A 66378-nucleotide genomic window follows, 5' to 3' on the forward strand; every position below is an offset into this window, starting at 1 on the left:
GGTAGAAAAAAATAGTACTTAATTATATGATGCACGAGTAGATTCTCTAAAAAAAAAATTCGCACATGCATGGCATTGCCATCTACTTCAACTGATGTTATAATTAAAGTTGACATATTTTTTTTTAAAAAATTTAAATAAATACTATCAATTTAATTTGAAACGGAGAGCATCGTTGTCGAGCCAACCACACCTAGGCAGCTATATATTTGGGAGCATGCATATCTAGATCACCACTCTAGAAACGGAAAACTTTTAGAAGTTAATTAACAGATAAAGGCAACTTAGACAGGAAATTACCAAGTAACTAAAATTACCACAAACTCAGTTCCTATTAAAACATTACTTAATTAGTCTTAACTCTGATTGAGTAGTTCATTAAGAAACAAATAATTAACGTCAGGTAAAAGGAAAAGACGACAAAACAAGTTTGAGACATATATATATATGGAGCTAAATATATCAAATTAAAGATCTAATTTGCATGCTAAAATGCTTTCCAATTGTCCTGTCTGTCTCTGCATGCATTGTCGATTGGAAATATTTTACTTCATCCCTGCAAAACATAAGCCCTTGTGCATATCAATCTTTGCCGATCATCATGAGTAACTAATTTGAAATTCTAAAAGCTTAAAGAAAAAAGAACTGCATGCCCTTCAGTGAAAGTAGAGAGGGACGTACTCTTACATTATTTTTTATCCCAGAAACTGCACCGACGTTTGAATTTGGAATGTACCTAGCCCACTATTGCCCAAATATCAGTTTAGATAATAAGGCTAAAGTAAGCTTAAATTGTTAAGAATATTAGAGCACTAGCCGCACCTTCCTTAAATCATATTTTCTTTTCTAAATGTATCAAAAACTTCTAAAAAAGTCACTCTTTTGGTGTTTCGATCCCTTAACAGTTAACACCAAGAGAACCAAAAATGCTACCCTAATTAAATTTAGGGTAACATTTTACATATCTCTTAACATTATTTAAAAGAATATGTAAATAACTTTTTTTTTTCTTTTCTTTTTTTCTCCTAGCATTTATTTAAAATAATAATTAAATGGTATAAGAAAATGATAATAGAAGTTATAGTATAGTTTATTTGAATAGAGAAACAAAATCTAAAAAAAAAAAAAAAAAACCATAGCTAGGCCATCGATCAGTGCTCTTACAGTCTTACACAGGTTTCCTTTGGTACGGAAAATAGACTGAAAATAAACTTACGTTTTTGGCTGCCGTGCTAAAAGCTTCTCGATGTGGTATCTCAGGGTTGGCAGCTTTGATGCGCTGTATCTCCTCCCTTTAAAAGATGCATAAAACACATCACTTTTCTTTGAGATAGTACTATTAAACGTTACTTCATCAATAATAGTAACAACAACTATATATGGCACCAAAAAAACAAAAGAAAAAGCACAGAAGGAATACTAAGATGCATAGTACTACTACTGGCAAGATTATCAGTAAGAAAAAGAAGAAATCCCCCTTACTTCATAAATCGGTTGTAAGCAGATGGAAGCCTGTGTTTCTTCTCAGGTGCTGAAATCATTTAGACATAAATATTATTCGAGAATGAAAAAGGAAAAGAAAAGTAAGCATTAATTAGCTAGAAGAGTCTAAGCTGTATATATATATATATATATGTTACGTTTTACAACAAAGGGTGCTTTTGGGGACAATGGCTCGCTTGATGTCGATGAGGATGATGACGAGGATTGGCCCTTTCTGAAATCATTGCAAAACCCCTGCTTCTCCTTCAAACATACACACTTTCCATCAGTGAGACCAGAAATCCTCCCCTACATTTCTTTGTTTTAACCAAGTTATACGGAATATGTGGCTCTGAAGACTAAGAGTTTGTTTGAGATTGCGTTTAAGGAGCCTAAAAGTTCTTTTAACACTCTGTTTGAAAAAAAAAAAAAAAAAAAAAGTATTCGTTTGTCAAAAAAATTAAAATCGCTTTTAAGGGTTCAAAAAGCCTAAAAATGGTCTAAACGTACTTGGCAAAAGCTTAAAAATGAAACTTTTGCCCAAAAACGCTTTTTGACTTAAAAGCTCTATTTCTCAAACGCAATCCTAAACAAATTCTAAAAGAATATCAAAAAGCTTATGTATTTTTACTAATTTTAGGGAGACAGAAAAAAACTACACTTTTTTTTTTTAATCTATGCATGTGATTTTTCCTTTTGTTTTCTTTGTGTTGTTAATAGAAATTCATAAACTAATGTATTAATTGTTTTTTCTTTCTTGTCAAGTAATGCATGTTAATTATAATCATATTGCTTACTACATAATACTGAAAACTAAACCATTTGTTTTCAAATGTTGCAGAATTGAAGGAAAAATAGTTTGAAAAGTTGGGTAGCTAGCTAGCTAGGGCACGAGAATGAGGAGACTAACCTGAAGAGTACTCATTGGGTGGTCAAGACATTGGCCTTGCAGTGGAGGTCTGGTGCTTATAAAAGACAGGTTACTGCAGTGACCACATTTCACAGTAACAGTTTCCAGCAACCTCTTGAATGGAATCCCAACCTAGTAATTAATTAAACGAAAATACACCAACACAAGACACGTACACAAATTATTACAAAGTGGAAGCCAAAAAAAAAAAAAAAATCAAATACAAGCAAATCAACATGATATAAACAACAATTGGCATATATGATTTATATATATGTAGGTTTAATTAATTAATTACTATATGTGGGTTATATTATATAGGACGCAACGTTTTCTACATATACTACCTTAACCTAGCTTGGAAGAAATGAAACTTAATTCTGACCTAATAATATATAGATAAAGAAGATTACTTTTTTCTTTTTTTTTTAAAAGAAATGTAAATTTACCGCAAGAACAGTGTAGCAGAAGTTGCATCGGACATAGCAGAGATGCTCTGATGGTGGAACCAAATCCATGGAGACTTTTTCTTCTAGGTTCATGGCGAAGGAGGAGGAGAAGACGAAGAAGAAGAAGAGTGGTTTGAATTGGGTGTGAAAGGTGGTAAGAGGAAAGTTCTAGGGTTTTTGATAATAAGTGGATAGTTGGTGAGTGGTGGAGTAGCGACAAAATAAGCAAATATATGGATTTTATTTTATTTTTTGCAAAGGGGGGAGCAAATCTATGGTTACTATACTGGTCTGGTCATTGAGCCTCCGCTGCTGCACTTTGCAGACATTAGCTGACACGTACTAAAGTGACTGACCAAATCTCTTCGTTTTGTCGTGTTTGTCGGAAGAGCCCATGTTCTTGTTTTCATTTTCACTTTTATCTAATTAACACAAAATCTTACTTTGGGTGAATGCTAAAACTTTTCATAAACCAATTAATATATTTGTCAAATAGATCAATGGAAAAGATCAGTACATTCTTTTTAAACGAGTTGAACAACGCGATCAAAAGGTTGGTTGGTTGTCCAATCTATAGGCGACGTGTGAATAGTAAATACGTCATCTTCTAAAATGTGACATGTGGGCAAAAATACCGCCTTGTAGCGACATTTTTACTAATTCAATATGTTCGGAGTTATTTTGAAAATGTCACTATTTAAACGTCACTAAGTCAATAATGACGTTTTTTGGGCTAAAAACGTCACTTTCCACGTATCACTAAATTGTCAAATTTTTGTAATGCTAATTACTTTGTCAATTTTGTGGATGATCTTCATCAACAGGCTTTTGTTTTTTTGAGCTGGAATAATTTGAGTTTTCAACTATAAAATCCGAGTGAAGATCTAATATCTCCAATATTGAGTAAATTAAGTGATTAAATAAGCCCTAAACAAACTCCACATGTCCCAATATCACAATTTCTACACAAACGAAATAAAATTCTAAAGGCCCATGGATGATATTGAAGATTCCAATTTAACGAACCCAAAATTCCTAGCAAGTGTCACATGCATGAGAAAAGATTTATTGGCTCGATAAAAGAAGTAAACTTTGGTGGAGAAAAAGAGGGAATCGAGTTTCGGCTTAATTGGCGAGGAAAATGATCTCCTTTCATGGCATGGCCTTGAATCATCTCAAAGAAACCTAGCTGATCTATTTGGTCGCAAAGATCTTGAAGTCTTTCAGATGACATTTCTAAATCAAGTTAATCTGTAATTGGCCCGGTCATCTTTGTCTCTCAGATGTGCAAAGCATTACAAAGTCTATCATATATAGCAATTAACTAAAGGGTTAAATACCTCAGATCCCCTTGGGGTTTGCCAACTTTATTTTTTCTCTTCTGGGGTTTCATTTTTATCACAGGAGGTCCATGTGGTTTTGATAATAGACCAAGTTAGTCCTCCGTCAGTTGATTGTTAGTTGACTTAACGGAATTCCACGTTGACCAATCAAATGTTGACACGTGGCACCTATTTATTTTTAATTTTTTTTTTTTTTAAAAAAAAATGTATTTTCGAAAAAAAACCCAAAAACAAAAAAGAAAAGAAAAACAATTGGGGGTGGTCGAGCCACCCCCTTGGAGCCAAGGGGGTGGCCGAGCCACCCCCCAATTGTTTTTCTTTTCTTTTTTGTTTTTTTAGAAAATACATTTTTTTTTAATTTAAAAAAAAAGGTGCCATGTGTCAACATTTAATTAGTCGACGTGGAATTCCGTTAAGTCAACTAACGGTCAACTGACGGAGGACTAACTTGGTCTATTATCAAAACCACAGGGACCTCCTGTGATAAAAATGAAACCCTAGAGGGGAAAAAATAAAGTTGGCAAACCCTATAGAGGTTTGAGGTAGTTAACCCTTAACTAAATGCATGAATGATAAGAAAATAACATCAATTGATAAATGTCATTTAATGAGGAAACACTTGGTTAAAATTAATTCTAAACCGTTTTACAATCATTAATGATGATTCATAAAATTTAAAACATTTATTGTGCAATTGCACTTTTAAAAAAGAAAAAAAAAAAATTAAGAGTTTCATGTTAAACTCTACTGGACTCCTATATGTCCCACCCCAACCACTTATACTTAAATTGTCTAGTAATTTGAATACATTAAGCTTAGTTCTAATACCAATTGTTATGCAATAGTTCATGATTATGGTAAATAACTTAACATAAGCAATCATATGCATAAGAACACCATAATTTTTGTTGTTATCTTAATGTCTTCATGTCAACGGCGGGTGTCGGCGGAGGCAACCACAAATAAATTCACTAACGAAATTAAATGGAATGCAAAAATAGTGAAGAGAAAACTACTCAAAATTTAAAGCTCAATCTACACATGCAAATCTCACTATCACATAAAAAAGATTCTTTCTAAAAAAAATAAAAAATACAAAAGTAAAATTAACGTGATGCTAGAAAAGAGGTGACTATATATTTCTCTCTCACTGTCCTAGCTTCGACTCTTTCTCTCTTCTTTTGAGTGGCACAAAATCGAAACAAGAGGGGCTGAAAGTCCGTTACGAACATAATAGGTGAAAGTCACTCACCTCAACATTAATATGTAAATTTTAATCTCTATCACCGTGTCTCAAATTGACAATTTTTATGTGATTAGAGTAAATGGTACATTTAGATTGAACCTTATCTTCATGTAATACCTTTCCATTCGTCAAGTGGTATCTTATTTTAAACTTTTTAAGCCAAACATTTTTTTTTTATAGTCAATTACATACATGCCAATTGTATATATATATATATATCTGTGTGTGTGCGCGCGCGCGCATGTGTGTGTGTATAGATGCCTCACCCACAGATTAAGTTGATGACAACCAAAATACCAAATTCAAGCTAGGTAAAATGAATCTACTTTAAAGAAGAGGGGGAACAAAAGCTCTACTTGTCTTGAGGGTACAAGGAAGGCCTAACCAACCACTAGTACACAAAGGAAAGGGAGTATAGAGAGGTATGTAAATATTTACATAAACATGATTTGAGCCTTTATTAACCCAATCTCAAATTTTACCCCATTGCTTCAAATAATCAATTATAACATGATTGCACCCACAACCTCCCACTCCCAGGCTTGTTTGTGTGTGTCTACTGTCTCTCTCTCTCTCTCTATATATATATATATTGATATAGATATATATAGAACTAGAAACAAACGTTGTTACTTGTTAGACTGCTTTCAAAGAGTGAGATACTCTTGGACAGGAAGGAATCATTGTCACGTTGAGAGTTGACACATCATGCACAGCTTATAGTAGCGATAAGATCCAGTACGTACGTACCCTTACAAGAAAAAATAAAAATAATATATATATATATATATGAAGAGATCGAAGATGAATGCTTGACAAAGATAGTCAAGAGAAGAGGACCTGTAATCCTACTCCTCCTCTTGTGCGTGCAATGCCAAAGAAGGAAACCTGAAAGAGACAGCTGCTAAAATCACATTTCACTGTCACAGACTCAGTGAATGAATTTTGGAGCGCGCGCGCGGGTGGGTGGGTGTACTGCCTTTTTGTGATGGGACGATTCCTCCAGAATTTCCAAACCAGGAAAATCAACACACCTTTCTCTCCTTTCTCTCCAGGCCTCTATTAACTCCGGTCTCCTTGTACGCGCGTAAATATTTCTTTTTTACTATCTTTTATTTATTTTTACTGCCCTCTCTCTCTCTCTCTCTCTCTCTCTCTAATATATGCCCACGAGATTCCCCATTTCTTCCTTGGACATTTTCAGACATGCAGCTTTCCATTCACAGCCTGCTGGCCCTGCTCTATATTGTACCTCTTCATTAACGGATTTGGACACAATCATTTCGTCTATGGCGTCTCCCCTTCATATGTATATCGGGAACTTTTGATTAGACCTCTCTCTCTCTCTTTTACCACAGTTTCTTGTCTTTCTTTTCTAAAGCATCTTTCAAGCTCGAGCGTCCTCTGCCTAGGCCTACCCTATTAGCTGCCCATTCGATCCTCACAATCTAAAAGAAAGAAAATATATATAACGCCAAATCAAATTTTTTAGTCATATATCAGAACGTACAATGTTGTTTAAGTGATTTTAATAGATAAAACATGCATGGTTTCAAGCACGTAACAAATATCATATAACCAACCATTTTCACGACAACATGGGATACACATCAATCACAACAAAAAAATATCATGTACTCAGCAAAACAATGGTTCTTTTCCTCAAATATTTTGCCTGTTTGATCCAAGTTTTTGAAAGCAAATATTAATAGTTTACTATAACAAACTTGACACGTAACTTAAAATAATAAACAATTAACATAAAATTATACAACCAAAACTTTTAGTTCTTACACTCATGTCAATCAAAGACAATGAAACGTACACATAAATCAATTCACTAACTTAAGCTTAACAGTTAACCTGTTTAACGTTAATTATTTATCCTAATCCGAGATCACTCCTATTCAAAACACCTAGAGGTGAGAAATGAGAACATAAAAAACATGTTCTTTCTGAAACTATACTTCAATTACCCTCGAAATTTCATTAAAATATTCGGAGATCGAGCAGCCTCTTAAATTAATTTCACTTTTTGTTTTTTGAGAAATACATGTTGTGTGTCAAGCTTGGGCTCACAGCAGGGTCCAGTACTAATGAGCTAGGCTGAGTGAGTGGACTCAAATGGGCCTTTGTCAAAACTGGCCTCATGACCAGAGTGTAGCTAGGCCCCTTGCCTCCGATATCACATCGATCGTCAGCGGGTGGGCTTTACGATGCAGCCCTAAATTTTTCAGATTTATCTTTCCATAATTTTTATTTTTTTATTTTTTTATTTTTTATTTTTTGTAGGCTCCACATATAATATACTTTTTTAAAATGTGACCCACCAAAACACTTCTCAATTTTTATATTTTCAAAATACACTCAACCGTCAAACACCAAATATCCGCCTACACAAGCAAATGGTTGATAAAACTCCAGAATGGTATTTTCCTGAGTCCTTATGTAAGGAATCCCAAAAAGAAAATATTCTTTCAACATAGATGTGAATTAGGAAGGATTGGTTGGCGAAATATGAACTAAAGAGTGAATCTTTATATACCACAAAACACTACATTTCTATCTGAGATATATTGACGGCTACATATAATTTAATTGGAGTGAAATTTGAAACCGGTACACTTAATGATATGAATCATTTGAAAAATAAACATATTTGTTATGTAGTGGATCTCTTACAAGATCAGTTCACATTTGGCTAATTGGCTCTGGTTGGTTTAGAAAATATGATTATAGGAACTATAGCCAAAGCAATTAGGCATAGGTTGATACTAACTCCTCATAATTTGGTAACTTAAACTCCATTAAGAAGACATCTCCAACATTAAAGAGGGAAGGAAGAATGAACTCATTAATATATATGTTAAATATATTTAAACCAGACAGTTTAACAACAAGGTCGTTGTAGTATAGTGGTAAGTATTCCCGCCTGTCACGCGGGTGACCCGGGTTCGATCCCCGGCAACGGCGTATTATATTTTTTCAAAAAATTTCCTTTCTCCTGACTGCACTAAATTTCCCACCACCCAACCAATCAGATTTTTAGGGAGCACATATATTCGCACTCACCTCTGTAATCTTAGCCTTACTCGTGTTTCAAATTTTACCTAACTTGGAGGGAATTCAAAACCCTCTCTGATTTCGTTCCCGCCATCTAAATCCTCTCCCTCTCTGCGCGCAGTTAGCTCCGTCCATTTTCGAGAGCTCAGCGCTCACCTTCTCCACCTTCCAATGGTGAAACCGAAAGATGATGAAAAATCGGACGGCCTGGAAATCACTTCCATTGGATCTCTATACAAAGGGCCTTGGGACAAAAAGTACTGGAGCAGCTCCAGGGTTTGATTTCCACTTTCTCACTTCTTTGCTTAAACCTTTTTGTTTTGCTCAGTTCTATTTTCATTAATTCTCGATTAACAAATAAAATCTTACTTGAAAAATCTGAAAGGTGTTATTCTGTTTGAATTAATGTGTGTGGCCGTGTGAGTAATTTTGAATTTAATTTTTGTTGCATTTTATATCGAAGCTAGAAACGAAGCGTACCGCAAGTTGAGATCTATATATGAATTGAAATTTCAAGGAGGTAACAAAGTTAGCATTCAAATTGAGAGGAAATCTTTAATTTAACTCGATTTTACGTGGTTACATTCACGCTAATACTGGTTTTAAGGTTTGGGAAGTTGAGGAAAGCGATGCGATGAAGCGGCATATTACTTCACGATTTTGGAGAAAAATTACTTTCTCAAAAACAAGTTTAAAGAACAATTATCATTTGAAGATTCCATAATTATAGTGGTTTACCAGATTTCCTATATGTTTGGATGTCCAAATTGCCTAGGCATGAACAAGAACGACGAGATGAGTAAGAAAATGACACTTGATTGTGTGGCATAGGCTGTTGAAGATAATGTAGCAAAGCTATAGTTATTGAATGCTGGGTTGTTGGAGCCTGTTTAGGCGTGGGCTGTTGTCCCAGCATGCCTGAACATAAAGAAAAGCTTCAGGTATTGAAATGGAGAGAACAAGAGGAGAAGAATGACATATTTTGTATTGCTCAAAAGTTTCTGTCTCTGTGTTAGTTATAGCTGAAATCTATTCATAGCTAGTTTTCTATTGACTTTAAGTTAAAGGGGAGAAAACTAGTTGCATTGAAAACTTCAGTGTTTGGATTTAGCCATTAGAAGGGAACTTTTTTTGTTTTTTGTTTTACTGAAAAGAGGAGCTGAAGTCATTGAGGGTTTTGATCAGAGTCAAAAGCCATGGGGGTAGGGGTTCTTTTAAACTTCCATTACCATATGAAAAATTAAAAAAAAAATAAGCAACTTCTTGAGTACTTTCCCAAATAAAAGGCTTTGCATTCTTAAAGTGCTCCATTTGATAATTTGGTCATTATTACTTGGATTCGATTCTCTTATGGACAACATTCTATATTGCTCTTACAATTGACTGAATCTTATAAATTTGTAGGGCAAAGATCGATATCCTTATCCCGTTGGATATCAAGTTGTTCGAGCTCATAATGGGGGCACATATAAGATGGAAATTCAAGAAGGTCCTAAGGGGCCTTTATTTGTGGTATGTGGCCAGACCCTGCTGCTCTTGATTTGTTATGCTTATTGGTTTTGGGCTGCAACATATTTCTAGCCTATTGATAAAACATGCAAGTTCCGTCCTGTTTGTGCAGATTACTTCTGATGGACATACAGGTTCTGGCCAAACTCCAGATATTGCATGGGATAAATTTCAAAAGAAAGGCTGCCCTCGCACGAAGATTTGGCATGGAAAGAGATTTTCGTGCAAGATAGATGGGGTGGAGGTATATATTTGTGATTTTCATAATCAGTGAACTTTGTTTTATTACAGAAAAATTATGGTTATGATTTTACCTTCTTGGTGTTGTTATTATGTGACTATGTTTACTATATCTGGAAGGAAATTTGTAACATAGCGGAAGCAAAGGATAAAAGAAGAGAAGTTGGATGACTTCAATTCTATAGAATAAACAAGCTATCAAATAGCCTTGAAAAGCAAAGAACACTCAATAATTACACTAATACTCAAAATTTCATTCTCCAAAACTGCATTTGCAATACATCCATTTGTCTTTGAAAGGACCGGAATCCAACCCTTTACACAAATGCACAACAGTGCAGCAATTCAAACAAGAATTATGCAGTGATTAAAAATACCAAAGTACACAAACAATCATCACATAATTAACACAATGATTTTGTTGATGAAATGGAAACCCTTTGAACACATCAACGGTAAAACCACTCTAGATCAGCTAAATTCAGAAAATCACTCACTATAGAAGACTCAATGTACAAGCATAGTAAAACTTACAACCCTTGTAAAATTACTAAGTCAATCCGCATGCAGTCCACCTACCGAGCCATTCCATTCTTCAACTTTGACCAAGATTTTGAATTTTAGATTTAAGTGCCAACTTAGCCTAACAAAACCTAAGTTTTTCATTCTTTTTTCTTTTGGTGATTGATCTTTATGATGCATGGTATTGATTTTCTGGTCAGCTAGCAAGCAGATAATTCATCCTTTCTTCCTACACTAACAGTGTCAATAAAAACAAATAAACATCTTAAGTCCAGCATGTTGTGCTAGATTAAGTTTATTGTCTTTGCATGTGATGTGCAGTTTTTTGGGTTTAAAAATCAATTAGTCCAAAGACTACTTCGGGAACTGGTGGCAAATGTCAATGGAACAGCAGAGCGAAGTTTGTTTTCCTCCAGCTCTGTCAATGGGGCTTCTAAAACGGAGCATGACAGTAGATGCCCAGATGCATGTACATATCCTGATTTGCTAGCATCTTTGGCAAGACCACAAAATACAGGAAAGAGAAGCAGGAAACGTGAAATTTTAAGTACAACGTCAGTTGGTGGGGCTAGACTTAAAAGATCCCGACCTCCAGATCTGATTTGTGATGCTGAGGCTCCAAGTTTAATAAAAGGGAATCAGAGGAACTATACTCATGGGTGTTTAATGCCTCCCTCTACTTCAGAAAAAGAGAATGACATTTATAAACATCCAGGAGCGTTACCAGCATCAGGGCGCTTAGTGTCTGGAACTGGGAAAGAAAAGAGTCACTTCTCAGCCAAAGATGAGCCACCATTAAATCATCCTGACTTCTCTGATCATCTCAGAGAGGAAGGTCTCCCTGCTCAAGAAGAGAGAGAACTTGATGGTTCTGAAAATTGCAAATCTGCTGGAGTAGCAAACAACTTGCCTGCAGAGGAAAAACTGGTATGCACATCTTAGTTCTTTGCCTCTAGAAGCTGATTGATATCTTTTGATCTCCTGTAAAATATGCACATGTTTTTTGTTTACCTTCCACAGTAAATATGTGCTGATGCTACTTATAACCCAAGCTCTGCATTGACACTTTTCTTTTCCATTTGTAGTAAATTTGTGTAACTCCATCATTCTATGGTTAACTAGTGCAGCATGGAAACACTCTTAACTTCTTACAGCTTGGTAGGTTACCAGATACTGAGGTAGAGGAGCTCAATCTTCAAAATGCAACAGAAGACCAAAATGGAAATGCACTGGTTCCAAAAGACTTTCCAGATGTTAATGCTGTTGATCTTTGTGCACCTGATACCTTGGATCTTATGCAAGGTTTTCCTCCACTCATTACTTTTTTTGTGCTACATAGGCCCATAGTTATGCTCCTTTCAACTATTAGCGATGTATCATCAACTGCATACTCCTTTTGTAATTGAATCTACTCCAATGCAGATAGTACTTCTAATTATGCTGCATGCACCCAAGATAAAAGTACATGTGGTGAGAAAGAAGAGTTAGCTGCAGCTAACATGATCATTTCTGAAGTGTTGGTAACTGAATCACATCCACAGGAAGAGATAGGCATATCTAGTTCAAATGCGAGTTCTGAGAAAAATGATTATGATTCAGTTGGTCAGGAAATGGCCAAGTCAATGATGACATTTCTGCTTCCGCAAGCAATTCCTCTGCTTAAGAAGGCCTCTAGGAAGAAAAAGGCTATGGGTATCCCTTCAACAATTGTGCCGTGTGTGGTGCAGTCTCAGTGGGAAAATAATGAAGCCAGATACTCTGTAGATGTTCCACCTCCTGGTACTGAACCTTTTGCTGATTATTTTATTTCTATTATCCGGCATTAGATACATCTCTATTCTAAGTCTTCTTTGGTGCATTAGTTATCCTTTTTTCTTGTGGTTGGATCATTTTCTTTCTTTTAAACCTGCAGCTGTAACACTTGCTGAGAGTGCACACATGGAAAAGGAAGAAAGGCATATCCAAAATACAGTTCTTGATTTGGTTGGACCGAGTTTTGAACATGCCAACTCTATTGTTCTTGACAGTTTTGAGGATGATCAATGTGGTGATCTTGCAACTAAGCTGGTTATATTGTCTTCTGATATTGCTGAAGCTGATCAGGTTAGTTTTGAGAAAGACACCTGTCCTCCCAACACTTGGGGACAGCTTACTGTACAGAATGAGTCATCAGTTTCTCATGTTGAGACTAGTGGGAGCAAAGATATCTTTTGTTACAATGAAGTACACATGACTTTGAATAAAAAGCCTCAGGAGGGTGACACATGCATTTCTGAGTCCGTTTTAGCTTGCACATCACCAAGCAATAATGTTCTTCCTGAAAACATTAATGCTTATGCTAACTTGGATGAAAACCCAGTAGATGTTGAACTCCATTCTGGGGAAAAGCACCTCAACACTGTGCCTGATTGTACTATAGGTAACGTTGCTGTGCCAACCTTTTTCCATCAATTTTGTGTTTAGTCATCTAATGAGAATATGTCCAAAAATTATCCACCCAATTTCAGTCTAGCCAATGAAATAAGGAACCCATAGTTTCTACCAGCCCCCAAAGCGGATAATTATTATCTTTTAATTAGTCCATTTTTCTTCAGAAAGAGGACATCTCGGAAAGTAATATATATCTTTTTGTTACAAATTTGGGAGCCATAAACCATGAATTGCTTAAGACCTTATTTAGTTTAAGGTTATGAACTATTTTAAGGTGGTGAAACTTCTTAGTACTGCAATCTTTCAGTTCAAATTTCAGCTCACCCAGATACTTGTTGTGTTTCTACAGCTACTGATGCTAGTGACACTAATCAAAGAGGCACGGGAGATTCTTCAAAAATATCATCGAAGGAAATTAGCATTAACAGAGTGGTTGCTGAACCTGGCATTACATCCTTTACTCAAACACCAAATACAGTTTATCCCTGGAAAAATGTCCGGAATGTGGATCTGTTAGCAAGAAAGAATAATGTCCCACTGTCAGAAAGTATCATATACAGAAACTTTGGGGAGCATCTTGACCCTGAAACAGATCCTGCCACAGGAACTTTTCTTTCCACAGAGATCCATCAAATGGACTGTTCTGATGACAAATCAGGCCAAAAAGACTTAGTTGTTGTTCAAGCCAGACTTGAAGGACAATCCCATGGTTTGCATAAAGAAAATGCTACTATGAATTTCGAAAGTGTTATGAACAATATGGTTCCTGCTATATCACAAAATCAAGCATTCGCTTTTGCCTCCAGAGACAAGGATACTTCAGATGTTTTTGAGCCATCTGTTTCAGTTTTAGCAAAATCTCAAGTCCATCTTGACGAGGAGCTGGTTGGGCACAAGAATCTTGTTGATTCAAACAGTCCCACATCATTTCTGAATCAGAAGACCAGCTTCTGTGAAAATAACAGTTCAAGTGCCAAAGGAGTTCAAGATAGTGTAGACGTGAAACTCAGGAAGATGGAGCTTAATAATGAGCTACAAAACATTGTTGAGCTTGTCGGTTGCTATGTCCACCCCATGCCTATTTCTTCACTACTTTTGAGCACCAAAGGGAATGAAATCTACATTTGTGTTTTATGTGGGCTTCTGATGGACAGAGACAGAACCCTGTTCATCTACAAGTTACCTATCAAGGAACCAAGTGTAGGATGCCCTTCTTTTGTTGGGCACACATCCGCAATGTTGCCGATTCTGAAAAATTACTTTGGTAGAGAAGTAAGTTGTTATATGTATAGTTTCCGGGCATTCTATTACTTTTGAAAAATTCCTTGGGGGGTGATTGCCTGCCACCGTCCCTGCTTATCGTTGACTTTGCAATCTTTTTGGTACTCTGCTAGGTTGAAGTGGAAGGTTCTGGTTTGCAATTTGCTCCAGATGGAGAGCATCTCGTTTTACTTGACAGCATAAAAACACCTTATTGCAGGTTGTATCTGTATGGATTTTAATTATACGAATAAGTATATGAAACAAAAGTAGTAATTTTGTATATTTATTCTTAGGGAAGGGAGAATCCAGTGCCAGTGTTCAACATGTACATCAGACTGCTCTGGGGAGAATGCAGTGAAGATTGTGCAAGTAAAATTTGGCTATGTTTCAATTGTTGTAAAATTGAAAACAGTTGAGAGTTTACAGTGTATATTGGTTTGTGAACCTAACCATCTTGTCGCTGTTGGAGAGAGTGGGAGTCTGCATCTGTGGGTCATGAATTCAGCATGGAGGTGAGTTTGTCTCATGTCATGTTTATCTCGTTTCACTTCTTTCCATTTTTTGAGCCATTGCTATGGTGTTGCTTCTAATGTTCAGCTAGTTAAATATTTGACTTTTATTTGGATGTCTTATTGTGGCAGTAATTAGTTGCTCTCTCAAATTAGTTAGTTGCACTCTGACCTTGTTCTGTTTGACTTTAAACCAGGAAGCACCATGGTGAAAGCTATTGGTCCCTAATAATATGAAGCAATACAATAATGCATGCACTTAAATATGGCATCTCTACTATGCTTCCACCCCTTGTTCCCCTCCAACACATGCACTCATGATTCTTTGATGGTTTTGTGATGCAAATGGAGGAAACTCGTCTGGAACTCCATTGAGTAGCCTACTACCTACATCTAATTTTTTCAATATTATCTGCCTATATCTACCTTTGTAATGTTATCTACCATCGGCTATTTCTAATAGGAAATTGAACATTTAACTAGTGATTGATACTGATAGCTCCATTTGTTATGCAAAGTTACTGGTGGGATAATTTTTGATAAAACAAAAAAATGAATGGAGTGGTTACCATTGTGCATTCCTTCTTCTTTGAGCTTAGCAGCCGCCCAAACATAGTATATGAGTTGTTAGAGCTAATTTTGTAGATAGATACATATGTAGACGCATACATATATATATTAGGAGAGAGAGAGAGAGAGAGAGAGTGAACTTGTTCAAATCTGAGGGTTGCTTGTCAATGTTAGTCAAAATTAATGATGCATATTTAAGGTGGCAATTTCTTTATTAGCTTTCTATTTCTAATCATGAATATCATTTCTTTTATTTTCAAATACACAATTTGCAGTGCACAGATAGAGGAATTCATTTTACCAGCTAATGATTGCACCTCTCCTGGAATAATGGAGTTGAAGAGGATTCCAAAGAGTACTTCTCTAGTTGTGGGTCATCATGGTTTTGGAGAATTTAGTATATGGTATGTAGTACTATTCTTTTCTTTGCTCCCCCTCCCCCTTTCAATTATTTTTCAGTACTATGACAGGCATCTGATTACAGATTCTTCAATTGAAAGGTTATCAAAATGGTAATCCTTGAGCGTACATTTTATCTCTAGCTTATAGCCAGCATCACAAGAGCCTTTATTTTTCCAAATATTTTTGTAACTTGATTCATAATTGGTTGCATTTTTGTCACCTTGGATTTTTTTCATTTGGTACCAACCACACCAAATACAGCTTGTTCCCCAAAACTGATGAAGTGTTCTTTCTGTAAGCTGTCTCAAAAATATGAGTTTTTAAAAACGAGTATAAAAGCATATATCCATTTAATTTCTCATATTACCCTTAAATTTGAATCCACCTTTTTCAAATTTGATCTCACTTTTCTTGGCTTACATGGGCATTTTAGAAAGATTGTAATGCTTATTTTGTTTCATTAAAATGCGAGCCGCATACAAACTCTCATCTATTTTCAGATAGTGGGAGTATGAAATATGTTGCATGTTTTGAGTTTTAGCATGTTTTTCTTGTTTAAATTGTAAGCAGGTAGTCAGAAATCGGCTATCAGAAAAGTACATATTGACACTTCAAAAAGTAGGAAATTTTTGCGTTCATTGCTCATAGTGATTAGGTTTCTTGGTGGATTTAATTAATAAAAATAAAAAATAAAAAAATAAAAAACAGTGTCATTGTTGTATATAATTTCTAGTAGCCTACAGTTTTGGTTCTATATGTCAGATTAATTGGCTTCTAGACTTTTGAATGTAAATTAGCTTATACTTCCTAGTGTGGAGGAGTCTTACTAGTTTTTGGTAAGTATGTTATTAAGAACCAAATACTTTTGAATCCTAAGCTTTCCTATAGATTGAAGGCTGTCTCTGATTGCTTGAATGCATTGACTAATTCCTTTCTCTCTCTTTTCTTTCCTCTCTGTTGGGAGTATGGTTTGACATCTTGGATCCGTTCTCAAATTATTAAACTCTAATTAGCATTTGGTCATTAGGTTGTAGAATTTGGAAGAAGTACTTGAAACCATATTCCTTGATTTTATCAAACACAATGATTTAGCTTTAAAATGATTTGCTACATAATTCATAAGAAAATCGATTCTCTTTATAACCTTTTTAATCAGCTTATGATTATATCGATGTCCTCTTTCTTCATTTCCTAAGCCAAAGTTATGGAATGACTATATTTGTTCTTTTCCTGTAACAGTTTCTTGTTTCTGTTACACTTGTTAGCATCACATACCCCTTTTATTAGTTTTCTCAGTTGCTTGATATTTCCTTCACAACCCCTTCCCCCAGCCTCCTAAAAAAGAAAACAAGGATAGATAAAGAAAGGAAAGCAGAAGAACCAAAACTTAAAAAGAGAACAGAAATTACTTCTTTTCTTTCTAGAACTGATTAATATCTGATGGGCAGCGGTTTTTCATTTGTTTCAGGGATATTTCTAAGCGCGTCTTTCTGTCAAGTTTCTGTGCTCAAAGCACTTCAATTTATCAATTCTTTCCAATCAGTTTATTTAGTTGGAAAAACGAAGACCCTGGTTTCAGCAACTCCAATGTCAAGGAACACGTCGATGGGATTATGGCTGCAACCAAAATGTGGTTTTCAGAGAACAGTGAGAATAGTACTTTTCTTCCATCAGAAGGGGAAGATATTGCTGTCTGGCTTCTTGTCTCAACTATCTCTGACTCTAATGCTCAGCATAACAATATACCAAGTGATTGCCAAAATCATTCAGTAGGATGTTGGAGGCTAGCTCTACTGGTGAAAAATATGGTCATCCTGGGAACTGCATTGGATCTAAGGTGCTAAGTTTTGTTTCAAAATTTAGTATTGGTGGGTTGCCAAATAAGAAACTTTGTACAATTAATGTGTTTTGCTTAGTGTTGCAATTAACTTCAGTTTCGGTCAGGGCTGGTAGAAACTAAGTTATTCTTCATGCATGCAGATTAGCTTAGGTAGAATTCATAAGTTTGATGTTAGTCCCCTCTTTTCCTACTAGTTGATGCATCCATATCACGATGTATGATGGATTAGAAGATGGATTTGTGCTGTTAAATGCTAGTGATAAACAATAAGAGGATTTAAATTTCTACATTTCTAGGGTATTAGTTTGATAATGATACTGATGAAAATGTAAACATACTATAAAATGATTCATGCATTTGTAATTTTGTTGCTTTAAGGAAAAAGAAAAAGATGGGTGGTGTTTAGTGCACTTCTTTCATATTCGAAATTCAAATTAGCCATTTAATGCCAAGAAAGTTAGAATTCTAGAACTTACTGTGCAGGGCTGCTGCCGTTGGTGCATCAGCTGGTCACGGGATTATTGGCACAAGTGATGGACTTGTGTATATGTGGGAATTATCAACAGGAACCAAACTTGCCATGTTGCATCATTTCAGAGGTATGCTTTAATCCTGTCAATTAAGACTTCCATATGTATTCTGTTCCTTGATATGACTTTTTTAGTTTAAGATCTACAAGTTAGCCTTTTTTGTGCATTTCATATTATGTATATACATCTCTTTTCAGTTAATTTTCCAACTTGGCATTAAAATACATTCTTAAATTTTGATTATTTTTCTGATTTGAGAATTGATTTTACATGTTTATTGCATATTGCGCTACATTAAAATTTATAGTGTATTTGGCATGAAGAGTGCCTTCTATTGATCTCTAGAGTTCAGTTTCTAATTTCTCTGTGGATGAAAGCACTGTGTTTGAAGTCAAGACTAGCCTCTTGGCAGAAAAATAAAGAAGAAATCATCTCAGAAGCGAGGCAAGATATACATATTTTGTAATGAAATTATATTTGCTTGCACCACATAATTAACTAAACTGAAGATGGTTAAATAGGAACCATAATTAGATTTGGAGGCACATGACACGCATGTTAGGAATCATAATGGATTTTATTTATTAAACTCACTTGTTGTGTCAATTATATTTTGATTTTGTGAGATCAACATGTAGCTTAAAGTATTACGTCATCATTATAAAGAGATATGTACAAATAGCAATTGACTTTTGCATAGTGATGGTGGTAAATCGGCAAGGGCGTAAATTAAAAAAATCAATTGTTCATGATAGAAGCAGAATTCGGCATGCAATTCAAGGACTAAAAATAAAATTACATTTGATTTTTTTTTTTTTTTAAAAAAAAAAGATTTCATTGATATATTCCTGGCTTATGGTATCAGGTGGCAGTGTTTCATGTGTTGCTACTGATGGTTCAACGGGAGGTGCTTTGGCAGTAGCTAGTGGTGATCAGTTGCTGGTTTATCTGCAGATTATGCACACCCAAAAAAGTTCTTGAAAATAACAAGGGGTTTTTTCTCTAACGTTTTGTTCTGTGAAATGTTATCATAACGCAGTGCAGCCTAGATTCAGAGTCAGCTGTCAAATGTATGTGGTTCATGCTATAGTAGTTGCTGGTGATGGAGGTCAATTGCTGGTTTATCAGCAGATTCTGTACGTTCAAAAAATAACAAGGGGGTTTTTGCTCTAACGTTTTGCCGTGTGACATTCACAAGGCGGTGCAGACTAGATTCGTACAGGTTCCATTCGTTTTTGTCAAATGTATATGGTTCGTGCTCTAGAAGTAGCTGGTGATATGTATAGGTCAGTTGCTGGTTTATCTGCAAATTCTGCACGCTCGAAAAAGTTGTTCAAAATAACTAGGGGACAGAGACACCAATTGTTGCTCAAATGTTTTGTTCTGTGAGCTTAGATATCAAGAACCTTGATATTCATAAAGCAGTGCGGCATAGATCCTTACAGGTCCCCATTCAGTTTGATCAAATGTACATAGTTTTTCAATTGATAGATCAAGGGGTTCATTATCTTGTTTTTAACTAATAATCAATTTCTCCCATTTGTTTTTTTATCCATACTTGTGAGTAGTGGTTCCTGAAGAACATACTGTTAGATTTAGGTTGTCTATCTTGATTACACCCGAGTTAAATGCCAGTAACAGCTTGCTCAAATGTCATATCACATATTCAAGTAAAATGGATGACATCCACCAAAAGTACAAGAAATATTCTATACGTTTCCGCCCAATAGGGAAAAGAATAAAAGCTGATAATAATAATGATGATAATGACACTAGTAAGCAACTAGCAAGCTTTAAAAGCCATGGAAGGCAAATCAAAGTTGATCAAAGTCTCTACTTTGCAGGTACAATTGGTTGGTCGGCAGGGGGGTTGAGCTCTTCCCAAGCTTCAATCCAAATGAGCATTGCATCGGCTAGCTTGTTGAAGTAGGGATCGAGCTGGCCAAGCTTAGCCCTGACCTGCTTGGAGAGTTCAATGTAGCATTCTTGAACAGTGGTGCATTCCTTTGGAAGGACAGCAGATCGGAAAAATGGGATCAGCTCTTCTTGCCAGAAGATGCCCTTGTACTCCTTTTTCAGGTTAACAAAAGGATTGCTGGCTTTGCTGTGCCATATGTAGGGCAGACCAGTCTTGACTCCCAACCCCAAATGGTCACATATAACCTACACCAGCATTATTCATAAGACGTTATGTGCACTTCTGAACACGTGAAAAAGGCAACTAGTATGGCTCATAAAAAAAGGCAACTAGTATGTGCTATTTAGTGAAAAGGCAACAAGTTCAAAAGGAAAATTTTGCTATTTATGGTGAAAAGAGGAGTTACCACTGAAACAATAATATAGAGTAGATGACACCAGTTTTTTTTTTTTTTTTTTTTTTTTTTTTTTTAAATCTCATTAGAAAGTGAAAAGAAGGGCACAATCCTAGTACCAAAAGTTCAAAAATTCTGAAAAACTAGAACGAAAAAAAAGCTGAATATTGTACACCACTATCCATGTATAAGGGATTTAAACATACTATTCTTTAGGGAGTTTTAACTCTCCAAATGCTCTTCAAACTTCCATTTATGGAGGGGACCAACATATGTTATCATCGCCGCCTTGTTTCAATATGATAAAGAGTACAAAAGATGAAAGGAAGTGACTAAGTCCATCAATCACAAGACTCTTGATTAATTAACTCATGGTAAAACCAGATATCAAACCTAAAGAACACAATACTGGAACAAAGGAAGAATCTGGAAATTCATAAAGAAAAACTACCTTGGTGCACCATCCAGCCCACATATCATCATATCGGCCAATTGGCTGACCGTCTCCCATGAGCCCAAAGTACATTGCAGGTCCAATCAATTCACGGTTGAATGCTAGATTCATACCACACATGGGGAACAACGTTCCCTTAGGTATTGTCAAAACTGCGTCGACATACCTGGGGGAGAAAAGATCAAGTAAATAAACAGAAAAGACCTGCACCAAATGAGCACATATTGCATTGTTTACAGATAACTAGATAAGAGATGTACCTGGTATTTCTCTCCAGTGGCTTGACAAGCTGCGTAGGAGCATCGTAGTCCGGGATGTTGAGCCAGAGTCCATGAGAAACAGCGGTAGGGGCACCCCCACGGAGACTGAAAGGATATCCACGGACGAAGTCGGCGCCTTCTCTGTATGGATCATAAAGAGTGTTGAAGAAAAATGGAGTGGATGGAGTTAGGACATTTTTAATGTGCTGCTCAAGTGCGTTTATATATTTCCCAGATGGGTCTTTGGCAACCTGCATATACAAAAAATATGAAAATTTACATATTTGGATAATAAAAAGAGCCAGGTGTAGAATCCATGATGTAAGTAACGAAATGTTCATTAAGCATGAAAACGGATGGATCCTAAGGATCTAGTCCATAATCAAGTAGTTGGGACCTGGAGTTACTGTAGGACTATGTCCATCCAAGAACAAGGTGAAAAGAGAGATTAAATCCCCAATACTGATCATTCCATACAATTGCATATGAAATAGAGGAAGAAGAATGTCAAATCAAACTTAGAAGATTAAAACCCAACCCTCAATCAAAATCCCAAAACTCATTTCCCAAACCAAACCCACCAAAACCCAGAACCCCATATCCCCAAAAACATCAAGATCCAATACCACCATCTCATCAAACAAAAGCTCCATTTTGCTATCAACACACCATTACTCTTATTCAAACATAATTCAACAACTTCTCGGCCACCAAACAGAGACTGAACTAGGACAAAAACAAAACATCGAAAGCAGAGGATAGAGAAAGAGCTTACGAAGCAGTCATCGTCGATAGTGAAAATATACTTCTTCTTGGAGACCAGGAAGCCGAAGCACCGACAGGCAGAGTCCTTGAAGGAAATGCAAGAAGCCTTGGGACCCAGAACCCGATTGATGTCGTTGCGGTTGTAAAGCTCATAGTCGAACCCCTCTGGGACCTTGATGGTCTTCGACGGGTCACCGTCCTGGACTATGATCAGGTGGTACGGCTCGAAGAACGGCCTCCACATCTCCAAGAAATCCAGGTTCCGGATCGTGGGGATCACGATGTCCAGCTCATCCTTCAAGAGGGGTATGATCTTGGTCGAAGGCTCTGCCATTGGTTACCAAGAGAGATTCAGAGGCCGCAAGAGAGAGAGACAGAAGGGAAGCGAACACAGAGAGATTGGTTCGACGAGGACAAGTGGGATTTTGTCTTTGTATTTCGGGTAAATATCAGACAGGTCCCTGGGGTCTCGAAGAATATCAGTAGTATCCAGTCAACTCTTGGATTTACTCTGGTTGGGTTATTAATGTTGACATCCTTTTACTTCGTATATTTACACTTTATGCTATTACCTCGTATCTTACCTATCATTAATACCATTTAATAAATTATTAAATTATTGCTTTATAATTAGAATAAGGTAATAGTGAAAATATATTCTTAATTTTAGTTTTTAACAAATATTAATTCAAATACTGATTTTCAATATCACATTATCAAATTACATGACATTATTCATGGAGAACTTGAATACTTTGCCACTAAAAAATCAACGAAAGGCTTAATCGTGGGCCTAGGGACACACATTTCAAAATTCTCACGAATCTATTTACTAACCATTTAAGAGAATTTGGAGACTCCTAGAGGACTCCGTAAATACCCACCTAAGACGAAGGTCCACACTCTAGATCAAGCTCAACTGGTTATGACCCGACAGCTTTAAGCTACTAGGCAACCCAAATAGCTAACAACTTGAAGACCACTCACTTAGACCCAATCCAAGACACCATGACTCCTCTGGTAGATTCTAGAGGACTTGAAAAGGCTCTATATGCTGGTATATAAGGTCTAACGTACACAAATCTCTATTATTCTACATTATCAATAAGACTCTTTTTATCTGAGAGAGCTCTTACTCTCACCTTTCACTGACTTCGCCGTCGAAGTCCCTCCAGCCCTTTAAGGTTAGTCAACTTTTAACATTATCTACCTCTTTTGCATGCGAACTCCTCCTTGGAAGGTGGGTTGAGGATTTTTTTGGTTTCATACATCAACAATCAAATATCTAAGTTTTTATTAGAATCAATCATAATAAGGAAGATTCAATTAACCTAATATAAAAAATAGAGAGCGAGAAGAAACTTGACATAGACGGGGGCATATTATTTATAAATTATAATGACAACCCAAGCGCACTGTAGTGGCGGCCATTGAAGTTTAAATATCTTTTTCTTAATATTATTAAACAGTATGAAGTTGACTTAACAGAGTATAATGTGGGAATAAACCCATTTTTAATCAAAATATCTGGTCCCAACAACGTGGCTTGGCAGCCAAATGTTGCTCGTGATTGCATGTAATTTTCACGTTCACATCACCAATATGGGATGGAGTTTTCTTTCAAATTGAGTTGAAGGAACTTCTTTTAATTTAGTTTATAAAAATGATATGTGTTATTTGAACATGTGAGATGCACATATTTTTTAATAGTAGAGACAAAGTTGAGATAAATAATATTAAAAGTTCATGTACATCTCATATGTTATTAAAAAAATGAACACATATTATTTTTATAAACTGAGTTAAAGGAAGTTACTCTAACCCAATTTTAAGGAAAACTGTGTCCTATAAAATGAGTATTGACTATTTATTACTTGAAAGAGTGAGAAGAAATAATTAAGAAAATAATAAATGTTTGAAAAGTAGGGAGGTTGTAAATTCCTTTTTTTTTTTTTTGGAAGAAATTATTAACTAGCAATAACAAATCCCTTTCTTCAAAACGGTGCATTTTGGAGTTAATTGATTGATGTGGGAGTTTGTTCGATTGAACGAGACAAAATGGTCCAATTGATACGCGATGACATGTCGATGATTGAACCTGAACAAAACAATTTAAGTAGGCTTTTAATTAAGTCAATTTGCATAGGTTAATAACCAACCAAAGATGTTTATGATAATTATGAGATTATTGTTCCCTGTAGACTGTAGTGCAGTTTCAATACAAAATTATGGTTCCTTAATACTTACAATTTATCGGGGTATTACACCAACCACCTCATCTCTCGTTTTCTTAATTATAAAATATATAATTATCACGTGATTTGAAATATTTCAAATACAATCATATCCTTTAAATTAAGATTAATAAATATTATCTAAATCCCTTGATTTAGGGAATACAAATCAAAATTTATCACCAAAGATTTATATCATTTTAACACCTTATAAATACATAAACATTAGTACTTTGATATCCTTAAGTGCATCCCATTTGGCACTTCAACTCTTGGGAACCTTAAGATCTCGCATTCTCCCACTTGCTCCCATCTGTAAAACCAGGGTAAAATAAGGTATAAATTAATTAGTTTAAGGAGAGAGAAGTTAATTAATTATAGGAGTAATTAATGCAACAAAACAAACCTGTATCTAGTAACAAAATAGTGAAGGAAAGTAGAAATTTGAACAATTCCCAACTCCTTTCCAGGACAAAGCCTGGTTCCTCCTCCAAATAAGAAGAAGTGGCTGTGAGTCTCCAAGCCCTTACCCTGTATTTGATCCATTTGATTAAGCACTTAAAAAGGATAGAGAAATTAATTAATCTTAATTAATTAGTTTGAGTGTAATTGAGTGTGGATAGAGGAATTGACTCATCTACCTGCAGCCATCTCCAAGGATCAAAGGTAAAAGGCTCTGGGTAGATGATTGGATCATAGTTGAGCTCCCTTGTGTAAACATACATTTTCCATCCTTTTGGAATCACGAATCCTGATAACAAAATAGATTTTTCACACATTAATACCTGGAATATAATTTTATAAATTTTATAGGGGCATATAGACCATTTCACATATTCACGGTATGATTTAACCCAAAACCCAAAAGGCCGGGCACGGTGACATTGCAAACTTTTTAAAATTTGATACATTAAATTGAAACTTTTTAAACTTTAGGAGAGTGATTGTAAAAGCGAGAAAGTTTATAAGAATTAAGTGAAGTTTCCTCTATAATTATACTAAATAGAGCCGACAGTTTCTGACATGACCCGCGAATTCAACACAAAATTAACGGGTTAAAATTGAGTTGTCTAATTGTTTAATTAAATGGGTGGATTATAATTGACCTATATAATCTTATAATCATCCATCAACACGATCCAAATCCGACATGCAATATTTATGATTAACAATTAGTAGGTTAAGATTGATGGGTGTTGATTTTTTTTTTTTTTTAATGAATTTATGGGTTAATTTGTTGGACATACCATTCAATTCTACATCTTTTGTTGCCCTCCTCAGAACACCATTCACAACGGTTGCCAACCTCGAGGTTTCGAGGATCACCTGTATAAAGAGAGAGAAAGAGAGAGAGAGAGAGAGAGAAAGAAGATTTTTAATTACTTTTTAAGAATTGTTTTTGGTTAAACATAAAAGAAACTTCTCTGTTCTTATATTTCTTTTTACTTAAAAAAAAAAAAAAATTGAAATTTTGATTGGCTTACAGCACGGGTAAAACGCATAGACTTGTAGTCGTTCCAGTCAATTGGCTCCCCGGGTCCTTTTCTTTCACGTATTGCTAAATGTTCTTCCTGATTGAGTTCAACCAGAGCAGAAATATGAACACCATGCATGCATGGATGATGACAAAAAATATTGAAACATGCATCGATCCATGATGATGATTGATGAGTAAAAAACTTTGACTCACTCTACATTCTTCAAGGGCTTTGGGATGATCATGGAGATACTTGATGGCCATCATCGTTGTAACGGAGACAGTTTCATAACCAGAATTCAAAAGCACAAATACTTGATCAAATATCTGCTCGTCGTTTAGTTCATATTTTGTGTTTTCGTTTCCTATAAGCTCAGCAAGCATGTCGTTTTGAGGTATCCGAGATGCTCTCCTCTCTGCCATAACTTGCTTCAACATTCCTATTATTCTTTTCCTTCCCTGCATGTAATTAAAAGAATATCAATTTCACAATATTTGTCATAGTCTTCCCCACACACACACACACACACACACATATATATATATATATATATATTATGGAATTAATTAGTTATTGAATTACATAAATACCTGTAATCCCATGTGGTAATTTGTGCCTGGAATGTTGATAGGCAATGAAAGCGTTCCTGTTACTACCTTATCAAACGCGGCTTTGAAAGGTTCATAGAGTGTATCTGCTTCAGCTTCCACAAGCTGCCTGAAGGTCATGTAAAATGCCATCTACGCAGAAAAAATGTGGCAAGCATGAAATATTATAATACTAATTAAAATGATTAAATTTATTAATTACTTTTTTTTTATATCATGTTGCGGTGATTTAAATCTTTCTCCTAAATGTATGTCTTAGTTAGAATTAATAATTTTTTTAAAAAAAATTCTAGCTTAAAACATTTAACACTGCTCTTGCTTATTTCACGACACCATATATATACACTCTCGCTTAGATATATAGCTAAATTATTGACCATATATAGCTAAATTATATAATTTAACCATAAATCATCACAGCAATTGATTTATATATAACTTTGTAGATTTTCCCATAAAAAATGATAATTTTTTTTTTTTTGGTTGACATGTCCGCACAAGAGGGAACATGTCAATCATTTTTTTGATAATTTCTTTTATTTCTTAACCAAAAAGAAATTCGAAAAACATGCTCTCATGATATTAAACTTAATTACCTAGCTCTTTAATTACTTTGATAGCTAGTAATCATTTATACAAAGAAAAAAAATATTGTAAAATCAATCATGTAATTACATTAGTTAATTGGTAATAATAAGTGCGATGTAATATAAAAATATTTTAAAAACGGTATATATATAATATGAAAAAAAAAAAAAAAAAAAACAAATAAACCCCTATACACAACGCTATAATATGAAGCTTGGCACGTCACCTTCCGAAGGTGACGTGCCACTGTTCACACATCACCAATTGGTTACATGTAAACAGTAAAAATGACCCTACCCCATTTTCCAGTTTACCAAATTTTTGTCATTTCAAAAACATCACTAAAAGCACGTCACTAACCTATTAATGATGTTTTTTTTGCCCAAAAACATCATTAATAGGCCGTCACAAAACCTTTAAATTTTTGTAATGAACGGTGTCTTAATGGGTAGAAGTATGATTTTTGTCTCCCTTTTTATCCTTAAATGTGATGTGACTTTTAAAATCACTATTAAATTTGGATTATCATTATTATATTTTAATCTAATGATGATTTTAAAAGTCACATTCTTTTAGAGAGATAAAAGTCCTACTTTTAGGCAAAGACAAAATTAGAAATTCAATTTTAAGAAAGTCTGCTTTACAAAAGAAATCAGGGGCCAAAATAAGAAGAAAAAAAAAAAGACGACCTAAATTACATTTTTTAACAAATTCTAATATTAGAGGTGGAGGCTGGTGGGGGAACACGTCTCCCGCCACCCCCTAGTTCCGTCTCTATTTCTAGCATTACTCCGGAGTTATTGGATAGGAAAGTTGTACGTACGTAGTGGTAATATATGATCCCACCGAGTGAATGGTAGTGAAAGAAAGTGTATGTTTATTTATTTATTTATTTTTAATGAATAAAAGAAAGTGTATGTTTGTATTGTGGTATTCCTCTCTTTCTAAGTTGAGATTTGTATGGTGGTTATTTTCACCTGACGTGAAGATTGTTAGTTTATTTATGTTGTACCCAACAATGATTATTAAATATACCTCCATGGTTTTTTGCTGAATGTCAAGAGTTTTGCCATCCCAGTTGTCGATAAAACAGCTTATGAACTTGTCAATATATGGAAAAAGCTGATCTTTAATTGCTGCAGGACCAACAAGAGATATGAGTGACCCCCTAACGAGCTTGTGATCAGAGCCATGCACAGCAGCCATGTTTGTTTTCCCTATAAGATCTACCATGGACTTGGGGTACCCAGGAACAAGTCCTTTTCCTTCATTCAAAAGGATGTATCTGTTCAGCTGTGGATCCATGGAGATAACGGTCGGACAACCTAATATGTGGGTCTTGAAAAGACTCCCATACCTGACACCATGCAGATTATAAATTTATTAATCAGGAAAAAAAAAAAAAAAAACATCATTAAAAGAAAGAGACAATATGGAAAGAAAGCTAGCTCTCACTTTGCTCTCTGGTTGTCCATGTAAAATGGTCCTTGTTTGAGAAATTCAAGAGTTTCACCAAAAAGTGGCCACCCCATTGTTCCTGGTGGCAAGCATTTCCCTCTATACCTTACCTCATTCCATTTAGCCAGAGCAACGCAGAACAAGAAGCCCAAAACAAGCCAGGAAAACGCTAAGACCTCCATTGATGATCACCAACCAATGAGGGTTAATTTAGGTTTATTAGTTTTGTGAGGATTTGTAAGGAAGGAGGGAATGTTTAAATAGGCCAGCCAACTATTTGCCTAAATATGTATATAGATGGTTCCATGTAAACTCTCTCATAATTTAATAATTTGGAAGCAAATTACTATCATCGATCTCAATCCTTGAAAATAGGATCTAATTAACTTGTGGTATTCCTCCTATATATAAGATATTAAAGCGAAAGTAATTTACTTAAAAATAGGGATTTTCATAACAAAAAATAAGATAATATTTTCACTACAATAGCCATTGTCATTTCTAGCATAACAAGTTTACGAAAAATGGAACAGGATCCTTTCCAGTTCAAAATGAACTGGAGATAGTTTAATTAGTTATATTTGAGAGATATTTTTATCTTTTCACTTTTTGATACGACAAAAATACATTTTCAATATAACCAACTGAATATTTTTTCGTTCATGATCATAATTCAATAAAAAGAGTTTGTTTTAGTTCCAAATTTAATTCGAAGTTTACGTAATAGCTAACGCGACACATATATAGGTATAAATAAAATGAGTATTGACTATATATTTATTTTTTGAAGGAGTAAGAAGAAATAATTAAGAAAAGGGAAATTAGATATAAAATCCTTAGGTAAACGCGCTTTTTTTAAAAACTCCCTGGTTTTTTTTTTTTGAAAATTTAGTCCCTGGGTCACTCGAAACTACTAGAAAACTCCCTACCGTCAATTTTTGTTAACTTCCGTTACTCTAATCAAAACTCACCGTTTTATCTGATTAAAATACTATTTTTTTTTATTAATTTAATTTAAAAAATTCAATCTTAAAAAAAAAAAAAAAAAAAAAAAAAATTTGAAGGGTGGCCAAGAGTGGCGGTACCACCCCTGGCCACCCCCCCCCCCCCCCCAACCCCTACCCCGCAGGCCACCCCAAACCACCCATGGGGTGGCTCGCGAACGCTCGTAACGCTCCTCTCTTCTGCTCTCTCTCTCTGGCTTCTTCTTCTTCTTCTTTCTTCTTCAAGCGCTTGTGAAATGACGAATATGCCCCCCACTCGCACCACTTGCGCCTCTCTTCTTCACGAATTGCAGATAATATGGGATGAAATTGGTGAGAGTGACAGCGAGAGGCAAAATGAAGGAGTTGGTGTTTAAGAGGCAAAATGAACTAGAAGAAATCTACCGAGGGGTTCATATGGATGTAGATAGTGATGTAGCGCGAGAGATTCTCGGGAGCCTCGTAGATTCTGGTAATGTGGATCTGTCTGATCTTCTTTCAAGCATGGATGATCAGATTGCAAAAGCCAAAGAGCAAGCTCTAAGCAGGAAGGATATCTTGGACAAGGTGGAGAAATGGAGATATGCAATTGAGGAGGAGAAGTGGCTTGAAGAATATGAAAGGGATGAAAATCGCTATAGTGCTGGAAGAGGAGAGGAAGCACACAAAAATCTGAAACATGCTGAAAAAGCACGGAACCTGGTCAGCAAAATATCATCTATTTGCGAGAATTTGATTGCAAAAGTAAAAGCTTGGGAGATAGAGAAAGGAATTCCTTTCTTATATGACAAGGTTCCTGTCTTACAAAGCTTGGAAGAATATAGTGTGCTACGACAGGAAAAAGGAAGAGGAAAAGCGAAAATTTCGGGAGCAGAAACGACTGCAAGAACAATTTGCTGCAGAACAAGAAGCCCGCTTCCCCATGCAGGCCACCCCAAACCACCTGGGGGTGGCCGCAAGCCACCCCAGGGGTGGGCGAACCACTCCTGGGGTGGCTTACGGCCACCCCAAACCACCTGGGGGTGGCCGCAAGCCACCCCAGGGGTGGGCGAACCACCCCTGGGGTGGCTTACGGCCACCCCATACGGGGGGGGGGGGGGGGGGGGCGAGTGGGCGGCCAGGGGTGGTGGTGCCACCCTTGGCCACCCTTCAAATTTTTTTTTTTTTTTTTTTTTTTTTTTTTTTTTTTTTTTAAGATTGAATTTTTTAAATTAAATTAATAAAAAAAATAGTATTTTAATCAGATAAAACGGTGAGTTTTGATTAGAGTAACGGAAGTTAACAAAAATTGACGGTAGGGAGTTTTCTAGTAGTTTCGAGTGACCTAGGGACTAAATTTTCAAAAAAAAAAACCCAGGGAGTTTTTAAAAAAAACGCGTTTACCTAAGGATTTTATATCTAATTTCCCTTAAGAAAATAATAAATGTGTGAAAGTAGGGAGGTGGTAAATTTCAATTTCTTTTTAAAAAATTATTAAATAGCAATAACAAATCACTTTCTTCAAAACGGTGCATTTTGAAGTTAATTGATTGATTTGGGATCGTTTGTTCGATCGAACGAGGGACAAAATGGTTCAATTGATACGCGATGACAGTTCGATGATTGAACAAAACAAAACAAAACAATTTAAGTAGGCTTTTTAATTAAGTCAACGGATGAGACATATATATATAAGAATAAATGAGGGATTTAAGCTAACAAATTAAGTAAGTAATTAAGCTCATTTCGTAAGTAGGTAATTAAGTTTTAATTTATTGCATGAAATTGTAAAATGAAAAGTATAAAATTTATTAAAGAATAAAAATATATAATTTTCTCATTCGTTGTGAGCCCAAATTTGCATTCTTATTGATGTTTATGATAATTAATGAGATTATTGTTCCCTGCAGTGGAGTTTAAATACAAAATTATATATGGTTCCTTGTACTTAGTTTTACGAAAAAGATGTTAATATAATTATTTTAATATAAACATGTAATTGTGAACAAAAGAAAAATACGAATTTATACAGACAAGTGGAAGAAGTTATATGTTACCTAAGTAACCTATGATTAACTACCTAAGCACTAAGCACACCACTAAAAAGTTATTTACCACTTTTGATAATTTAAGAAATAAGTAATGTTATTTAGTAGACTCTCATAAAGTATCATACAACTATGATGATTTGGTAGTAAAAATCAACTTTTGAATTAATAAGCGCTTGTAAAAATAAAAGTCAATGGCTGATATTCACTGCCACATCATCATAGTTGTATAATATTCATACGAGAGTCTACCAAATATCAATTATCTTAAGGAATTATTTGTCACAACTTATTGTTCACCTCAAGCTTCGATTTCTATCACTAGCGGGAAGGACCCTCCTTCATTTCATCGCTCTAGGCCCGGTTAGTGTTTTTGCTTTCTTCTTGGTTTGTTGTGTTATGTACTTTAAAAAAAAAAAAAAAAAATTGCAATTTTTCTTTAAAAAATTTCCAAATCCAATGACATTTTAGAGAGGGATTGGGTTTGTAGTTAAAACTACCAAACCAACCAACAAAAACAGACGGAGAAACCAAAGCCCCAACGGCCACTCTCCTCTCTGTCTCTAACTTAGAGCAGAGAGGACCAGAGCCTTTCACACACACGCAAACAAGCAATCAAACGCTCTTTCTCTCTTTCATTCAACGAAAATGGGAAAATTGCTTCAGCAATCGTTTTCGAAGCCCTGTCCAATCCCATTTTCGAAACCACCACACTCCAATTCCCCCCATTACGCTGCTACTACTACTCTCTGTTTCCGCCATCGAATTCGTTGTAAGGCCGTGGATTCATCCAAGATCGACACGAGGCCGCCACATTCACCGTCGGATTCGCCGGGAGCGAAGAAGATCGGCCCCTACACGGGGAGAGACCCGAGCGTGAAGAAGCCCGGGTGGCTTAGGCAGAGAGCGCCGCAAGGGGAGAGGTACGACCAGGTGAAGGAGTCGCTCTCGCGGCTGAGCCTGAACACGGTCTGCGAGGAGGCGCAATGCCCCAACATCGGAGAGTGTTGGAACGGAGGCGGGGATGGTGTTGCCACCGCGACGATCATGCTTCTTGGGGACACTTGCACGCGTGGATGTAGATTTTGTGCCGTCAAAACCAGCAGAAACCCTGCGCCGCCCGATCCCATGGAACCGGAAAACACTGCCAACGCTATTGCAAGTTGGGGGTATGTGTGATGTTTTTATTTCTTGGTTGTAGAGTTATAGGCTGTTTAATTTTATTTTGAAGGAAGTGTGAAGTAAGAATTCTTGTGTGCATTCAGGTATTTGGAACGAGGACTTAACTAATTTTGTTTTTTGTTTTGTTTTTTTTTTTTTTTTTTCTTTTAATATTTGCAGTGTGGACTATATTGTTCTAACAAGTGTAGATCGTGATGATATACCCGATGGAGGAAGTGGGCATTTTGCTCAGACCGTCAAAGCTATGAAGGTGTGTATATCTTTCTGGTTATGGTTTCGAGATGCTTTCTACTTCTTTGTTTTGTTATGCAAATTACTTCAAAAGAGGTTGGAATGAGAGCACAGGTTTGAATCTTGATTGGGTATCATATGACTTCTTTTGCAGAAACTCAAGCCCGAGATCATGGTTGAGTGTTTAACTTCTGATTTCCGGGGCAATTTGAGAGACGTAGAGACTTTGGTACACTCAGGATTGGATGTGTTTGCCCACAACATCGAAACTGTGAAACGGCTCCAGCGAATTGTCAGAGATCCTAGGGCTGGGTGAGTTTCAGTACCTGTCATCTTTCTGCTTAATTTTCTTGAATAGTGTTACAATCCTAGTGTCCCACATGGATTAAGTCTAATTTTGACCATGTGTATATAAGTTCTTGGACACCTTTCCCTTGCAAGCCAGTTTTCAAGGGTAAGTTCTACCCAAAGTTTATACCATTTGGTATAAGAGCTAGTCACCATGTGGAAGGGTTCGAGTCACGGAGGGAGTGACCTATGGGCTAGATTAAAATACTGATAGGTTATGGGTCAGTGTTGATAGAGTGGGCCGCCGTGGACATCGGCTACGGAAGCGTGGTCGTATATTACGATCCTAGTGTCCCACATGGGTTAAGTCAAGATAGCTATTCACTTTTGGTTACTCATTAATGGGTAGAAGTTATTATAAAAGCAACTTTCCCCAATGAGTCATGAATAGATCTTATGGTAGTTAGATATTACATGGGATCAAGATTTGTCAATATTTTATCATTGATGTGTATTACCTTTGAAGTTGCTGTCCTGGTCATGACTCCAGGTAATTCTACCAGTGACCCACCACTTGCTAACCAGATAACAACCATTAAATTTGAAAACTAATCTGCAATTTTTCTACACATTGGAAGAATGATCCTCCAACAAAGATTCATCTTCGTGTTTGGCCCAGAGTTTCTCTCCCTCTTTGTTCTCCCTTCCCTCAAGTATATGAGTCTAACGTGGTCATCTTATGCATAACATGAACTGATAATTTTCTTGTTTCTCAAGATGCTTAGCTTACTCGGTCACATTGTCATTAAAAGTTTATCTATCTTTTCTCCAACCGTTGACTGGGTTTCTGCATTCTAAAATGCGAAGTCCTTTCCAAATTGGCAGAGCAATCTGTTTTTCCACTGGCTTGTATTTGGGTTTCTCATTTTTCCTTCAGGAACGTCAGTTCCATGGAAAGTGGATTTTGATGGGTATGTGAATGCCTTTCCAAATTAGTAGAGCAATATGTTTCTTCCCCTAGCGTGTGCATGGGTTCTGATTTGTCTTCTGGAATGTCAGTGCCACTAGTGTCTTTAGGAATGTCTTCAGGAGAGTGCTGTTCTGCATGCCATATATGCATACTATATGACAAACTTTTTTGTTTCTTTGTTTTTTTCTAGCCTCTTTTCCAAAAATATTCTCCCTATGACAGTTTGCAACTTTCGAGTCTGTTTTCCAAGTTAGATATTTTAGTTTTTGCCTCTTCATTGCGCTCCAAAAGGAATTTGGGAATTAATAACTAGAAGAAGCTAGTGTGATATCTTAAGAAGATTTATAGGGATAAGAAACTTTGGGAAGCGCTAATAGTTGTAAGACAGTCTCGCAAGTTAGTTCTGTTTAACTTAATTTCTCAGCTGTTGTCTTGTGCTTGTGTTGGCGTGCGAGCGTGAGTTTGTTTAGAAACCCTAGATGCACTTTCAACACATTATGCTCTGAATCTTCTGATAATTGATGAGCTAGCAGAGTGCTAATGGCATAACTTGGATGTGCATTTTCAGACAGACCCAGTCTTTTGATTTTAGAATGCATAACTGGACCCAGTTTAGGGGTTGATTTGCAAGGCTCGTTATCTTAACCCATATACAATACTTTTTTTTTTCCTATACGTTTTTCTTTCTATATTCTGAATATATGATTGCTGATTTCATTTATGATTTTTGTATGTCGTTCTTTTATGCAGTTATGAACAGAGCTTGTCAGTTCTAAAACATGCAAAACTCAGCAAGGAGGGCATGATAACAAAAACTTCTATAATGTTAGGTCTTGGAGAATCTGATGATGAGTTGAAAGAAGCCATGGCTGATTTAAGGGCTATAGATGTTGATATTCTGACACTTGGACAGTATTTACAGGTTAGTTGATATGCAATTGTTCATTGGGTAAATTACACCAAACTCCCTTGAGGTTTGAGGGAATGGCAAGGATTTACCTTCATTTTTAGAAATGACACTACCTCCTGATACTGCCATGTGTTTTTTTTCTTCCTGATTTTCCTTTGTCATATAACAATTCTGGTTAATAAACATCATGTATGTAATGAATTGAAATGAGGTTGAAGAAATGGAATGGAGCTAATTGAATGTAGCTCATTCCTCTTCCGTCATTCATTAAATAGAGAAGCCAATTACAGGAATATTCTGCACAACTATAGGGGACAGCTCACTAGGACACCCGACCTTCTTCTAGAAGGCTTGCATATTACCCCATATACTATGAGGAAATTACATATAATTCCTCGAATATTCATATATTCACTATAACACTCCCCCTCAAGCTGAAGCATGTATCTTGAAAAGCCCATCTTGGAACAAATAAATTCTAATCGGCTACAAGAAAGAGACTTTGTGAACACATCAGCAAGTTGATCTCCAGATCTCACAAGGGGTGTAGAGATATCTCCACTCAGTATTGTATCTCGAATGAAATGACAATCAACTTTAATGTTTTTTGTCCTTGCATGGAGCACTGGATTAGTAGCAATTTGCACAACAGCCTGATTATCACAATATAAAGGAATAGGCATAGGAGCTAAAAATTCAATTTTTTGAAGGAAAGGTCGTAACCATGTCAATTCACTAGTTGTATGAGCCATAGCCCTATACTCTGCCTCTGCATTAGATCAAACCACCACTATTCGTTTCTTGATTTTCCAAGTGACAAGGTTACCCAGTAGTAGATGTTCTATCGAAAAGGGATCCTGCCAATCTACACTAGTAAATCCTTCTATTCTGAGATGCCCATTCTTCCTAAATAGAATACTGCGACGTGGGAATTTCTTGTGTATAATATGAATCACAACATCCCAATGTGAAGTTCTAGGTGCTTCCATGAATTGGCTCACATGGTGATAGTGATATAATTCAATTTTCCAACTAGTTGCCTGTATCTGCTTGCATAAATAGTTCATGTAGGACTTAAGGTTGCCTCAGCTTATATTTAACGTAGTAGCTTTATTTGTCTCGTTCTTGATAGAGATATTAACTCGAAAGTGTTTACAATTCTTGCAGCCAACTCCATTACACCTGACTGTCAAAGAGTATGTTACCCCTGAAAAGTTTGCCTTCTGGAAGGAATATGGGGAGTCAATTGGATTTCGTTATGTTGCCAGTGGTCCACTGGTGAGCTCTTGTTATAGTTTGCATTTTATGATGATATTATCCTTGTCCTTTATCTCATTTGAATCGATATTTTTGAGAATACAAATCAGCTACTGAATTGGAATAACAGGATTTGCTCCTCTTTACTAGTCTATCTTGGTTTTAAGGGGAAACTATACGTACTTTTCTCAAAAATACACCCAAATTGATCTCTCCCTCCCCCCCCCAAAAAAAAAACTTTAAAAGGTTGTAATTTGGGGGGGTTAACTGAAACTTTTAAAAGTTTGGAGGACATTATAATTTAGGTGTAAGTTTAAGGGGCAAGTATAATTTCTCCTGGTTTTAATTATTATCTGACCAGTGTTAGGATGGACCATTAGTATTGGAAAATTAGGCAAAGAAGTAAAAATTAAAATGAAAACTCTCCCTTCAATTTAATTTTCTACTGACTAAATGTGAGATAATAATTTGCTAGAGGTTTTCATGTTTTGGATTCAAAAATAGATCCTTACAAGATTTTTCAATGTATTGATTTTGCAGGTCCGATCATCATATAGGGCTGGCGAGCTCTTTGTTCAGACAATGGTTAGAGAAAAGGCTAACAACAGCACAGCTGCCACATCCAATTGATTTTTGGCTATTGTAGACTTTCCAATGGATGGCTGACAAACCGACCACAAATTGATACATGATCAATTTGTTGTAGGGCAAGTGATTGCAAAGGTGGTCCTCATCATTATAGAGTAAATTTTCTAGGTCTGTTGAAAAGTATCTTCCTTTCTTTCTGGATTTCTATGTACTGAAATCCATTTCCTTGTAAAAATTTTCCAAGATATAGTTTTTGGGGGCTTAATTTTTGATCCTCACATTTAGGATTTGCCACTGCTACCTTTATTTACACCATTGATTCCAACATGTGCAGGAAGTTCAAAGAGATTATACAAATCCGAAAAGGAGATATTAGTTGGTTCCATATTATTTATTTGTATGCTATTTTTGTGATTTTATCTGAATTAATGATCCTTGTAATCTAAACGGGTGTAGCTCTCTCTACATGCCAATGCATTTTTCGAGTTGAAATTTAGTTTCCCCAAATTGCCTACGAAAGTTGAGAAAAAAGAAAGAAATTTTATGCACTTGGGAAAGAGACAGTGCACTAAGTGGTTATGAATATTTTATAATTTTTGTATCTAAATAATTAAATTACTACCATGATATTGTAAGATTAATTCTACATTTATAAAACCAATTAGGAAGTTAGTAAAATGAGATTATTCATTGCTTATCTCTTTAAATAAATAAAGGGAAAATTTATTATTCCAATTCCACTCTTTGTCAAATCACTTTTGGAATTCTTCTATCTTCTATCTTCAAGCATCACTCTATTATTAAATTTTTTAGAAAATTGCAAAATCAATCTCGTGGTTTATCTTATTTGCAATAAGCTTCATATGGTATCAAACAGTTCGTAAAACTTTTATCCCCCAAAGGTAACGTGACTTTTAAAATTAGCATTGGATCATAATCAAATAGTAATCATCAATCATAAATTCAATAGTAATTTTAAAAAACATATCATTTGAAGATAATAGATGAATAAAAGTCGTACTTATAACATTACTTGGTATTAATATAAGTCAAGTTTTTAAACGAAATTTGATAACAATGAGTAATTTGTTATTTATAAATATCTTAGGAAATCTCTCGTAACATTTTTATATTACAAGAAGCTTATTGTAAATTAAGTAAACTAACATGATTAATTTTGTATTTTTCTCTACATTTTTTGATAGAATGCCACGTCATATTTAATAATATTGTGAGTGTTAAATATCGTACCATAAAATAAAAAATAAAAAATAAAATAAAAACAAAGGAGGGTCTGCGGTGAGAGAGGGAGGTGACCCCCTATTTGCCCGTATCTTACCCCTCAGCCGACTCAGGGAGTCAGCAGCCCCTTTTCTCTGTGTAGAAAGTAGTAGTTCAGTGGATCATCGTAATCGTCTCTCTCTGTTCAGAATGGGAAGCGCCCCGGCACAAATTCCGACGAGCTTCGGGCATGAGCTGAGGGCTTGCCTTCGTTGCCGCCTCGTCAAAACCTACGACCAGGTGAACACCCTTGGGCTTAAAGATGGACTCCCAGATTGCGATAGGGTTTTTCTTCTTCCAGTCCAGTGATTAACATACATATGTGCTTCTTTTCTCTTCCTTTTGACAATAATTACGCAGTTTAGGGAATCGGGGTGCGAGAACTGTCCTTTCTTTAAGATGGATGAGGATCATGAACGTGTCGTTGATTGCACCACCCCCAATTTCACTGGGTACGCTTCTTTCTTTGCTATTATACTGCTATTGTTGTTCTTGTTGTTCTTAAAGAACGCCAAAGCCTTTGCCCAAGTCATTCCAAGACAACCCCATTTGCCTTACTTCACTTGAATTAATTGGAAATTTCTGAAAACTGGAAAACATGTATTACTACGACTTTCAACAAAAGTTGTCATTTTTAATTTTATTTGTGCGCACTTTTCTTAGCAAGAAAATGGTGTGACCAATTTAGTGCGTCTAATAGCATTCTAGATTAGATAATGCTTTGGTGTGATACCGCACCATGATTATTTATTTTGGTGCTGAAATTTCCTTGCCTGCTGTTGCTTATTTTAATCTTTTCCTTTCATTGTGGCCCTTGCAGGATAATTTCAGTCATGGATCCAAGTAGAAGTTGGTCTGCTCGGTGGTTGCGAATTGGTATGTTGAACACCTTTTCACACACATTTTTTCCGTCTGCTCCCTTCTTATTTTCCCTCTCTTTTTGGCTTTCAGAATTTTGCACTTATTGAAATTTGCAAACACTTCTTATACGTAGCAAGCAAGAGGAATTTCTATATAGGCTGCTTTTCCAAAATGAACAAATAGATGGAATGTAGTTGTTGCAATATTGACTTATTTTTACAATGAGGGAGCTCTTATTACTTCAAATTCAGAAGGTCTTGTAGGTCTAGGGTAATGGATTATTATTGGCTTTTCAAGATTATTGAAGCTTGCAAGTAATAGCCTTTCTACTTAGAACAGACAATTTTCAAACTATACTGAGATCATTAAGGGCTATTATTATTTATCCAAAAAAAAAAAAAAAAGCACAGAGAGAAGAGTGAGGAATCTGTTGATCACCTTTTTGCTTCATTGTGAGGTTGCTAACGCCTTATGAGATTCTCTTTTTAGTCTATTTGGGTTAGACTGGTTCATGCGAAGTCGAGTGGCTATGTTGGTATGTGGTGCAATCTAAGTATTGTGCAGTGTGAGCTTGATGGTTTGTGAGGATGCTTCAGGGGTGTTGGACTTTGGCTAAGAATTGGCTGGTATATCATTTCTGACCAGCTTTATCTCATAGTTGGGGATGGTAGGAGACATTTTTCTAGCAGAAATTAATGTGGGAAACCTTTTGAACTATTCAAGTCAATTTATTGAGGGGTTACTTTAGTTGTGAGAGTTTTTGCAGTGTTTTGAATTGTCGGGAATTGTATTTGCAAAGTGCTCTTGTCAAGCACCTTCATATGGTTTGAGGTTTTTCTTAGACATTATTGTTACTTCTTAAAAAAAAAAAGTAGAACCATCTTGCTTTGAGGATTCAACACTTAAAACCTTGTCTTGTGTTCAAAGATCTAGGAGGAGATAGACTAGATGCTTAGTATACCTAGACATAAAATCCAAGCTTCCTCCCATGTGTGCTAGAGCTTCAAAGTTCATCTGGCATGAATAGTTGGTTTTGTTCTTTGTACATATTAGCTTTACGTGCTTTCTTGCAGATTGTCCCCACTCATTAGTAAATCTATGGCACATGAAGGGGGACCCGGGAGTTTTACCTTCACCAGTACTCTTAGAAGTCATTGGGAATTGTCTGCTATTGCTGTAGCATAAGCGTATACTTGAAATAAATACTAGCCACTTAAAAACATGGGCAGCACCATTTTCAATATTGTTCAACATTGCATTTCATGTTATATAGTAAATTTTCTAAAGTAATTGCTTCAAATAAATGCAATTTGAAGCATTAGTTGGTGGTCAGATGGTTGTAATATTTGAGCCTAGTTTGCTTGTGGTCTGATATTTTTGATACTCTCCCTCTTAATTTGGAAATTGGGTTTTAGTAAGCTTTTCTTGCACATAATTTTCAGAAATTTGGAACAGTTAGAATGGAGATTGTGAGTGCTTACCTTTAGGTTTGATTCTTGAGCGCCCTTAGGCTTTTATTATCTGCTAATAGTGATGTTTCCTCAAGAATCGAAATGTTATTCTACTTGTTTGAACATTTTCATATACTTGTGTTTAGATCTTTTATGTCTTTTAGCCTTTAGGTTCATATGCAATTTTGCTTTCGAAAACCTAAGTTTGTGAGATTTGGTCATTGGTAATTTAGAGTTCAATTTCCCCTTTTTTGCAGGAAAATTTGCCCCTGGTTGTTACACTCTTGCAGTCTCAGAGGCTCTTCCAGAGGACTTGCAGGTTTGTGTTTTTATGCATGTATAATTCAAGTTTTATGTAATTGTTGGACAAACTTATGTTAGTTTGCGAAAGAGTTTCTCTCTTTTTTCAAATAAATACAAAAAGTGGTCAATTTTATTGTTGAATCTTGCATGCTAATCATACAAACTACATCTATCCACGCAGTTCGCTTTAATGATCTCTTTTGCTTTTAATATTATATGAGAATTGACAATTATGTCCTGAAAATGTGCCGTAGGATTTTCTTGCCCATCTTGTGGTTAGCAACATTGGTGTGTTGTTAATGGTGAGGTGATGCAACAAGCCTGTCATATAGTTTTCACAAGACTAAGGAAGTATATTTGGGGATCTGTTTTTAACATTTCAATGGAATATCAACGTTGCTATTGTACGAATGTTGAAGCTAGAATATTCCTGGTGACTGGCCAAAATTGTACCCCCTAGGTGTCAGGAAGCCTAGTGCCATTGATAGTGGACGCATGGTTGCACATATGTTCTTATTTGTTGAACTGAGGTTTATACTTGATTTTCTGTGGTTGCCCGGTGTCCAATGCTAATCCAACCTGTATACTATATGGTTTTAGAAGTAAAACCCTGATCTTGCTAATGTCAAAATTCACAGTGAAATTTTGACAATTTGTGTAGTTTTCCTGTATTTTTGTGTCACAGCCAATCACTACCACTTGTCCTTTCTATACAGGCTCCAGATTTTCAACATTAATCCAATCTGAAAATATATAATGGGTTGGATTAGGGGTTGAACAAATTTGACTGGTTCTGGTTGTGTTTGTGGATTAGGTTGAATTTGGCCATCCTAAAGGCTAAATGTAGCATGTGTTACTGAATGGGCAGCTCCAGTATTTCTGTTAAAATTTCAGTGAACATGCATTTGAAAACCAGATATTGCCATTTAGATAAACTGAGCTTGTTGATATTGTGAAACTAATTACTGTCAGAACTACCATGCTTGCTTGCTTGTACCATAATATTTATCTGTTTTGTTCGGTTTTAATTTGACCTTTTAACTATGACTCTTTTCAATTGATCATTTTATTGTACCTTTTTGCAGAATTTATGCCAGGATGAGCATGTGCAGTATGTGCCACCAAAACGTGTATGAGTGTTGTTGAAAGTTTTTGAAGTTTAAACATTTTGATGTAATCAAATACTTGTTCTGAGACTCATTGGTCTTCTAAAATGAGCACCCAGTTGGTACTTGAAGGGTTATGCTGCATCCTTTGCTACAAATGTGATGAGAGTTAATCGTCTTTCCTTTTTTTTTAGATGAAAATATAAGGGGAATAGGCAGAATATGTCAATGTGATTACATGAAAGGTTTGAGAATGCATGACATGTTTAGGTTCTTATTTAAGGATAGAAAAAGAGGAAAAATGGGATTGTTGGGGGGGGGGGGGGGGGTGGGTGGGGGCCTGGGGAGTGTTAAGTTCATTGTGAGAACCTCGTTGGTGTGGTATCATGTGTTGCTGTTTCTTTTCCTTGGATCAAATTTTTTATTTAATTTCGACATGTGAAAGGCAGCAATTTAACCAGTTCTGTGTAGGGAAACTTCTGAGGGTGCGGTGCACGAGATCGGGGTTTACTCTATAGGGGTGGGTCCGAAGGGCCTTGCCTTGGAGAGGTTTCCTGACATAAAAAAAATAAAAAAATTTAAAAAATTCAATTTTGGACTTAAGATTTGGGAGTAAGGTATTTTTTTAGGAGTAATTATATAATGAACCTCAGGCTTTGACTTTAAATATAAATTAAATGTTAACATTTTAATTACATAAGTCTTTACATCATAGGCTCATAGTTTTAACATTATTGTAAATGGGTTCCATAATGAGTATTTGTTATTAAAAATAACTGAGTTCCATAATGGTACTTAAGACTATTTGGTAATTAAAAAATTCTTCATGTAAATGCCGAGCGGTATTTTTTAGTGCAAGAAGTTACAAAATGATGACATTTTTATTGTATTTACCTATATGGGTTTTTAATCAATTTTTGTTTCACCCTTTTTCTAAATTTTGCTCCTATGAATCAATATTCTGACTCCACTGTTGTACCTTATGGCAGGATAGTGTATTAATCTACGTACATGACTAAACTAAATCACCTGTTTCATGGATTAGGTTATAATTCTCTCAATTTCAAGTGAAATAAAAATGATTTATTTTACGATCAAAATTTTACTTTGTAGTATCTAACGGTTTACATGGTATTGTGTCGTTTTAAAATTTTAAAATGATGTGGTAACATATTTTTCACGTGCAACATATATACTATTAGACACTCCACAAATCCTACAAGAGTTGATAGGTATTATAATGTGAGCTCAATAAAATAACGAAAGGTATTTTTTGAGAAAGGATAGCCTTAAAACTTTCCATATTGGATTTGTGCAGATTAATTTGTCATTCTATTTCTATGCATGCATTTTGGTCCCTGCAGTACATCAGCAGGACTTGGCCTTTTCAGCTACGCGTAGTGCAATTCCCTTCTCTAGTCGAATATTGCATTCATCGAAAGGACTTTAAAATCTCATTTATAATCAACGTTTTCCCTTCCCCCGTAATATAATTCCTTGAGAACTCCAAATGTTTGTTGTTCCTTCCAATGGGTTTCCTGAGAAGCTCACCATTGGTCATAGTTTAATTTTTTTTTTTAATTTCTGAGTGCTACTGGCTGCTGCCATAGCCAAGTTCTCCAATGGAGGATGCAAATGTCTGTCTTACGCTTTCAGGTTTTTCTTCGTAATATAATTCCTTGAGAACTCCAAGTGTTTGTTGCTCCTAGCTTCCAATGGGTTTCCTGGGAAGCTCACCATTGCTCATATTTTCACTTTTTCTGTGTGTTACTGCTGCCATAGCCACTTGCTCCAATGGAAAATGCAAGGTCCATCTCACGCTTTATCCCATGATTTTGTTTAGTTATTTATGTGTTTTCAGTATGATGATACTTTTGATATCAGCCACTAGATCAATGCTCATCGGATGGTTGTGCGACTGGGCTCTACTGTTTCTCTTGTCCTAAAAGATTTGAGGGTTCAAGATGTGTAAGATCAACCATTACAGACCAATTCAAGCTTCTGGTATTTATATCTCTCTCTCTCTCTCTCTCTCTCTCTCTCTCTCTCTCTCATTGAACCCTTTGGAAATCCAAATCCATTATTGAATAGAAATGTATTGCATGCACCACTGATCAATATCTTAAGGAGATCATTACACTAATCTTTGACAACTTTTATCAAAATCAGGGGAAAAAATGAACTGGGAAACCTCCATTATTGACTTGATTTCAATGATTAAGCAGTAATTGTTGAATTGGGATGAATATGCATATTGGAACAGTTTGCCCCACAATAGGCCAGCATTTTGGAACATTCGAAAGATGAATTTCATTCCAGAAATATGATTATCACATACTTGTCTTTTTGCCTAACAAGCTCTATAATTAATTTGCAGCAGAATAATTCCTTACCTTTCAACAAATATGCATATTTGACAACCCTCAATTCTTTTTCCATTACTGGAGAGCCATCCCATGCCGGGGTTCCTCGTCATACCTTTTCAAATCAAGACGACACTATCACGCAACAGCTAAATGTAAGACCATCCTTTGTAGATTGTTCTCACAAATTGCCTGTTTGATTCATCAAAACAAAAAAAAAACACTGGTACCTGTCAATTTGCAGAATGGAGTTCGAGCCTTAATGTTGGACACATACGACTTCATGGGAGACATCTGGTTGTGTCATTCGTTTAAAGGCAAATGTCATGCATTCACTGCATTTGTAAGTATTTCTTATATTCTACCACAATATAACATCAAGAATTTTTTTTGAACTGTGCTGACAGAAAACTTAACAGAAACTCAATATCTCTAGCTTACTATAAAAGAGAAAATGGTTGATAAATGTTTTATTGAACCAATTTTACTCTTTTTTTTTTTTTTTTTGTTCTGTATCAGAGACCTGCTGTAGACACTTTAAAGGAAGTAGAAATGTTCCTACGGGCAAATCCATCAGAAATTATAACACTAATATTAGAAGACCATGTAGAGTCCCCAAATGGGTTAATGAACGTTTTCAGTACTTCTGAATTGACAAAGTATTGGTTTCCAGTGTCAAATATGCCACAAGATGGTCAAGATTGGCCTCTAGTCAAAGATATGGTAGCCAAAAATCATAGGCTCATCGTCTTCACCTCCAAGAAACACAAGCAAGAAAGTGAAGGGATAGCTTACCAATGGAACTACATGGTCGAAAATCAGCGTGAGTATAGCTAGCACATGTTATGGAAAGAACAGAACAATTATATTATGCTCTCTTTTTTTAGTGCTTTCTATATATTCAAATGGGAGAAAAGGGGAAATTAAGGAAAATGATTTATGTTCTTAAGCACTTCTTTGTTTAAGATTCGCAGATGGGTTTGGGGGATTGCATCAAGATAGCTGCCTTAACCGTGGGGAGTCAGCATCACTCAATGACAAAACCAAGTCTTTGGTTCTGGTAAATTACTTTCCGTCAATTCCAATCAAGGAAATCACATGCAAAGATAATTCTCTAGACCTCCTTAATAAGCTTCAAACATGTTATATTGCGGCTGGTAACCGATGGGCTAACTTTGTCGCTGTTGACTTCTACAAGGTAAAGCTGTCTTTCCATTGCAGATGTTTTCCTAGGACCATGAGTTTTCCTTATTGCTTGTCATGATGTTTACTGTTATTGTTGTCATTATTGATGCAGAGGAGTGATGGAGGAGGAGCATTTCTAGCCGTGGACAGATTGAATGGGAGGTTATTGTGTGGGTGTGATGATGTGCCTGCCTGCATGGTAAGACGTCTTTTACTTTGGTTAGTTAGAAAACAAACTCTTAGGGTACGTTTGGTACATGGGATAACTATTTCATTACAAAATAAAATAGTTTTCTATTGAAAATAGAATAGCCTTAGAATAATCATTCTCATGGTCAATGGAAATCGTTATTTCAAGTGTTAAGAGTATATGCTAAAGATTCTATCATTATCATATATGTACTTTAACATCAAAGCTATTCTATTTTATATTCTTCCATTCATAATAAAAGTTATTCATCTTTTTTTTTTTTCTAATGGAATAGCTATTTCGTGTACCAAACGTAACCTTATTAGGAAAAATAGAAAGAAGAAACTTTCCTATAAGTTGTTGCGTACATTATAAACTTTTGAGCTGAATAGAGACAAAGATGTCCATGCATAACAACACAAGCTATTTGCTAGGGTTTATGATGCAGCTCAATATATATATAACGATCAGTTTAACCACCAATCTATACCATTAGGCCAGACAGTTGAACACGATTTTTTTTTCTTTTTCTATGAATTATCACATATGAATATGATCTTTAAGCTGGGAAAAGATCATATTAGTATGTGATATGAATATAATTTTTTTTTTTCGTCTTAGGATTGAGTGGAAACCCTTAATTCCGTATGTTTTGGTTGCAGCCAGGATCGTCAGCAAGGTGCACTCCATAGGAAACCAACACAAAATTTGGAACAGGCAGTTCCAAGTAATAATGCTTGAAATCTAAATTGCGGTGTTTCACATTGTTCAATCATGATAGCCTATATTCCCATGTTAAAAAACACAGACACTCTTGCTCCAACAAGATTACTTCGACGACATATGAAATTCAATTAACATCTTGCAACCAATTGTTTCAAATTTACGTGTTAATAAGGTTTGGCGTATGTTAGAATCTATATTGGGTTTGATTTGTTTTCCTTAGTAGAGTATTTACCACAGTTTTCCTGATTAAAAATACCCTCCAAAACATATTTAATGGAGGAAAAAGAGAGGGAAAATGGGATTGCTTGGGGTTTGGGGATTCTACAATACACCTCAGGCTTTGACTTTAAATATAAATTAAATGCTAACATTTTAATTACATAAGTGTTGACCTTATAGTTGTAAGAGTGTGTTTGAGATTGCGATTTCGTAAGAATAATTTGTGTTTGAGCTGACAATTTCTTACACAATCCGTGAATCCGATACGAACTTAACACAAAATCAAAGAGTTATGATGAGGAGCTTGAACTGTTTAATTAAATGGGTTGGCTTAGGGTTGATCTATATAGTATTATACTCATCTATCGATATGACTTGAACCCGACAAACAACATAATAACGGATAATTTTTTATACGACGGGCGAACCTGACACGAACCCAATATAAAATTAAAGGGTTAAGGTTGATGGGTTTAACCCGTTTAGTTAAATGGATCATGTTAAGTTTGATATATACAATCTTATATCTATGTTTCAATATAACTTAAACCCAATACGTAAACATGAATTACTAATATAACACAAGTAAAATATAATATAAACAACAAAATGAATCCTCCGGGTTTCATCTGATCCGTAGTTGTGACTTCCAATTAAATAGTGACAGCCCATGCAGGCCCAGCCTGAAGAAATAGTAACCTCTCCTTGTCACCAACCGAGTACTTCAACAGAGCAATCATAAGAGCACAAGTTGCTTAAGCCCAACGAAACTCGGCTCTAACGCAGAGGCTAAAAAAAAGTGGATTTGGCTCCGGAAAATACCTGAGACGTAGTTGACCGGACACCCACCAAAGATGCCGACTCTCACGAAGCTCTATACAATGCAAGAAGCCTCGGAACACAACACCAAAGATGACTGCTGGGTCGTCATCGATGGCAAGGTACGCTTCTACATAGGCCTTTCCTCGTATGTGCCTTTTGTTTTCTTTTTCTGTGTTTTTAACTTTTTTATTTGTTGGGTTTTACTCTCTGCTGTATATCGTCGATGGATGAGCTTGTGGGTTTTAGATGTCTTCGAAGCTATTAGATCATGTTCATGTGCTACCTTTTTTTCTTTTTCTTCTTTTGTCATTTTTTTTGAATCTGTGCTTTGTGGGTGTATGATAATTTTCTTCTTATTCAGTTTTAATCCTTGAGTGCTACTCGTTGTATAAGTTTGTGACCATTGTGTTTGAAGTTCAAATTCTAATGGGTTTTGTCTAGGTGTGGTAGGATTGCATGAGCCTGGTGTTGATTGATTTGATGCTTTGTTCTGGAGGTTCAAGGTTTTTTAAGGCCATTGCCTGCTTTGTAACTTCCCCGTGAAATCGATGCAATAGCATGACGGCTTTGACAATCAAAAATGCACTGCATCATTTATTTCTCTACTTTTATTCTATGTATAAATTTCTTAAAAATAAATTTATATTGCTCACAAACACATGTACATATGTTTGTTTGATTATCTTTATAAAATATCGTTAGGTTTACTCGAGCAATATAAGGAGGGAGGAGGTAGCTTAGTTGGGAAATGTGGCCTCTTATGTTTCGTTTGTTCGGGTTAGCTGGGTTATGCCAAGAATGGTGGTTGAACTATTGGCACGTTAGAAGGGACTTCAGATAGACATTGTATTGGTGAAATTCGGAAGTCAAATTCCTTTGTTTATGGTATGGTGTGTTGGAGAGAAAGGAATGTGCACACTTTTGAGAGGTTTTAGTTGCCATTAGTGAAGGTGAAGCTTTTGTTCCTGTGGACAGCAGCTAGCAGTTCATTCTCTTTTTTCAAACATATTAGAGCTCTTTGATCTTTTGAACTTTAGGTGTTAGTTTCTGCTTTTGGGTGTCTCTCTTGTAGTTGTATGCATCCACATATTAGGGTTGCACCTCTTTTTGGAAATTTTTATTAAGATTTGTTACTTTTAGAAAATGGGGGCAAGAAGCTTAATCCTGTCATCTTATTTTCGATCTATCAAATGTTTGCTTCAAGCCTTTGCCCCTGCATGTATCAAGAATAAATGTAAATTATATTTTCACTACTTTTCCAGGGTATTTTGATAGCATTATTATATATCTTGTTTCTGGGATTGCAAATATGTCAGGCTTGGGCTAAGTTTGAATTTTCTGAAGTTGAATTTGACGTGACATAGTGGGAAGTTGGGGTAATGCATGTTATTTGAATATATATCTAAATTTTGAGTATGGTGTAAATCACTTGCAGAAACTACTTTTGTTACATTATGTCATACTTACACAATAATATAAGTGACCCAAGGGCCATCTTAGCTCGCTGATTCTTGTTATGCTTTATTCAGTAACATTTCACCCTGTCATACACCCTTCCTGGAGTAACGAGCAAGGACTGGAAGTCTTTATGAGCTTGGTCATCACTTTTGTTGGCACTATATTCATATTTGTTCTGCAAGTGGTTTTTTTGGGATGAGCTCAGAGTTTCAGTATTGTAGCTATGTTAAAATTTCTAGGTATTTGGATATCCTCATCTGGACTCTCTTGACCTTCTTATCTATCTCTTGGCAGAGAAGAAGCTTTGTTTTCTTTGGAAGTACTGATATCTTTCCACTTGCAAAAAAAATCTTTAAGCCTCTCAAAGAACTTTATGAGCATAACTTCTCAAATTGGTATTTCTAGGCTCCTTATGCCAGTGCAGGATCTCACTTGGAGGGGAATATGTATGGCCTCCAGAACCCCACATCTTGGGAACAAACAAATACATGCACATTCTCTCTTGCTGTGGTTGCTTTACTCTCTCCCACATCCTGGTTATGCTGTCTTTTTGTAAATTCTAAACCAAGTTTTCTTCCTAGAACAAGGACCCACAATCCTGGTCATGTGTTATTCTTCTAGTCTGGCTTTTTATTCTTTTCCTTTTATATTAAGCATGCAACTTCCCTCCTGGGGCTGCACTTTTTATTTTATTTCCTCTGCTGTCAACAGCGAATAAACCAACTGGTGGATGATAATTTGCCTTCACTTCATGGCTGTTTGAGTTTGGGTCACCTAAGTAAAAGATATCACTCATCTGAAAGACTGAAAGTTTTGAATGGTCATTCAGTGCATGTATATCAGTATCTTGCTTTGTTTACTCTCTCTCTCTCTCTCTCTCTCTCTCTCTTTATAATGCAGAGTGTCTTTTGTCATTCCCAGGTATACGATATGTCATCTTATTTGGATGAGCATCCTGGTGGAGATGATGTAGTACTTGTTGCAACTGGTATTTTTCTTCTTTTTCCTAGTGGATGATTTATGATATAGTTGGACAGGATCATGATGTATTCAAATTAAAAAATCTACCATCAACATTACTGATGGAATTCTTGATATGTCTTCTTGCTTTAATTTCTTTGAAGGGAGAGATGCCACAGATGATTTTGAAGATGCTGGGCATAGCGAAAGTGCAAAGGAGCTCATGCAGACCCTTTGCATTGGTGAGCTTGACACGTCTTCCTCAGCTATCCCAGAACTTGAAATTTCTTCCAAGAAGCAAACAGATTATGCCCAGAAGCTCATGGATTTTACAAAGCAATATTGGGTTGTTCCTGTAGCCGTTGTTGGTGTCTCTGTGGTAGTTGGCTTCCTGTACTTGCGAAAGAAGTAATGCAATACAGATTTTTCTTATTGGCTGCTGAAAGAAACTGCTGTCACAAATTTTGAATAATTAGAAGGACAGCAATTAAGAGAAACTGGCCAATTGTTCGGCACCATTTTTCTAAAGTTTCAAATATTGGAAGCAAAACTTTCAAAATATGATTGTTACATTGGCATATGGATGATCAAAGTGCCGTCTTTTTTTTTTTTTTTTTTTTTGGTTCTGTTATAGCAGGTAGTGTGGTTTGCCTTTTTCAAGCCTTGTAGCAGTTACCATCTTCAACTAGATGTATGACATTTCCCATTCTTCAGTGGAATAACAGAATCATGAATGCAGTAAGTGCTTAAAGGTGGTGGGAAACATGCTGTTTAACTTTGGTAAAAAATAAAAATGATTTCATTTGTGGACTAACAAGGGTCCATCATTTCAATGGCATCTGAGATAAGTTATTATTAGGTTCAGTTAAGTTATGTTGGTGTTGGTTATGGATGTTGTGTTCTATATGTGTTGACCACTTTGTGTTTGGACATATTTTGGAATTGGCAATTGCTATGGTGGTTTACTTTTGTCTTTCGAACTTCATCCTTCAAATTGTCTTTAAAACCGTTAGGGGTTAGGAAAAAGTACACTTACAAGTAAATCAAATACCATTAAAACCAATTAACAGCAACTTCAAAAACAGAATTACTATGGTTCACAAAGCTTTGTAGAAGGTCCATATGTCACAGCATCTTTACAAATAACAAAAATACTAACTTTTACATACAAAAAAAGGGCGAATTCTCATTTACAGACTTACAGTAGCATCATACGTTCAAGATTGTCATCACTCACAAAAGCAGTACCAAAAAAAAAAAAATCCATGAACATGCTACTATTTAGAGATAATTCTTCCTCGTTACAAGTTATTGATCTCCCCAATCTCTATTGGTGTACAATACTGAACAAATTCTCCATTTTTTGCCTTGTACTTCCAAACTTCAATTTCAAGCATTCAATCTTTCTTGCCTCTCCTGTAAATCTCTCATTACCTTTTAACCATGCTCACACATTAGCAAGATCAACCCAAGAAAAAACCACAAGCCCCAATATGCAAAACCCAAAGGGACCAATAATTGCATTTTCATTTTTCATCTTCCTACATTTAAATTACCAAAATAAAACAAATTACCATAAATTACTTGTCTCATAATTCTCATAGCTCAAAACCCTCCTATCGAAACTTTGGAGCTATAAATGCCCAAGTGCACATAGTTTCTGGGGGACAGAAATTTCCTGAAAATATTTTTCAACCTATTTAAAATAGTGCTATGTATCTATAAACATTTAAAAGACACATTAAATTATTAACGTTATTAATAGCAGTTTTTTAATTTAGATTAAATTTAATGTGCCTTTTAAATGCTTATAGACATATGACACTATTTTAAATGAGTTGAAGGATATTTCTTCTAAACTGGTTTAGAGGAAATTTCTGTCTGTTTCTCACCCTTTTTTTTTTTTTTTTTTATTTCATATAAGGGGTAGGATTTAGGAACATTGATCAGTTTAGTCCTGGACAACAATTATAGTGAATGGCGCAACAAGCAGTGCAGAAGAACACGCTGTACGTGGGAGGGCTGGCGGAGGAGGTGAACGAGGCGATACTCCACGCGGCGTTCATACCCTTCGGGGACATTAAGGACGTCAAGACGCCGCTGGACCAGGCCACCCAGAAGCACCGCTCCTTCGGCTTCGTCACCTTCCTCGAGAAAGAGGACGCCTCCACCGCCATGGACAACATGGATGGCGCCGAGCTCTACGGCCGCGTCCTCACCGTCAACTACGCCCTCCCCGAGCGCATCAAGGGTGGCGAGCAAGGCTGGGCCGCCCACCCCAGTACGTTCCTTTCCCTTCCTTCCCTTTCTTTCTTTCCACATTTATCTGCTGCTAAACTAATTCAATGTATAATACTCTCTTTATTAGTTTCCTAATTGGGTATTTTGTGTTTTGAATTCATAACTTTGGGGTCTAGGGTTTTTGTTTAGGATTTAGTGTGTATATAGGGCTCTGCTCTGGTATCGCCTATTGGCTTAATAGCTGGTGTTGCTTATGCTTATTATCTACAGCTCAAAGATCTACAACTTATCATTGAGAATTGAACCATTACTACTAACCAGTACGGGAAATATGATGATTAATTTTTTTTTTTTTTTTTTTTTAAGTAAATGTTAGACCATAAAAAATTCTATTATGTCAATTAAGAAACTCTTATAGCTTATGTTAACAAAATGGTAAACCACGAAACTTCCTTTGATTATGCCCTATACAAGTATGATGGACAGCAACAAAATGGCATCACAATGCTGATTCAATGGATTCAAGGGGGTTTCTGTGTTACATTAACTCTGTTTATTCCTCAATTGGATTCCCCAATCTTCGTATGTAGGCTCAGATTAAACCTGTCAGATGTTGAAGGATTGCTTCCAGAACTCCTAGATAAGAATTATAGAAACTTTCTGATGAAGCTTTAATCAATTCAAAAAAATGTGCGTGTTACAATCTTGATGTGGTAAGCCATTGTGGTTAGAGTTGGAGTCTTTTTATCTTAATGATGCAAAACAGAATAAAATTGAAATGAAATCGGAAGCGTGAAGATAAAGATAGTTTTGAGTCTTGTTTCTGAAATGACTGAATAACCTGTCTAAGATGCAGGCAGATCGCGTATGAATAAAAACTTAGTTATTACTTAGAAGCGCTTTTTCATCCTTTGAAAATCATGAGCGTTTCTAATGAAAGTATTACTTGGACGTACAGATTTCTTATGCTTGAAGTCAGATTTTAATGGAATGGAAAACTTGATATGGATATGTTGGGTTTCTTCTAGGATACTTCAGTGAGATCTTTATTCTTTATGATGTGGGATGATATGGGCTATTATTTGAGTCCTTCAATTTTTTTGTATTTACCACTGCACGAATCAGGTTCTGAATAGAGTTTATAGTTTTAATATGTTATCATGGCTAAAAGCCCACCGAACAATTTAGTGCTTGTTGTATTGATTCTGTATTTTCTTTATCTTTTAGTTTGGGCGGATGCGGACACATGGTTTGAAAGGCAGCAGCAAGAAGAAGAAATGCAGCGTATTCAGGCGGAGAACCGGGCTGCAATGGAGGCTGCAGAGGAGTTGCATCGAAAAAAAATGGCCCAAGAGCGAGAAGGGGAAAAGGAAGATGAAACAGTGATCAAGGATGATCCCATGGCAAGGGCTGAAGCGGAGGTTTTGGAACAGAATAGTTAGTTCTTAGCTACCAAAATGAGCACTTGATGAGCTTCGCTCATCATTCTTACCGATCGTTTTTATCAAATCTCTAATATGCCACAACTCTTGTGTAAATGAATACTAGTATTCCTGTAGATGGGGATTTGCTTCCTCTATATGACTGGTAGGGGGTCAAGCTCATCTGATAATAGAAGTACCTCTGTAAGGACTCCATCTCAACATCAATTCGCATTTGATGGCTATTTTACTTGAACATTTTCATTAATGCCTCCCGCTTGTAGCTCGAAGTCAAGCAGAAAGTAGAAAGAAAGCCCGAGGTGCTGACCCGCAGCGAGGCAGGCCCGTCTATCCCGATCAGGATGATCTTGAATTAAGATTTGCTTGTTTTTGCTTGAATTAAGACTTGAATGAAGCAGAAACCCGGGGGAAATCTTGATTTGCTTTGTGATCTTTTGATTTTGATAACTTCTTTCTGCTTCATGGATGGCCTAGTAGACTTTGTGGTGGACAATGGTCCATGATTTCTATTTTAAGTTCACTCCTGGGTTATTTGCATTTTCATTTTCAGTTTTACGTTCAATTTTGATGAGGCTGGATTTCCAGGTAACCTAGTTTGTGAGCCTTTAAGCTGCAATTTACTTCCCAAAATTGTAAGAAGTTGCCGGAGGAAAGTGGCTTAATAGGAAACTATGCGGTCATGAAACAACAATATACACCCGTCTCTTCCAAGATGTTTATACATGTTGGTAGACTCAAACTCAGTCAATCTCCCAACTCCTTGAAGCTAGCCAACTTTCTCCATTCACTTTAATTGAGGTTCATACCTCGTCTCTTGCCTAAACCTATGTTCCACCAGGCCTTGAACCTGAACAACACCACCTACAATTTTCACCATGGCTGGCAGTCTGTCCATTGCGCCTTCAACGTGGAGCCGATTGACAACCGAAAGAGAAGGTGGTTCACTCTACTAAAGCTTATCAATGAATAACAACAAAACAAAATTTTGAACAACTTCAGAGTAGAGGTAGGCCAAAAAAAAAAAAAAAAAAATTGGGAGGATTAGAGCTCACCAATAAATAACAACAATATAGCAAAATTTTGATCAACTTTCAGTACAGACACAGATTGGTAAAAAGAGAAGAAAATGGAAAAAGACAGAATCTGGGAAATGCCATGTACTTTCGTAAGTTGACTCTAGTGCTTGGAGTCGAGGGAAAAAAAATATAAAGAGAAATTTTCGCTAAAGAAAAAAAGTGAAATGATCATCTATTGCCAGATCTCCTCTGTTTCAGCATTGCATCGCAGACACTGACAGCATCTAGATTATCTCTTACGTTATGTACTCTTACAATGTTTGCTCCACCTAAAACACTGGTTGTGACAGAAGCAACGGTGGCAGGATCTCTCTCTTCTGCAGCAGTTCGAGAGCAAATGTCACCTAAAAATCTCTTTCTGGAGGGTCCAATCAGTATGGGAGCATGGGACACAGCCAAACTTTTCCTCGCAATCTCTGCACGAATGTTTGGTAATCCCATTAGGATGTCCAAATTATGTTCAGTTTTCTTTGAGAATCCAATGCCAGGGTCAATGATTATCCTCCACGCTGGGATACCTGCTAATTCTGCATCCTTAACCCTCGAGTATAACTCTGAAGCTACCTGCTGACAAACATCATCATACTGTAGATTTTCGCTATTCTGCATAGTAGATGGGTTCCCCCTCATATGCATAGCAACATATGGTACCTTAAGGCCTGCAACAACCCTAAGCATGTTAGGATCCAACTGCCCAGCAGATACATCATTTACAAGATGAGCCCCTTTGCTGACTGCTTCTGAAGCAACTTCTGAATAGAAAGTATCCACTGATACGAGTTTTCCCTCTGCCTCAGGCATCCCAATAACAGCTTCTAAAACAGGGATTAGTCTATCTAGTTCTTCTTCGACGGATATAGTAGAGGCCATTGGACGCGTAGATTGAGCACCAATATCAATCATGTCAGCTCCTTCAGAAATCATCAAGCGGGCCTGAGAAACTGCAGCCTCCACAGAGAGGAACTTCCCTCCATCACTAAAACTATCTGGAGTCACATTAAGTATACCCATGACGGAGGTTCTCTGTGACCAGTCCCATAACTCATTTTCAATGGGTAAAACTCTTTTCATGCCTTCCTTTCCAATAAGGGATTCACCACCCATTTTCTCCCATGACTCAAAAATCCCACCAGAATGCAGTGAAAAGGAATGCCAACCAGTAACAGTATCACAATCAGCAGATGATCCCAGCAAATCCATTAGAGGGGCCATTACAAATGGTCTCTCCCAAATTCTTTCATGTGGTATAGTAAGAATATCAGAGTGCACCTTGAACTTTCCATAGAACAATATATCCAAGTCAATTGGCCTTGGACCATACCTTATACCATCAGTACGTCCCATATCCTTTTCAATTTTCTTGAGCGCTCCCAATAATTCATGTGGGCCAAATTTAGTAATAGCTCTAACTGCAGAGTTGAGAAAGTGAGGCTGATCAGTCACATAGGCTGGAGCTGTTTCATACAAACAAGCATGTCTTGTAATACTTATGCCTGCTTTGTTCATCAACTCCAAGGCTTCATTGAAATTATGTAGTCTGTCCCCCACATTGCTTCCCAAAGCAATCACTACTTCCTGCTCTGGAGAATGAACTTCCACTGAGGCATCTAGGGCTGAATGGACGTATGAAGCACGTAGTGCTGCATGAAAGATGAAAACAAGTATATAGAAACTGGCTCAGATAAATTTACCCAAAAAGATAAGGAAGCTTATGTAGCTTCTTTCTGTACTCAAATGCATCACAAATACCAATACTTAATTTCCTATGTGCCATGGTTATCCCTGAGAGCTGCTTACAGTTTATTGGTTTGGGTGGCATTCAAGTAAATCAATGACTTCACCCAATTTAGATACCAAATTGTTTCAAAATCTATTAGTCAGTCAATGGATAAAATAGGCTGGGTGTCCAGAACTCGTAAATTGAGCTTACATTACCTCTACAGTACTTCGTGAAACCACTGAAACAATGTTTGGTGTGCAGAAGCTGCTTCAAAGTATTCATATCAGGAGTGGCTGCTCAACAAATCAAGATCATACTCCTTTTCTCAGTCTGCACAGTTTATAATGCATGAAAAAAGAGAGGCATTTCTAGATAATTTAAAATCAGAAGAGTTCCCATTGACCAATAAAGGGAATAAAAATAGCTATTTGGAAAGAAAGAAATGGCCAAAGCTTTGAAGACGGTGAGAGGATGATACCAGCGCTAAAGGCATTTTATTTCCATTTTACAGTGGATAGTTGCTTACGATTGTTTTCATATTTCCAGTTTTCATGACATTTTTTTTAATCTCTTTTCTATTTCTAGTTAGGTGTTCTCTTGTATATTTCCTTTCTATTTCCTTTCCATTTCCTTATCATAAAAAAAAAGGGGATAAAAATGAGAAGGTTATATAATAGAAATTGAAAATTCTCCATTGGCCTGCATACTAAAAGCCCAGCAGCCAAAACAGAGCCTAAGAAAGAAAACTACTAATGTGAAAATCAGAGCCAACTGCTCTAACCGTTGCTTGGCATTTAATTCCTTATGATAAGAGAAACTTCTGCTTGTCCCTTACTTTGTTGAAAAAAGAAAAAAGAAAAAGAAAAAATAGAAGTGGGATTTCCTGTTTCACTCCTAACCCCACGACAGTGATTCTGATACTATTTAGTGTAGCATTGCAAGTGTTCGAACCAAAAAAAGAACTGCACTTAATCTACACAAGCTACTTATCCGTTTAAGGAATTTAACAAATTTAAGGGCTATGAAGTTCAATTAAGCCCCCAATTTTTCGCTCCAAAAGCACTTATTAATACTAAGAAGCTCAGAATTTGCAATTCACAAATCAAAAGTTAAAATGATGGAAGAAAACGAAGTTCCAAAGAATCAAATGACAAACGAAGCTACATAAAGTTCTACAGCAGAGCCAATGTATCGATAACAGAACAAGAAAAGTTTATTGGGATTCGTACATTATTGTTTTTCAAAGCAGAAAATGGATTGAGCACAAGTTCAACTGATGGGAATTTCTGCTGTGACTTCAAAGGTTAAATTTCTCGGTAATCTTTAGCCTTCAGGAAAGCATGATGAGGAAAAAAAAAATGAACTTTTTTTAGATGACAAGATAAATGAAGAAATAGAGATGAAAACCTTTTCTGGGAGACGATTAGATATTCAATCCGAACGAGCTGCATCGAGAGAGAGAACGAGACAGAGGCTTCAGAGTTGGTGAGAAGGAGAATTAGGAAAGAGTACCTTTTATTAAACGACCGCCGTTTACCCGATTGCGCTTCAACCAACAAGGCATAAAACTGATAAAAGTCCGTTTAAATTCTTTGTTCTGACTTCTGAGATATCTTGCTATCAAATTCCGTTTAACTTGACGGAATTCTGTTAGGTCGGAGCCGATAAAACGTGGTGCTGTCTTTCTCCCCCTTCTTAAAACAACTGCCGTCTCTTTGCCAGTCGTTTTGTTCCAGAAACCTTAAAACGCAGCGGCTGATGATAAGATCATAAGAGCAAGTGCTTTCCAAGTTGAGATTTTGCCTGCGTGCGTTTAAGCTCAACAGACAAAAACAGGTCCTCATCCACTAAACCCACTCTCCCTCTTAAACCCACTCTCACTTGCCACAGCCATGGCTAAGGCTGACACCCAGTAGTCTGAATTGCGCAACACGGAGCTCTTTGAAGCTCTGTCTAATGGCGTCTCTTTCTTTCACCCATTTTCTTTCATTCCCCAGGTTCTCTCTCTCTCTCTCTCTCTCTAACCATGTAGATATGTTAATTGTATATCTAAAAACCATCTCTTTTTTGTTTTTTGTTTTTTGCACTTCAAGGTTGGATACCGTACAGAGAAGAAATCCATTTTGTTCTTGACTGACCATGTCAATTACAGTTTAGAAGGAAAGAAAAATAATCTTGACTGGGTTTTGTTAGATATAGTTTATTTCTTTCTTTGTTTGATGTTTATAGTGTGGGATATATGAAGAAGAATCCAAGTTATCTGATGGGAATCTAATACCCTTAATTAGTTACAGTCCATTGTCCATCTACCCTCATGTTAAATAACTCCTCGGTGATGGATTATGCTAGTAATTTGGCCCCTTCAACTGTGCAGGTGCCATTCGAAATGGCCAAATTATTTGCCACTGAACTTTGTGCAGCGTCAGGACTTTAGATTACAAAATAAGTGGGTTCTTGCAGCTGTTCCTAGGAGGAAAGCTGCCGAAACATTTGGCGAAGAGGGACCTGATGAAAACGGGACTGTTGTAAAGAAGAAAACAACCAGGACTACGAAACGTGCCGGTACACGAACTAGGAAGAAAGCAGTCACCGATAATCCGGAGGATAGCCCTGAGTTGGTGGCTGCTAGTGATGCTACAATTGATGAAAGCATCATTTCTGCATCAAGTGATGACTCCAAGAAAACCAGGCGAAGGACTACAAGGAAGGGTATTACCCTTATTCGTTACATGGGTTTTTTGCCCCCTCTACAAATGCTTTATATAAATATACTCATTCTGATTATATTTTACTTATATTCATAGCTGCATCTGCGTCTACTAGCTTGGAGGAAGAGAAAACCGAGAAGAAGGTGAGGAGGAGGAAGACCAAGAAGAAGGATGATAGTGATGTGGCGGATAAAGGCAATGAAACAGAAGTCAGTGATCATGAAGAACCTACATTTATTGCAGATGAGGCAGTCAAGAGTGAGGAAGACCTAGAGTTGGAAATTGAGGAGGGAGAAGATATTAGCTATACATATGGTTGGCCTCCTCTTGTTTGTTGCTTTGGAGCTGCACAACATGCTTTTGTGCCCTCAGGAAGGCCTGCCAACAGACTTATAGATTTTGAAATCCATGAAAGCATGAAGGATAAATTTTGGGCCCCTGAAAAATTTATGAGGGCTCCCGGGGGATCTGCAGGCAGTGTTGCGATTGCTCTTGCAAGCTTGGGTGGTAAGGTTGCTTTCATGGGAAAACTCGGAGATGATGAGTATGGTAAGGCCATGCTATATTATATGAATGTGAATGAAGTTCAAACCCGCTCAGTCCGCATTGATAGTAAAAGGGCAACAGCAGTATCCCAGATGAAGATTGGTAAGAGGGCTAATTTAAGAATGACTTGTATCAAACCCTGTGCAGAGGATTCTTTATCAAAGGCTGAGATCAATATTGATGTGCTAAAGGAGGTACAAGGCTTCAGTCCTGTGCAAAGAGATAGTTTCACTCATACTTATGGTGCTTGTTTTTAGCTGTTAGAAGTCATCCTGTTCATTGGTGATATAACAATGTGTTTAGCTTGAATTGCTATATATTTGGTTTGTTATAATAGAGAACCCAAGTTTTTCTTAGAATTTGGAAGATGAAACGAAATATTGCAGGGCTGGTTGTGTGGTTATTGATGAATTACCTGTTATTTTACTTATGAAAAGGGCAGGGGTGATAATTGAATTTTATGGAAACCAGAAAATACATCCTTCTGCATGTTGTGAGTCTCACCAGTTGATTCTCTGAACATCTCTCTTCATAGGAGTTTGTCTGATTGCACATCACTGACATATCATATGCTTTACAGTGAAAGAAGATGTTACTTCTTTTTATTTTTAATAAAACTTGATTATTACTTGTCAAAAAAAAAAAATTGGTGCTCTAAGTTTCACTAGTGGCATTCAATACTGTTATTGCATTTCCTGGGTTTCCATCCTCGTTTAGCATGCATCTCCCATCTGTGTGTGTATTAAATTGTTCAAATTTGACTGGCTAGATTGCTCCAAGTAATTGTAGAGTGCTTTAATGATGTATTATGCAGGCAAAGATGTTCTACTTCAGCACGCAGTCCCTGCTTGATCGAAATATGAGATCAACTACATTGCAGGCCATCAAGATCTCAAAGAAACTGGGAGGAGTTATTTTCTATGATGTAAACCTTCCATTGCCTCTATGGCAATCTACCGAAGAGACCAAGATGTTTATACAACAGGTGTGGCATCTAGCAGATATTATTGAGGTTACTAAGCAAGAACTTGAGTTTCTATGTGGGATCAAGCCCTCTGAGGAGTTTGACACTAAAAATAATGCCAGCTCAAAGTTTGTCCATTATAAACCTGAAGTGGTTTCACCTCTTTGGCATGAAAATCTTAAGGTTTTGTTTGTGACAAATGGGACTTCAAAGATACACTACTACACCGAGGAGCACAATGGCGCTGTTAATGGGATGGAGGATGCCCCAATTACTCCTTTCACTTGTGATATGTCAGCATCTGCAGATGGCATTGTTGCAGGTACAGTCTTGTAAATGCACATATTTATCAGCATTATCACTTTGACTAATATAAGTGAGGCCTGCTTAGCCTGCATTTCTGTGGCTGCCACTACACATTCACTGCAACCTATTTTCTGTGGCTCATCATCGAAATCAAGTGGTCTTCAGAGAGAACCTTGAGAGTGACATAATATAGTCAACCTCCTTTTGTGGGGTAGTGGCTTACATATGAAATGCAGCGACAGGCCCAATATTGTTGTGCTAGCTAATTATCTGAATAGGTGAGGTTCTGTGGTGAGAAAGGTATAGATTCAAGCCAGCAGTTTGGTGCACCATTTGAAAGCAATTCATAGCGAGCAGTTTCTTTTCTTAGTCACTAATGTTCGGATCTCAGTTTTATGAAAAGTTGCACATTAACACATTGGGAAGTCTCTTTGTGTGGGCTTACTACACCATGTTGAGATACATGGATTTGGTCCAAACAATATTTATCTACCAATCGCTCTGGTTACTATTACATGCCCGTAGGAATCGACTACTTATAAAAAAAAAAGGAATCGACCACTTGACAAACTATACCACTCACTTGTGAATATTCCAACATATTAGTAAATAACTTTATCTCTAACAGAATGTTGCATTTCATTTTATTATTATTTATGATTACATAATGTTGTTTTTATAGATCTGAATTATTTATGACCTGATTTTATAACATGTAAATGTTTGGAGAGGTAACTGTGAAAAAGTCTTATGCCAAGAAGTAGAATAATATGGTTTATCAATTAGTTTGGATAGAAGCATCTGTCACAACATGAAATGTGAAAACGAGGCAGGCTGGTAGATAATTGTGCGAATATGAATTGGATGCTCTTGTTTTTTATTCTTTGACAACACCAATGCCTCCTGGTAATTAGCTGCAATTTGTTCTCATGCATTGGATTTGAAATGATCTTTGAGGAGCTAGATGAGGCTTGATCTTTCACCCAAACTAAACCTTTCTTTTTGCATTCTGTTTTTGACACCTTTCCAGCTCTCCTGAGAATGTTGACGGTGCAGCCAGATCGAATTACCGATAAAGGATACATAGAGCACACAATCAAATATGCAATTAACTGCGGGGTTGTAGACCAATGGCTGCTCGGGCAAACGCGTGGCTTCCCTCCTGAAGAAGATATGGAGGAAGAAGTTGTCCCTGATCCAAATGGCATTAGGTCAATAACAGAAATGGAATACCGCACATTGAAGCCTGTAAGTTGACTTGGGTGGTTGCACTGATTAATATAGTTTAGTGTTACATGCCTTAGATAGTCGGAGAAAAATGCTTCCCTTGTAAAGAGCTCTGAATGACTATTCCCTTTAGAAAACTGGTGGAGATTCTGGTCTTTGCTCTACTTTTTTAACACCAATTTTGTATTGTAGGGATAGCATCTATGATCAAAGGCTAAGCTTGAGAATTGAAATTAACCGGTGTCTCCGGCCTTACGCCTGCATTTTTTTTTTCTTTCATTTTTCTTCTGATTATCTGATCAGCTCATAATAGCTATACGCTTATTGCTTTTACTTGGTTAAATCCACACTGGGTAAAGAACCAATCATCAATCCACTAATTTAGCATATTTGCAGCTTCGAGTTGCGACCTGTCCAGTGGGGGCATTTACATATCATTTTAAAGGGAAAGATGTGATGCATTTGGTAGCAACAATAAAATACAATAAGTTGTGTTAATCTTATCCGTGTAGAATTTGAAAACCACACGCTTTTATATAATATAGTCGCTATCTTGAAAGATTTGCGAGCGACGATCACTTTAAATATTTGAAAGATATGGGTGGAGTTACAGGGTGTTATTCTTAATTTCTTTCTTAATTGAGCAGGGTATATTCTCCTTCAAAATCTGTAGACTTTGTGTCAGTATCTTCCAAGAATCCAAATGTTCATATAATTAGTTATTTTGCCAAAGCTGCTGCGTCCAGGGGGTATAATCCTTGCTCTTGATCCAACAAGAGAAAGTAACAATTAATTTAAATAGAGAAAATCGACATAAGATCCCTCAAATTCTTAACACCCAATCGTTGTCAGCCACAGCTTGATGTTACATTCTCGTAATGTTGCTGTTTCAACTCAAATTTATCATTTGGTAGACATTATGCTACTACGCAAACTAATAACAATCATAATCAGGAGAATATGTGCGTGTGTGTGTATATATATATAAGAGCATGGGGAGGGAAAATAAAAAAGGAAAAAGATGCTGTTGAATTTCATGAACTTGCTATTCCAAAAGCTTTTGCATGAAGGCCCCAACCTTATTAATCTCCTCTTACAAAAAAAGGATGATCACGCTTCTTCAGCCCTTCCCAAAGAAGAGAGCAAGAAAAAGCAAGATGGAGAATTTAACCAGAAGAGGGAGAAAAAACAATATAAAAACAAAACAAAAGGCGGGAACTAATGAAAAAGAACATAATCCACGAGGGTCGAATCCCACCACTACATACAAGCATACACATGGGCAAGACAAGCTTGAACCTACTCAGAAAATTGAGAGCAATCAAGTTTTGAGGCAGCTGGTTTGTCCAAAAACCACACCAACTTCCCTTTCGTTGGCTGGACCATCCTTGCAGGCAGTGACACGCCATCAGGTCCCACGTCGTCAATTGCCAAGTGTAGAGCCTCTGCTTTGCTCTCGCCTGTCACAACCACAGCTACGTTGGAAGCCGAGTTGATGACGGGCAGAGTGAATGTGATCCTCTCTGGTGGGGGTTTGGGGGAGTCGGTAATAAAAGTTACCCATTCATCTCTCTCATTGAGCACTGAGTGGGTAGGGAATAGTGAGGCAACATGGCCATCGGGGCCCATTCCAAGGAGTATGAGATCAAACTTGGGGCAGTCACTAATCTCAGACACACTCACCACACGAGTTTTCACTAATTGACGGATGCCAAACTCGTAGTCATCAGCAGCCTCCTCTGCTGACACTGAATCATTAATAGAATGCACGTGACTGGGAACTATAGGCACCTGCAAATATGAAATGCAAATGATCTAATGAGAATTTAAATGATTGGTGAAGAAGAAGAAACAGATCAAAGCAGAACCATGAATGAGTTTCATGACATGGAAATAAGACTTTAACATCCCAGTAAATTCATAGATCCTTTTTCCTATTTCTTGTTTTTTATTTTATTTTATTTATTTTTTATTATTATTATTTTTATATATATTAATAATAATGCATATCATTAATAAGCATAGAGGAACACGGCCCTAATACACAAGATATATACAAAAGGTAACCCCCTTTAAGTATTAAAAGAAGCACAAAAATCGACAAAATCAGAAAAGTTAGAAAAGTGGGAAATATAATATGCCCCTGTCCATATATAAAGCGAATTAACCAAACTGTTCTTGAGCTCTTCCATCAGCCTCTCATGATCTTCAAAACACCTCGCATTGTTATTTCCAAGATGTATCCTAGTTCCTCCTGCTTTTTGGTTGGAAGACCATTATGTCTCAAGACAGGACACGTATACAGTCAAATGGTAAAGGTATATCTAGTACATTTGGACCACACAAAAGTAGAAGACATGCCAGCATATAATAGTACGAATGAATCTAACCTAAGCCTGAATGCAGAACATACATATATGTAATCATGATTGCTCTAGTTTTCCATATAAGCTTTTAGTTTATTAACCTTATTTAGGTCTCTTTAAAGGTTTGATATCAGCTTTAAGATTTATTAAACTCCATGCCTCTTGTACGATGTCAAGAAACTATACTGGTTAAGCTAGTCGACACCCACCTTCAAGTCTCAATCACCTACAATGTGTCTGAGTTTGCAGAGGATACCAAGATGCATCAAAAGAACAAAGAATGGTTTAACTTAAAAATTATGTAAGATATGTAAGAAGATGAGACCTTTTCTGCTAGGCATTTTCCAAGACATACTAGCCAACAAGCTTGATAAACAAAACTAATTCTACCAAAAGTATGAAGCGTGCTTCATTATACATGGGACTCAATATGTCCACGCCACTTAATAAGAAGTAGAAAACTAGTTTGTACCTCCGGGAGTGGGATAGCTAACAATGCTACAAATTCATGTTTAACATTCCCTGAAAAGTAACTTAAACAAAATTAGGAGGCTTTATTCCATGAACCACATAAGCAAGGATTGCAATAGCTACAAGATTTGACAGCCTAACATTTGTCCAATTAGAGGTACATAGAGCTTACACCTCATTTTGCATATAAACCCAAAGCTATTGACAGGAAAACATCTTTTCTTGACATTTGAAGGAACCTTGTAAGGACCAGCTCTGTGGTCATACGAAAGGGCATGTGTAGCTAAACAAGATGCTTGAGCACATTCAGATACACTAATTAGTCATTCAAAAGATTACTGTAAGATGATGTTGAATTACATGATATTCACTCTCCAGGCCAACTTTCTAAAAACCAGTAGTTCTGAGTATGGTACAACACAATCAACAGGGGGACAAAAAATAATAATAATAATAATAATAATAAAATTGAGAATATCCTAATCAAGGTAATTTATCAAACATCATTTCAAAGTGAGCGTCTCAAATGATTTGTAAATTTAAAACCAATGACTCTGTTCATGATATAAAAAATAGCTCTTGATGAAAAGAATCATTTTTCTTTTCTCTGTGGGAAAGAGCAAGGAATCAGTTTTCCATAAAAGAAGTATTTCACTGATTCCCAAGGAGTCTAGAAAAATAACATGAAAGCCAATAAACCACCTTTATTACAACAAAACTCTTTTTTTTTATATCAAACAAAAAACAAAAGGAAACGTCACTCTGGCCCAATTGCAGTGCAAGTTGCCAATATCAGCTGAACCAAGATGTTGGTAGACAGCATCACGTCAATGACTAAAAGAAGAGAAAATTGAAATAACCATCATAAGGTTTGCACCATGATGGTAGTCAGATTGTATTTGGTACTCTAGACCTACAAGATCCATGAACTCAAAGCATGAAAAACCATGAAATTACTTCCAACCAACAACTTAACTGTCAAAAACAAACTATCCTCTTTCACACACAAAACATTGGCAAGGACTGACATTAGAAAGTTACTTCCTCTAGGCCACCGTTCCATGAGAATTCTCCCTAGATTTTTTTTTTTGGCAGCTATGTCATCTCCATTAAGTACCTCTAAGAACTCTCCCCCTTTTCAGTATCATTTTTTTTCTTCCAGGGGTTAACATATTAAAGGCTGTGCCAATTGATGACAAGATGTAGAAAAAAACAAACCTACATATATAGGGGCATTTTGTGCTCCCTACAGATGTAATATGCCCCCCCTACATAGTTTTGCCCCCTACATATATGCCCCCCCAACAAACTCTAGATGCTAGTTCCGCCCATGAGTGGAAACAAAAAACATACAAATGCTCAAGGAAGACATCCGATCTGAAGCATTTACTTTCATCCCCCTTCAACCTCTCTGAGAACCAAACACAAACCTACATATGGAGAGGTAAAGTAAAAAAGAAAGAAGAATAGATGAAGTCGAGGTTC

The 66378-nt window shown here is 36.4% G+C and overlaps 12 protein-coding genes, 1 non-coding gene and 1 pseudogene across 23 annotated transcripts in view; 9 read left to right on the forward strand and 5 right to left on the reverse strand.

Moving 5' to 3' along the window:
- Positions 1 to 417: 417 nt before the first annotated feature.
- Positions 418 to 2997, reverse strand: CRC (Plant-specific transcription factor YABBY family protein). Of its 3 annotated transcripts, none has more exons than XM_059592615.2 (7): positions 2842 to 2997; positions 2393 to 2524; positions 1641 to 1737; positions 1483 to 1531; positions 1217 to 1292; positions 682 to 744; positions 418 to 556 (listed from the first exon to the last, which is right to left on the reverse strand). In XM_059592615.2, the coding sequence occupies exons 1-7, from the start codon at positions 2932 to 2934 to the stop codon at positions 551 to 553; spliced, it is 516 nt and encodes a 171-aa protein (XP_059448598.1). In that variant the 5' UTR covers positions 2935 to 2997; the 3' UTR covers positions 418 to 550. The 3 variants fall into 3 exon arrangements, with proteins under 3 accessions (XP_059448598.1, XP_059448597.1, XP_059448595.1); XM_059592614.2 differs by having other exon boundaries at positions 688 to 744; positions 1641 to 1746; XM_059592612.2 differs by having other exon boundaries at positions 1641 to 1746.
- Positions 2998 to 8331: 5334 nt separating this feature from the next.
- TRNAD-GUC (transfer RNA aspartic acid (anticodon GUC)) lies at positions 8332 to 8403 on the forward strand. The gene has a single exon. It is a non-coding gene; the product is annotated as a tRNA-Asp (tRNA).
- Positions 8404 to 8486: 83 nt separating this feature from the next.
- LOC132177283 (DNA binding protein) lies at positions 8487 to 19839 on the forward strand. Its single transcript, XM_059589542.2, has 14 exons — positions 8487 to 8769; positions 9898 to 10005; positions 10115 to 10246; positions 11086 to 11691; positions 11919 to 12066; positions 12187 to 12543; positions 12677 to 13183; positions 13544 to 14466; positions 14589 to 14674; positions 14751 to 14969; positions 15812 to 15940; positions 17407 to 17775; positions 18262 to 18377; positions 19174 to 19839. Exons 1-14 carry the CDS (start codon positions 8665 to 8667, stop codon positions 19287 to 19289), a joined length of 3921 nt encoding a protein of 1306 aa, XP_059445525.2. The 5' UTR covers positions 8487 to 8664; the 3' UTR covers positions 19290 to 19839.
- Positions 19840 to 19932: 93 nt separating this feature from the next.
- LOC132177284 (UDP-arabinopyranose mutase 3) lies at positions 19933 to 22503 on the reverse strand. The gene is made up of 4 exons (XM_059589543.2): positions 22110 to 22503; positions 21335 to 21585; positions 21072 to 21240; positions 19933 to 20471 (listed from the first exon to the last, which is right to left on the reverse strand). The coding sequence occupies exons 1-4, from the start codon at positions 22431 to 22433 to the stop codon at positions 20142 to 20144; spliced, it is 1074 nt and encodes a 357-aa protein (XP_059445526.1). The 5' UTR covers positions 22434 to 22503; the 3' UTR covers positions 19933 to 20141.
- A 2055-nt stretch (positions 22504 to 24558) lies between these two features.
- On the reverse strand, positions 24559 to 28554 carry LOC132179667 (cytochrome P450 85A1-like). Its single transcript, XM_059592420.2, has 9 exons — positions 28463 to 28554; positions 28043 to 28364; positions 26402 to 26551; positions 26024 to 26269; positions 25818 to 25904; positions 25581 to 25659; positions 24975 to 25084; positions 24740 to 24864; positions 24559 to 24646 (listed from the first exon to the last, which is right to left on the reverse strand). Exons 1-9 carry the CDS (start codon positions 28537 to 28539, stop codon positions 24559 to 24561), a joined length of 1284 nt encoding a protein of 427 aa, XP_059448403.2. The 5' UTR covers positions 28540 to 28554.
- A 1251-nt stretch (positions 28555 to 29805) lies between these two features.
- On the forward strand, positions 29806 to 31347 carry LOC148586614 (65-kDa microtubule-associated protein 5 pseudogene; annotated as a pseudogene).
- A 632-nt stretch (positions 31348 to 31979) lies between these two features.
- On the forward strand, positions 31980 to 37334 carry LOC132177834 (Radical SAM superfamily protein). 3 transcript variants are annotated; one of them, XR_009439800.2, is made up of 7 exons: positions 31980 to 32644; positions 32817 to 32907; positions 33043 to 33200; positions 34897 to 35068; positions 36224 to 36334; positions 36854 to 37056; positions 37236 to 37334. XR_009439800.2 is itself a non-coding variant. In XM_059590303.2 (6 exons), the coding sequence occupies exons 1-6, from the start codon at positions 32124 to 32126 to the stop codon at positions 36941 to 36943; spliced, it is 1143 nt and encodes a 380-aa protein (XP_059446286.1). In that variant the 5' UTR covers positions 31980 to 32123; the 3' UTR covers positions 36944 to 37334. The 3 variants fall into 3 exon arrangements, 1 of the variants encoding a protein (XP_059446286.1); XR_009439801.2 differs by having other exon boundaries at positions 36854 to 37036; XM_059590303.2 differs by having other exon boundaries at positions 36854 to 37334.
- An 860-nt stretch (positions 37335 to 38194) lies between these two features.
- On the forward strand, positions 38195 to 42081 carry LOC132178770 (transcription elongation factor SPT4 homolog 2). The gene is made up of 5 exons (XM_059591317.2): positions 38195 to 38422; positions 38543 to 38634; positions 39003 to 39058; positions 40752 to 40813; positions 41883 to 42081. Exons 1-5 carry the CDS (start codon positions 38333 to 38335, stop codon positions 41931 to 41933), a joined length of 351 nt encoding a protein of 116 aa, XP_059447300.1. The 5' UTR covers positions 38195 to 38332; the 3' UTR covers positions 41934 to 42081.
- Positions 42082 to 42272: 191 nt separating this feature from the next.
- Positions 42273 to 46523, forward strand: LOC132179016 (PI-PLC X domain-containing protein At5g67130). 4 transcript variants are annotated; one of them, XM_059591624.2, is made up of 8 exons: positions 42273 to 43711; positions 43788 to 43907; positions 44281 to 44421; positions 44511 to 44609; positions 44786 to 45089; positions 45241 to 45464; positions 45564 to 45650; positions 46304 to 46523. In XM_059591624.2, exons 1-8 carry the CDS (start codon positions 43619 to 43621, stop codon positions 46331 to 46333), a joined length of 1098 nt encoding a protein of 365 aa, XP_059447607.2. In that variant the 5' UTR covers positions 42273 to 43618; the 3' UTR covers positions 46334 to 46523. The 4 variants fall into 4 exon arrangements, with proteins under 4 accessions (XP_059447607.2, XP_088371858.1, XP_059447609.2 ...); XM_088515732.1 differs by lacking the exon at positions 46304 to 46523 and having other exon boundaries at positions 45564 to 45815; XM_059591626.2 differs by lacking the exon at positions 46304 to 46523 and having other exon boundaries at positions 45241 to 45326; positions 45564 to 45815.
- A 680-nt stretch (positions 46524 to 47203) lies between these two features.
- On the forward strand, positions 47204 to 50564 carry LOC132178916 (cytochrome b5). The gene is made up of 3 exons (XM_059591500.2): positions 47204 to 47527; positions 49788 to 49854; positions 49991 to 50564. The coding sequence occupies exons 1-3, from the start codon at positions 47441 to 47443 to the stop codon at positions 50236 to 50238; spliced, it is 402 nt and encodes a 133-aa protein (XP_059447483.2). The 5' UTR covers positions 47204 to 47440; the 3' UTR covers positions 50239 to 50564.
- Positions 50565 to 51761: 1197 nt separating this feature from the next.
- LOC132179094 (uncharacterized) lies at positions 51762 to 53956 on the forward strand. The gene is made up of 2 exons (XM_059591732.2): positions 51762 to 52107; positions 53295 to 53956. The coding sequence occupies exons 1-2, from the start codon at positions 51804 to 51806 to the stop codon at positions 53507 to 53509; spliced, it is 519 nt and encodes a 172-aa protein (XP_059447715.1). The 5' UTR covers positions 51762 to 51803; the 3' UTR covers positions 53510 to 53956.
- Positions 53957 to 54528: 572 nt separating this feature from the next.
- LOC132177778 (Dihydropterin pyrophosphokinase / Dihydropteroate synthase) lies at positions 54529 to 57801 on the reverse strand. Of its 4 annotated transcripts, none has more exons than XM_059590229.2 (3): positions 57713 to 57801; positions 56521 to 56635; positions 54529 to 56225 (listed from the first exon to the last, which is right to left on the reverse strand). In XM_059590229.2, exons 2-3 carry the CDS (start codon positions 56585 to 56587, stop codon positions 54754 to 54756), a joined length of 1539 nt encoding a protein of 512 aa, XP_059446212.2. In that variant the 5' UTR covers positions 56588 to 56635; positions 57713 to 57801; the 3' UTR covers positions 54529 to 54753. The 4 variants fall into 4 exon arrangements, with proteins under 4 accessions (XP_059446212.2, XP_059446214.2, XP_059446213.2 ...); XM_059590231.2 differs by having other exon boundaries at positions 56521 to 56598; positions 57713 to 57780; XM_059590230.2 differs by lacking the exon at positions 57713 to 57801 and adding an exon at positions 57535 to 57682.
- Positions 57802 to 58100: 299 nt separating this feature from the next.
- FLN2 (fructokinase-like protein) lies at positions 58101 to 62328 on the forward strand. The gene is made up of 5 exons (XM_059592157.2): positions 58101 to 58302; positions 58680 to 59014; positions 59110 to 59753; positions 60374 to 60845; positions 61860 to 62328. The coding sequence occupies exons 1-5, from the start codon at positions 58262 to 58264 to the stop codon at positions 62084 to 62086; spliced, it is 1719 nt and encodes a 572-aa protein (XP_059448140.2). The 5' UTR covers positions 58101 to 58261; the 3' UTR covers positions 62087 to 62328.
- A 930-nt stretch (positions 62329 to 63258) lies between these two features.
- Positions 63259 to 66378, reverse strand: part of PGL1 (6-phosphogluconolactonase 1) — a 4640-nt gene continuing 1520 nt past the window's right edge. Inside the window, exon 4 of the mRNA XM_059591846.2 lies at positions 63259 to 63847. Within this exon, the coding sequence (XP_059447829.1) occupies positions 63356 to 63847 (492 nt within the window). The 3' untranslated portion in view covers positions 63259 to 63355. The remainder of the gene's footprint in view (positions 63848 to 66378) is intronic.

This window comes from Corylus avellana, chromosome 4 (genome assembly GCF_965113065.1).
Source record: "Corylus avellana chromosome 4, dhCorAvel1.hap1.2, whole genome shotgun sequence".
Taxonomy (NCBI): Eukaryota; Viridiplantae; Streptophyta; class Magnoliopsida; order Fagales; family Betulaceae; genus Corylus; species Corylus avellana.

What these genes read in the sequence shown, in the direction of transcription:
- CRC (XM_059592612.2), bottom strand. Translation starts at nt 2,934, where the DNA reads ATGAACCTAGAAGAAAAAGTCTCCATGGATTTGGTTCCACCATCAGAG. An exon ending in ACCCAATGAGTACTCTTCAG is followed by an intron (nt 1,747 to 2,392) that starts GTTAGTCTCCTC and finishes GTATGTTTGAAG; the next exon opens with GAGAAGCAGGGGTTTTGCAA. An exon ending in TTAGCACGGCAGCCAAAAAC is followed by an intron (nt 745 to 1,216) that starts GTAAGTTTATTT and finishes TTTGGGCAATAG; the next exon opens with TGGGCTAGGTACATTCCAAA.
- LOC132177283 (XM_059589542.2), top strand. Translation starts at nt 8,665, where the DNA reads ATGGTGAAACCGAAAGATGATGAAAAATCGGACGGCCTGGAAATCACT. An exon ending in TGCCTGCAGAGGAAAAACTG is followed by an intron (nt 11,692 to 11,918) that starts GTATGCACATCT and finishes AACTTCTTACAG; the next exon opens with CTTGGTAGGTTACCAGATAC. An exon ending in TGTAGATGTTCCACCTCCTG is followed by an intron (nt 12,544 to 12,676) that starts GTACTGAACCTT and finishes TTAAACCTGCAG; the next exon opens with CTGTAACACTTGCTGAGAGT.
- LOC132177284 (XM_059589543.2), bottom strand. Translation starts at nt 22,433, where the DNA reads ATGGCAGAGCCTTCGACCAAGATCATACCCCTCTTGAAGGATGAGCTG. An exon ending in CTATCGACGATGACTGCTTC is followed by an intron (nt 21,586 to 22,109) that starts GTAAGCTCTTTC and finishes TTGTATATGCAG; the next exon opens with GTTGCCAAAGACCCATCTGG. An exon ending in GGGCTGGATGGTGCACCAAG is followed by an intron (nt 20,472 to 21,071) that starts GTAGTTTTTCTT and finishes ATGCTGGTGTAG; the next exon opens with GTTATATGTGACCATTTGGG.
- LOC132179667 (XM_059592420.2), bottom strand. Translation starts at nt 28,539, where the DNA reads ATGGGGTGGCCACTTTTTGGTGAAACTCTTGAATTTCTCAAACAAGGA. An exon ending in TTCAGCAAAAAACCATGGAG is followed by an intron (nt 26,552 to 28,042) that starts GTATATTTAATA and finishes TTTTCTGCGTAG; the next exon opens with ATGGCATTTTACATGACCTT. An exon ending in CTATGCGTTTTACCCGTGCT is followed by an intron (nt 25,660 to 25,817) that starts GTAAGCCAATCA and finishes CTCTTTATACAG; the next exon opens with GTGATCCTCGAAACCTCGAG.
- LOC132177834 (XM_059590303.2), top strand. Translation starts at nt 32,124, where the DNA reads ATGGGAAAATTGCTTCAGCAATCGTTTTCGAAGCCCTGTCCAATCCCA. An exon ending in GTCAGAGATCCTAGGGCTGG is followed by an intron (nt 33,201 to 34,896) that starts GTGAGTTTCAGT and finishes TCTTTTATGCAG; the next exon opens with TTATGAACAGAGCTTGTCAG. An exon ending in CACTTGGACAGTATTTACAG is followed by an intron (nt 35,069 to 36,223) that starts GTTAGTTGATAT and finishes CAATTCTTGCAG; the next exon opens with CCAACTCCATTACACCTGAC.
- LOC132178770 (XM_059591317.2), top strand. Translation starts at nt 38,333, where the DNA reads ATGGGAAGCGCCCCGGCACAAATTCCGACGAGCTTCGGGCATGAGCTG. An exon ending in ACCACCCCCAATTTCACTGG is followed by an intron (nt 38,635 to 39,002) that starts GTACGCTTCTTT and finishes TGGCCCTTGCAG; the next exon opens with GATAATTTCAGTCATGGATC. An exon ending in CTCTTCCAGAGGACTTGCAG is followed by an intron (nt 40,814 to 41,882) that starts GTTTGTGTTTTT and finishes ACCTTTTTGCAG; the next exon opens with AATTTATGCCAGGATGAGCA.
- LOC132179016 (XM_088515732.1), top strand. Translation starts at nt 43,619, where the DNA reads ATGGGTTTCCTGGGAAGCTCACCATTGCTCATATTTTCACTTTTTCTG. An exon ending in GCTCCAATGGAAAATGCAAG is followed by an intron (nt 43,712 to 43,787) that starts GTCCATCTCACG and finishes TTTTGATATCAG; the next exon opens with CCACTAGATCAATGCTCATC. An exon ending in CTATCACGCAACAGCTAAAT is followed by an intron (nt 44,422 to 44,510) that starts GTAAGACCATCC and finishes GTCAATTTGCAG; the next exon opens with AATGGAGTTCGAGCCTTAAT.
- LOC132178916 (XM_059591500.2), top strand. Translation starts at nt 47,441, where the DNA reads ATGCCGACTCTCACGAAGCTCTATACAATGCAAGAAGCCTCGGAACAC. An exon ending in GGGTCGTCATCGATGGCAAG is followed by an intron (nt 47,528 to 49,787) that starts GTACGCTTCTAC and finishes TGTCATTCCCAG; the next exon opens with GTATACGATATGTCATCTTA. An exon ending in TGTAGTACTTGTTGCAACTG is followed by an intron (nt 49,855 to 49,990) that starts GTATTTTTCTTC and finishes ATTTCTTTGAAG; the next exon opens with GGAGAGATGCCACAGATGAT.
- LOC132179094 (XM_059591732.2), top strand. Translation starts at nt 51,804, where the DNA reads ATGGCGCAACAAGCAGTGCAGAAGAACACGCTGTACGTGGGAGGGCTG. An exon ending in AGGCTGGGCCGCCCACCCCA is followed by an intron (nt 52,108 to 53,294) that starts GTACGTTCCTTT and finishes TTTATCTTTTAG; the next exon opens with TTTGGGCGGATGCGGACACA.
- LOC132177778 (XM_059590229.2), bottom strand. Translation starts at nt 56,587, where the DNA reads ATGAATACTTTGAAGCAGCTTCTGCACACCAAACATTGTTTCAGTGGT. An exon ending in TTTCACGAAGTACTGTAGAG is followed by an intron (nt 56,226 to 56,520) that starts GTAATGTAAGCT and finishes TCTTTCATGCAG; the next exon opens with CACTACGTGCTTCATACGTC.
- FLN2 (XM_059592157.2), top strand. Translation starts at nt 58,262, where the DNA reads ATGGCGTCTCTTTCTTTCACCCATTTTCTTTCATTCCCCAG. An exon ending in CATTTTCTTTCATTCCCCAG is followed by an intron (nt 58,303 to 58,679) that starts GTTCTCTCTCTC and finishes TCAACTGTGCAG; the next exon opens with GTGCCATTCGAAATGGCCAA. An exon ending in TGCAGATGGCATTGTTGCAG is followed by an intron (nt 60,846 to 61,859) that starts GTACAGTCTTGT and finishes ACACCTTTCCAG; the next exon opens with CTCTCCTGAGAATGTTGACG.